General features: G+C 44.5%; 1 protein-coding gene across 1 annotated transcript; it reads left to right on the top strand.

The window, feature by feature from the left end:
• Positions 1 to 8,925: 8,925 nt before the first annotated feature.
• LOC124006860 (protein mono-ADP-ribosyltransferase PARP14-like) lies at positions 8,926 to 43,021 on the top strand. The gene is made up of 18 exons (XM_046317051.1): positions 8,926 to 9,191; positions 9,356 to 9,471; positions 25,498 to 25,525; positions 25,803 to 26,039; positions 26,205 to 26,432; positions 26,628 to 28,951; positions 29,263 to 29,538; positions 29,776 to 30,012; positions 36,712 to 36,933; positions 37,087 to 37,201; positions 37,325 to 37,480; positions 37,753 to 37,815; positions 38,383 to 38,568; positions 39,812 to 40,015; positions 40,142 to 40,729; positions 41,455 to 41,600; positions 41,880 to 42,054; positions 42,232 to 43,021. The coding sequence occupies exons 1-18, from the start codon at positions 8,993 to 8,995 to the stop codon at positions 42,513 to 42,515; spliced, it is 5,784 nt and encodes a 1,927-aa protein (XP_046173007.1). The 5' UTR covers positions 8,926 to 8,992; the 3' UTR covers positions 42,516 to 43,021.
• The last annotated feature ends 29,068 nt before the right edge of the window (positions 43,022 to 72,089 follow it).

The following is a 72,089-nucleotide window of genomic DNA, read 5'->3' on the forward strand; positions in this document are numbered from 1 at the left end:
TAAAGTTTTATACCCAGCTAAATACAATGTTGGAGCCAGTTGTTATGTCTTTGGTTATGCAAATATTTGTTTATTAGATTATATTTCTCATTAAGAGTAATGTTGTTTTAATTCTATGTCGGTCATCCCTTGCTTTGTTCATGTGTTCTCTTATGGGTCAATGATTTTAATTGCAATATAGCAATTATGTTCTCTCCTCAATTACATAGAAATGCATGTGGTCCCACCCCTCCCATATGTGCCCAGGTACATATTTGGTAGCTCATATAGAGTATGGCTTACTAGTCATGGCAAATGTAAAAAATATATATACAAAAATAATAATAATCATAATGTTAATAATAATAATTAACCAGCGAAGCTTTACTTTGAGCACATCTTTTCACAAAGATGGGGGGTGGCGGCAGGGTAGTGGTTACAGTGTTGGACTAGTAATCGGAAGGTTGCGAGTTCAAACCCCTGAGCTGACAAGGTACAAATCTGTAGTTCTGCCCCTGAACAGGCAGTTAACCCACTGTTCCTAGGCCGTCATTGAAAATAAGAATTTGACTGACTTGTCGAGTTAAATAAATGTTATATTTGGGTCTATGATTTTTAAGTAATTAATTTGCATTTTATTGCATGATATAAGTATTTGGTACATCAGAAAAGCAGAACTTAATATTTGGTACAGAAACCTTTGTTTGCAATTACAGAGATCATACGTTTCCTGTAGTTCTTGACCAGGTTGCACACACTGCAGCAGGGATTTTGGCCCACTCCTCCATACAGACCTTCTCCAGATCCTTCAGGTTTCGGGACGGTGGTCAGGCAATACAGACTTTCAGCTCCCTCCATAGATTTTCTATTGGGTTCAGGTCTGGAGACTGGCTAGGCCACTCATGACCTTCATGACTCATGACCTTCTCCCATTCCTCCTCTGGATCATCCAGATGGTCATTGGCAAACTTCAGATGGGCCTGGACATGCGCTGGCTTGAGCAGGGGGACCTTGCGTGCGCTGCAGGATTTTAATCCATGACGGCGTAATGTGTTACTAATGGTTTTCTTTGAGACTGTGGTTCCATTTTTCCCCCCCATTCCATTGTCTAATAATTGCGCCAACAGTTGTTGCCTTCTCACCAAGCTGCTTGCCTATTGTCCTGTAGCCCACCCCAGCCTTGTGGAGGTCTACAATTTTATCCCCGATGTCCTTACACAGCTCTCTGGTCTTGGCCATTGTGGAGAGGTTGGAGTCTGTTTGATTGAGTGTGTGGACAGGTGTCTTTTATACAGGTAACGAGTTCAAACAGGTGCAGTTAATACAGGTAATGAGTGGAGAAGAGGAGTGCTTCTTAAAGAAAAACTAACAGGTCTGTGAGAGCCGGAATTCTTACTGGTTGGTAGGTGAGCAAATACTTATGTCATGCAATAAAATGCAAATGAATTACTTTTCAAATCATACAATGTGATATTCTGGATTTTTGTTTTAGATTCCGTCTCTCACAGTTTAAGTATACCTATGATTCAATTTTTTTTACAGACCTCTACATGCTTTGTAAGTAGAAAAACCTTAAAAATACTTGTTCTCCCCACTGTACATACACACTAACATTAGGAGCGCTATCCTATCTACTTCTCTACAATTCTCACCACAGTTGATCACTACCCAGCTGACAGTTCCATTCCCCCCAAGACCCCCTATCCTATCTTATCTCCCCAGAGTTATAGCCGGGTCGGTTCAAACATAGGTTAAGGATTCTCTTTGTTTTCTTTCAGCACACACATACATTCCTCTCTTCCCCAGTTCAACCTAGTTGGACATATGTTTATTAGTTTGAATTACTCCTTGTCTATGCTACATAACCTCTAAACCCTAATGGTTAAGTTTCCAGGTAGAATTATTTAATCATTTATCTTCATCCTTTATAAATTATTTTAACAGTTTCTTCCTAGGTTCCTGCCTTTCTAGTGAGTATTTCCTAGCCACCGTACTTCTACATCTGCATTGATTTCTGTTTGGGGTTTTAGGCTGGGTTTCTGTATAGCACTTGTGACATCGTCTGATGTAAAAAGGGCTTTGTAAATACATTTGATTGATTGATTGACAGACAGGATTAGATAAACGTCATTTCAAACACACATACGCACACACCCACAGGGCTGTCAACGTTTTCAAAGACACTCACACACGTACACACACGCTCACACACATGCACACACACGCACACACACACACACACACACACACACACACACACACACACACACACACACACACACACACACACACACACACACACACACACACACACACACACACACACACACACACACACACACACACACACACACACACACACACACACACACACACACACACACACACACACATACCACACACACCACAATTTCTCTTGTGTAGAGGGAGAGATGCAGAAGAACAGAACGGCAGGACGGACAGAAAGAGACAGGTATTTCATTAATTAAAGTACATTTTAGGTAAAGTACATTTTAAAACTCAACATTTTCTTCTAAAATTTTACTACCGAAATGCCGACATATTATAATTATTAAAAAGAGCACTATGCAATATTAAAACTATAACACTAATGTTAGTTTTTTTTACAAAAACTTTATATAAATCATACATATTATTATCACACAATACTACACTTTAATACCCATTAAATGTATATATATAAATATATATATATATATATATATATATATATATATATATCATAATTTTTTGTTACATTAAATAAGGTTTTGCTCAGTGATCTCTCTTTTGTTACCCAGAATTTCTAATCCCATTAACTCTGTACCAACAGCGTAAATTCTCTCTCTCTCTCTCTCTCTCAATTATATTTTGAAATCTTTAGTACCAAAAAGCATACATATTGCAGTTATTATTAAACAATGCTACACATTACTACACAATACATGTTTAAATTCCTTTCATAGAGAAAAACAAGGCCTTGGGAAGGGCCAACACCCACATCAGTCTCCAAATCCCCGTCTTAAAGCTGTGAGGGCCTCAGACATTGTATCTTCCACACTGGATCTCCAGGGCTTTCCAGTTTTCTTTTCCATGATAGAACAACCTTGTTGCACTTAATCCCAAATTATGTCTTGAGGACAGAAATTCACAATGGTGTAAAAACTGCTGCACTTGTTTCATCATATCAAGCACACCATTAAAACAATCAGGTGCATCACAAAGAATGGCATCGATGGTTTTGTCATTGTGACCAGACATGAAGGACACAATATACCTAGACTTGTTCTAGGAGACATGTTTTCTGTAGTTTTCTGTGGTTGATCTGTGTTAGACTTGTTATGGGACAAGTCTAACAATTAATTATACACAGGCAGACCGACCCCGGAAATTACTTTTTCATTCTACAAGGGGTCACAAGCTCACTACTGAGCAGCTCCATAAGTTCACTAGAAAAATTCACAACTGTTTCACATTTTTCAAACAGTTCAAACACAGGTCTCCCCCATTCACTACAAACATTCCCAACTGTTTCACATCATCAATCATCAGGCCATTACTTTTTATTGCAAAAATTTCCTTTACTTCGGATAGACAGCTGCACTATCATGTTACATAAGCACACCCTAGAAAGCGTGAGGACATCCTGTCAAGGGCATAAACATAAGACACAGACATAAGTAATCGATCACTTTTTGACACATATCGTCTACTATATTCTCTCTCTCAGCTTTCCAAGAAAACAAAAATGTTTCCATTTATGGTCTGTTTACATATACACTGAGCATACAAAACATTAAGAACACCTGTTCTTTCCATGACATGGACTGACCAGATGGCTCCAGGTGAAAGCTGTCATCCCTTATTGATGTCAATTGTTAAATTCACTTCAATCAGTGTAGATGAAGGGTAGGATAATGGTTAAAGAAGGATTTTTAAACCTTGTGACAATTGAGACATGGAGTGTGTATGTATGCAATTCAGAGGGTAATTGGGCAAGACTAAATATTTAAGTGCCTTTGAATGGTGTATGGTAGTATGTGCCAAGTTCATCAGTTCGAGTGTCAAGAACTGGAAGGTGTTTGGGTTTTTCACACAACAGTTTCCCGTGTGTATCAAGAAAGGTCCACCACCCAAAGGATATCCAGCGAACTTGACGCAACTGTGGGAAGAACTGGAGTCAACATAGGGTAGTGTCCCAGTGGAACGCTTTTGACACCTTGTATTATTTGGGGAGTTTTCACCTTTATTTAACCAGGTAGGCTAGTTGACAACAAGTTCTCATTTGCAACCGCGACCTAGCCAAGATAAAGCAAAGCAGTTCGACACATACAACAACACAGAGTTACACATGGAATAAACAAACATACAATCAATAATACAGTAGAAAAATCTATATACAGCATGTGCAAAAGAGGTAGGATAAGAGTGGTAAGGCAATAAATCGCCATGGTGGCGAAGTAATTACAATATAGCAATTAAACACTGGGATGGTAGAATGTGCAGAAGAGGTGCAAAGGAGCAAGATAAATAAATAAATAAATACAGTATGGGGATGAGGTAGTTGGATGGGCTATTTACAGATGAGCTATGTACATGTGCAGTGATCTGTGAGCTGCTCTGACAGCTGGTGCTTAAAGCTAGTGAGGGAGGAAAGAGTCTCCAGCTTTAGTGATGTTTGCAGTTTGTTCCAGTCATTGGCAGCAGAGAACTAGAAGGAGAGGCGGCCAAAGGAAGAATTGGCTTTGGGGATGACCAGTGAGATATACCTGCTGGAGCGCGTGCTACGGGTGGGTGCTGCTACGGTGACCAGTGAGCTGAGATAAGGCGGGGCTTTACCTAGCAGAGACGTGTAGATGACCTGGAGCCAGTGGGTTTGGCGACGAGTATGAAGCGAGTGCTAGCCAACGAGAGTGTACAGGTCGCATTGGTGGGTAGTATATGGGGCTTTGGTGACAAAACGGATGGCACTGTAATAGACTGCATCCAATTTGTTGAGTAGAGTGTTGGAGGATATTTTGTAAATGACATCGTCGAAGTCGAGGATCGGTAGGATGGTAAGTTTTACTAGGGTATGTTTGGCAGCATGAGTGAAGGATGCTTTGTTGCGAAACAGGAAGCCGATTATAGATGTAATTTTGGATTGGAGATGCTTAATGTGAGTCTGGAAGGAGAGTTTACAGTCTAACCAGACACCTAGGTATTTGTAGTTGTCCACATATTCTAAGTCAGAGCCGTCCAGAGTAGTGATGCTGGACGGGCGGGCAGGTGCGTGCAGTGATCAGTTGAAGAGCATGCATTTAGTTTACTTGCATTTAAGAGCAGTTGGAGGCCACGGAAGGAGTGTTGTATGGCATTGAAGCTCATCCGGAGGTTAGATAATGTCCAAAGAATGGCCAGAGGTATGCAGAATGGTGTTGTCTGCGTAGAAGGGGATCAAAGATTCACCAGCATCAAGAGCGACATCATTGATGTATACAGAGAAGAGAGTTGGCCCGAGAATTGAACCCTGTGGCACCCCCATAGAGACTGCGAGAGGTCCAGACAACAGGCCCTCTGATTTGACACACTGAACTCTATCAGGGAAGTAGTTGGTGAACCAGGCGAGGCAATCATTTGAGAAACCAAGGCTGTTGAGTTTACCAATAAGAATGTTGTGATTGACAGAGTCGAAAACCTTAGCCAGGTCGATGAATATGTCTGCACAGTAATGTCTCTTATCGATGGCGGTTACGATATAATTTAGGACCTTGAACGTGGCTGAGGTGCACCCATGACTAGTTCTGAAACCAGATTGCATAGGGGGAAGGTAAGGTACGGGATTCGAAATGGTCGGTAAGGTAATCTGTTTGTTAACTTGGCTTTCGAAGACCTTAGAAAGGCAGGGTAGAATAGATATAGGTCTGTAGCAGTTTGGGTCTAGAGTGTCTCCCCCTTTGAAGAGGGGGAGGACTGCAGCAGCTTTCCAAACTATGGGAATCTCAGACGATACGAAAGAGAGGTTGAACAGACTAGTAATAGGGGTTGCAACAATTTCGGCAGATCATTTTAAAAAGAGAGGGTCCAGATTGTCTAGTCCGGCTGATTTGTAGGGGTCCAGATTTTACAGCTCTTTCAGAACATCAGCAATCTGGATTTGGGTGAAGGAGAAGTGGGGGAGGAATGGGTGAGTTGCTGTGGGGGGTGGAGGGCTGTTGATCGGGGTAGGGGTAGCCAGGTGGAAAGCATGGCCAGCTGTAGAAAAATGCTTATTGAAATGATCAATTATAGTGGATTTATCGGTGGTGACAGTGTTTCCTTGCCTCAGTGCAGTGGGCAGCTGGGAGGAGGTGCAGTGTCCCAGAACTTTACAGTGTCCCATAACTTTTTTGAGTTTGTGCTACAGGATGCAAATTTCTGCTTGAAAAAGCTAGCCTTAACTTTCCTAGCTGCTTGTGTATATTTGTTCCTAACTTCTCTGAGAAAAGTCCATGCCCTGATGAATGAGGCTATTCTGAGGGCAAAAGCGGGTGCAACTCAATATTAGGAAGGTGTTCCTTATGTTTTGTACAGTCAATATATTTCACACGATATTTATACGTCAAAGTTGGACAATACCGTATAAACTGTATTTATGATTATATGACAATATTTTAGGTTGAACAATCATTCTATTACACAATTTCTGATACATCACATGCCTTTGTTTTATTTTCCTGCATAAGTAAAATCTAGATTATGCCTTTACTACCATTAATTCCAATTAGACTGGTTTGGATTTTTCCCTGACCAATATGGCTACCATTTTCATCCCATTCAGGAACTATGAGGGTTTATGACAAAGCCCCTTTAGTAATTAATAGGATCTCTATGGTCCCTATTGTGCAGCCATAAACATAATTAATAATCATGTATTTAGCTGCTCCCTCCCCATCATGACACTGCAGCTGAAGCAAACCTCATAGTCCTGAGGTCTACTCTGAGAATTCAGCTACTCTGAGAAAAGCCATGCTCTATTAGAGATAAAAGAAAGAGAGACAGGAACACAGAGAGAGGAAGATATACTCATGACACCTTCCCCCTTCCTGTATCTCTGTTTCTATCTCACCCCTTTCCCCTCCATTTTTATCTCCCCCCTACACATCCATCTGTACTGCAGCATAAGTGTGAATGATAGCATGCGGAATGTGAAGAGAGCGGTAATGCAGGGAATTGCTTCCTCTCCCTCTGTCCTTCTTGTCTGGCATCTGGGGGAGTACACATTATCCATCTTTCTGGATTTACTAATGATCTCGGATCATTTACTTTCCCACAGTTCTCTGTAGGAGTGTGTGTTCATGTTGTATTTTCTCTGATGCAGTGTTGGTGCTTTTAACATATTATAAACTATGGGAGTAATAAAGGTTTGCTGTGCATTTTATTCACTTGAGAAATAAAGCTTCAATCTACAGGATGTATCTGATCTGTACAGACTCTGTTTTACTCTAAAACATTTGACCTCGAATGACTGTCAGATCAACTGATCGGAAAAGACAGGATGGAGGCAACAGACAGACAGATGGGCAAAGAAGGAGAGGAATTGTGTCCAAAAATAGATTTTGTGTTTGTCAACTGAGGTACAGTGTATTAAGATCTTTCACAGTTGAGCTATCCAGCTCCATATGGGCTCTGTAGAAATGTGCAAAAGTTACAGCACCCTTTTGTTACACTCTGTTTTTATCCATCCATTATCACCTCTGATTCCATTATATTTCCTTTCTTTTGAGGTCATGAAAAGTATTGGAATCTTTAATGATGCTTAATTTTGGAGACAGCTAACATCCCCACCCCAGCCTTAGCCCATGCTGTCCCTGTCACGACTTCCTCCGAAGTTGGCTCCCCTGCCTGTTCCTGCGGTGCTCGGTGGTCGTCGTCACCGGCCTACTAGCCGCCACCGCCACCGATCCCTTTTTCGTTGTCTGTTTGTTTTGTCTTATTAGTTTCACCTGTGTCCTTTTGTGTGTGCTTGATGGGCTTCCTTATTTAAAGTACGTTTACCCGCCCTTGTTTTGTGCGGGATTAATTTTGTGTTACGTGTGTGCGTTAGTTAGGTGTGTTCGTGTTCTGGACCTGGTACCCTGTGTTTATGGATGGTCCATATTCAGTGCCCTGTGTTGTGAGCTTGTTTGTTTTGTGCCGGATTAAAGTGCACACTTTCCCTGTGGAACTCTCTGCACCTGATTCCTTCCTCACACACCTAGTCCCCCGTGACAGTCCCTCCCTCCCTTGTGCCATATTTCCCTCTGTGCGTCATCGGGTAGCCCTACACCTGTGACTCAATAGACTACAGACTGTTAATCGCCAGGAGAATGCAGTCCGTCAGCATACAGTTTCTGTCAGCAACTGCCCCACCCCAGCCTTAGCCCATGCTGTCCCTCCCTCCCTTGTACCATATTTCCCTCTGTGCCTCATCGGGTAGCCCTACACCTGTGACTCAATAGACTACAGACTGTTTACTGCCAGGAAAATGAGTGCAGCACACCAGTTAACTAGTGTAGCAAATGTGTGTGTGTGTGGGGGGGGGGGGGGGGGGTACCCCTGATCAGAACTCGAACCTGGATCCAGCGACTGTCAATCTGTCTTTCTGTGTAAGGGCCCATGGAAAGAGAATGAACATGTGTACCTTCCTCCTGTAAGGTCCTGTCCATTGGGATATCTTGTCTATGTCTGTCTGTGATCACATTCACTCTCCCCAAGAGCATTAACTAACAATCATTATTATGTTAATGGTTAAGCAAGTGAAAATATAATGAATATAAATCGTTTCCATTCGCCATTTTGTTTTAAACAACATGTTCTTAAGTTAAACACATTACTTGAGAAAGTATAGGTTAATAAGTTTATATCCCACTGCCTACTCATATAAGGCGCAGTTATGTGATCAGTAGGTCCACTGTACACACGATTTCCTCATCAACCGAGCCTGAAACGAAAGTGAAACAGTGGATGCAGTGAAAGAATAGGACGACGCGTTTCATACCCAAACAGTATTCGCATGAGGGGTGAAACGATGGATGAATATCCTTATCCCATCACTATAGACGTCAGTTGGACAAACTCTGTCTCTAAAGGGATACAGAACAAGCTTCAGATTTATTTTCAAAGTAAAAAGAAGTCGAGTGGAGGGGACTGCTTGGTGCACTACGAGGATCAACGCTCCACTAGCGCAACTGTTTATTTCAAATCTGAGGATGGTAAGTAGATCACCACGGATGACGATTTGTATCGTACAGTTGTCATTTTACAGCCTACTGTAGGATATCATAATAGTGAAATAGTGTTAACCATACAAATGTAAATATGTACAAGTGACTTCCAGTAAAGTGACGTGTGCATGATGTCGCATTTGTCTCCACAGTCAGGGAAAGGGTTCTATCGAGAGATAACCATGAAATTACTGTAGACAATGAAACTGTGAAGTTGCGCTTGTCATCATCATCGGGGGAAAATCTGAAAGAGGCTTGCACTCTGTCGGTGAGTAGTTCATGTCAGTGGTTCCCAAACCTTTTATAGTCCTGTACCCCTTCAAACATTCAACCTCCAGCTGAGGACCCCCTTTAGCACCAGGGTCAGCGCAATCTCAAATGCTGTTTTTTTGTAAACCTGCCACAGGCACACTATATGACACATAAGAATAGGTGTGAGTTTTTGTCACAATCCGGCTCGTGGGAAGTGACAAAGAGCTCTTAAAGGACCAGGGCACAAATAATAATAAAATAATCAATAATTTTGCTCTTTATTTAACCATCTTAAAACCTTATTTGTTCATCGAACATTCGGAATAATCTCACCACAGGCTAATGAGAAGGGTGTGCTTGAAAAGATGCAAATAACTCTGCAATGTTGGGTTGTATTGGAGAGAGTCTCAGTCTTAAATAATTTTCCACACAAAGTCTGTGCCTGTATTTAGTTTTCATGCTACCTAGGGCCGAGAATCAACTCTCACATAGGTAAATGGTTGCAAAGTGCATCAGTGTCTTAACAGCACAATTTGCCAAGGCAGGATACTCTGAGTGCAGCCCAATCCAGAAATCTGGCATTGGCTTCTGATTAAATCAAATGTTCACAAAACCGCTTGTTGCAATTTCAATGAAAGCTCTCAGTTGTTTGTGTCATTAGTTTCGGGAAAGTACCTGTGTAATTGCGCACCCAACTCACTCAGTTGCTTCCCTATATCACATTTGACATTGTCCGTAAGCTTGAGTTCATTTGCATACAAAAAGTCATACAATGATGGAAAGACCTGTGTGTTGTCCTTGTTAATGCAGACAGAGAAGAGCTCCAATTTCTTAATCATAGCCTCAATTTTGTCCCGCACATTGAAGATAGTTGCGGAGAGTCCCAGCCACCAATTGTGCAAGTGCTCCCACTTAAAAAGATGAGAGAGGCCTGTAATTTTCATCATAGGTACACTTCAACTATGACAGACAAAATGAGAGAAAAAAAATCCAGAAAATCACGTTGTAGGATTTTTAATGAATTTATTTGCAAATTATGGTGGAAAATAAGTATTTGGTCACCTACAAACAAAGAAGATTTCTGGCTCTCACAGACCTGTAACTTCTTCTTTAAGAGGCTCCTTTGTCCTCCACTCGTTACCTGTATTAATGTCACCTGTTTGAACTTGTTATCAGTATAAAAGACACCTGTCCACAACCTCAAACAGTCACACTCCAAACTCCACTATGGCCAAAACCAAAGAGCTGTCAAAGGACACCAGAAACAAAATTGTAGACCTGCACCAGACTGGGAAGACTGAATCTGCATTAGGTAAGCAGCTTGGTTTGAAGAAATCAACTGTGGGAGCAATTATTAGGAAATGGAAGACATACAAGACCACCGATAATCTTCCTCGATCTGGGGCTCCACGCAAGATCTCACCCCGTGTGGTCAAAATGATCACAAGAACGGTGAGCAAAAATCCCAGAACCACACGGGGGGACCAAGTGAATGACCTGCAGAGAGCTGGGACCAAAGTAACAAAGCCTACCATCAGTAACACACTACGCCGCCAGGGACTCAAATCCTGCAGTGCCAGACGTGTCCCCCTGCTTAAGCCAGTACATGTCCAGGCCCGTCTGAAGTTTGCTTGAGAGCATTTGGATGATCCAGAGGAAGATTGGGAGAATGTCATATGGTCAGATGAAACCAAAATAGAACTTTTTGGTAAAAACTCAACTCATCGTGTTTGGAGTACAAAGAATGCTGAGTTGCAATCCAAAGAACACCATACCTACTGTGAAGCATGGGGTGGAAACATCATGCTTTGGGGCTGTTTTTCTGCAAAGGGACCAGGACGACTGATCCATGTAAAGGAAAGAATGAATGGGGCCATGTATTGTGAGATTTTGAGTGAAAACCTCCTTCCATCAGCAAGGGCATTGAAGATAAAACGTGGCTGGGTCTTCCAGCATGACAACGACCCGAAACACACAGCCAGGGCAACTAAGGAGTGGCTCCGTAAGGAGCATCTCAAGGTCCTGGAGTGGCCTAGCCAGTCTCCAGACCTGAACCCAATAGAACATCTTTGGAGGGAGCTGAAAGTCCGTATTGCCCAGCGACAGCCCCCGAAACCTGAAGGATCTGGAGAAGGTCTGTATGGGGGAGTGGGCCAAAATCCCTGCTGCAGTGTGTGCAAACCTGGTGAAGAACTAGAAGAAACGTATGATCTCTGTAATTGCAAACAAAGGTTTCTGTACCAAATATTAAGTTCTGCTTTTCTGATGTATCAAATACTTATGTCATGCAATAAAATGCTAATTAATTACTTAAAAATCATGCAATGTGATTTTCTTGATTTTTGTTTTAGATTCCATCTTTCACATTTGAAGTGTACCTATGATTAAAAAAAATATAGACCTCTACATGCTATGTAAGTGGGAAAACCTGCAAAATCGGCAGTGTATCAAATACTTGTTCATGCTCCAAACTGCATTTCAATCATTTTTTATCTCAATCAGTTTCATGGGAATATGCATTAAGATCTTCTTGAATTACTGTTTCGTGAGCGAATTAGAAACGATGATGTTACATACTATTTGCCTTGTATTTTGTTTCAATCAAAGCATAGGCTGTTTCCTGCTTGGTGGCGTGAGCTGTTGAGTTTTGGCCTCATTAGAACTAAAAACATTGACATTTAGCTTCACTGAGCATCCTAAAATAAATGACTGAGGTGTTTAATGGTGTAATAGTAATTTAGTCCAACTACTAATCCTAGAGTATAACTGACAAAAATGGAGGAGGCAGATGGCAGCTGGAGGAGGTAGGGATCTGGTCTGTCTGCCCAGTATAAAGGATCAAAACTGGCGGAGGAATAATAATAGCATAAATAGGAAAGTTTACCAGTTTCATTTGAGGACCAGGATGTTGACAACTGTGCCATACAGATTGCAAAATAGTTGGAAAGAGATTTTTGATGTACTGATTCCATGGTTTTTAGTTGATATAAAAACAACACAAGATTCAAGACGTTGTGCTTTTCCGATAAAATTATTATATAGAATATTTGCCACCATCAAAATGTTGAAAAATTGGGGCATAAAATCATCGAAGCTCTGCAGATTTTGTTGTGAGGATACAGAATTAGTAGACCATTTATTTTGGTATTGCCCACAGGTAGCCTGTTTCTGGTCTCGTGTTCAGGAATGTCTGAAAATGCAATCTGTGGCATTGATCTAAAATTGACCCTAGCAAAAGGACTGTTAGGAGATCTGGAGAGACCGGGTCAGTCAATTACTAATACTTTTAGTAAAAGTATTTATCTTCAACTCGCAATGAGTTGATTCTATTCGATTAGATAGATTGAAATTGTACGTTAAACATAGTTGACAGGTAGTCCAAATAAAACATAATAATAAGTAAGTTTATGATACTGAGGGGCAGTGTTTTTACAGCTAATGTTGGTTTGCCTGAGGCTGATGCCATGCCGGTGTTTGTTCACATGCATATACACACATTCTCATTCAAATAAACACATACAAGAACATGCACATACATGTAATAGTGCCAGATGGAGCATGAAAATGTGAAGAAAAAAAAAGCGATATATATATGAAAAAAAATGTGAATCATATTTTTATTTGGCGTATCCTGACGGCACATACCTCTGGGGGTAAAAAGTTAATTCGAGTTGCCTCTTCATTAATTCATCTGCCCCCCTTCCCCCTTCATAAATAACATAATGTTAAAAAGTAGATTTTCAGCCCAGGCCTGATATTCTAACATGCTGACCAGTCTGACTGCCCATCCGCATGCTGATTTTTGTCCACCCACATCTGACGCGATCAGGACATGCACGTTGAAATATCAAAACGAACTCTGAACCAACCATATTAATTTGGGGGCAGGTCGAAAAGCATTAAACATTTATGGCAATTTAGCTAGCTAACTTGCTGATGCTAGCTAATTTGTCCTTGGATTTAAACATTGGGTTGTTATTTTACCTGAAATGCACAAGGTCCTCCACTCCGAAAATTAATTCACAGATAAAAGGGTAAACTGAGTTTGTTTCTAGTAATCTCTCCTCCTTCTTCTTTGGACTTTATATTACAGTTGGCAACCAACTTTAATGTAGGAGAATATAACACATTGGATCTGGTAAAATATAATACAAACAAAAAAACATGTTTTCTATTTTTTTCCCCAATCATCTTTGAAATGCAAGAGAAAGGTCATACATTCAAATATAATTTTAGGTGTAACTTAGATGTTGTCCACAAGATGGCAGCAGTGTGTGTGCAAAGTTTCAGACTGATCCAGTGAAGAATTACATTACTACAAAACATTTTGTATGAAGTCTGCCAGGAGTTTGCCTAAATGTGCCGAATTGGTACATTTATACATTTTCAAGTACATAACTATAGAGAACATGCAAAAATGCTATTGTAATAAAAAAGTTTACACACTCCCAGGAATGTCATACATGATGGATCATTAGCTTCCCTACAGAAAATACACTAAGCTTCCCACATCTAGATAGCCGGGCGGGGGATGTGGAGCCAGAGACAGCAGTGGTGTCAAACTGTAGAACCAGTTCCTACATTTGAAAATAAAGGTTTAGGGATACCAATCCCATAGTGGATAACGTGCATTACCACCACCAACTGGACTGGAGTCTGGACCTGAGTTCACGCCCACGTGGGTATAGGCTCCTAAAAATCAATAAGGAGATGGGGGAGGCGGGACTTCCAGCACGTCAAGTGTCACAAATAGAACCAAGTTATATTTTAGCACCTGTCTACGCAGCCACTTGTGAGTAGTGTGGGTGCAATGATTGAATAACATGTATGTGTACATTTATTTTGCAAAGCTTGCGCACGCTACTCGAGCGGTGTGGTCAGCATGTAACATGCTAACCGGACCGCTTGGCAAGTTCATCCACCATCGATCACATGTTGATTTTTTTCCACCCACACCAGACGCGATCAGATCACGCAGGTTGAAATATCAAAATGAACTCTGAACCAAATCAAACCAAATATTTTTGTATTTTTTTCCCTGTTATTGTGGGTGTAGTGAAATGCTCCAACAGTGCAGTAGTATTTAAACACGATTCACAACAATACTCATCAATCTAAAAGTAGAAGAATGGAGTTAAGAAATATATAAATATTAGTTTGAGCAATGTCGGAGTGGCATTGACTAAAATACAGTCGAGGCACATGACTTGGACTCGAGTCAGACTCGAGTCACAAATATGATGACTTGCAACTCGACTTTGACACGAATGACTCGCGACTTAACTTGGACTTGAGCCTTTTGACTCGAACTGACTTGATACCCTCCCCAAGCCCAAATATGAAAAATGATGCTATTAAAAAAGTGTGCAGCACATCAACTTTTAATTTAACGGATTACAGTTTGAATCAGACAGCAGCCAATCAAATTGTGCCAGCTGAGAAAAAGTTACATGTGGCAGTGCAGAGGAATGTCGGCAAGTGAATTCAGATGGAGCCTTTGGAAAGATGATACCCCAAAAAATGTTGGATATAAAGACTACGCTTTATCAACAAAAAACAGATTGCAACTTGCAAAACATGCGGGAAGAAAATGACAGACGGAGGCGCAACAACTTACAACTTTGTTCGACATTTGAAGCTGCACAAAGAACGGTAAGTCGGGGCTAATATAGCCGACGGCTATATAATTCATAACTTTGCCAGTGTAGCATGTTGGCTTACGTAACGTTAAATCAATGAGCCTCCACACAGTCAGTCAGTGCGGGAACGTTATCATTGCACCCAAGATTGAGCTACAACTAGCTAGCCTAAATCCTGCCTGATGTTGCGGCTGTTCCTAAAGCCATTGACATATGTTAGCCTACTGTAACCACATTGTGTGTGTGTGTTAAGGTTGAGTGATTGTGTACAAGCCTACATCGCCCAATTGCACCCCATAGCGATCCTCGATAGTCAAGGGTTTTTTTTTTTTGGAAAGTAAATATATAAATAAATATATTTTTAAAGCATTCATGATTTGCGTAAATGTAATATACTAACTATTAGTCTTGTTAAAAATATGAAATGGTATTACATTTGGTGAAGAGCACATTATGACTTGTTTAGGACTCAAAACTTAAACTTTAGGACTTGAGACTTGACTTGATACTTCTCGGTCTTGACTTGAGACTTGACTCGTACTTGCCTGTGTAGGCTTGGGACTTGACTTGGGACTCGAGTGCTAAGACTTGAGACTTACTTGTGACTTGTAAAACAATGAATTGGTCCCACCTTTGGTATATGAACATGTGAGATGAGTAAAGCAGTATGTAAACATGATTTCAACTCAAATCAAATTCCATTAGTCACGTGTGCTGAATACAATCTTACAGTGAAATGCTTACTTACGAGCCCCTAACCAAGAATGCAATTTAAAAAAATAAGAATAAGAGATAAAAGTAACAAGTAAGAGCAGCAGTGAAATAACAGTAGCGAGACTATATTTACAGGGGGGTACTGATACAGAGTCAATGTGCGGGGGCATCGGTTATTTGAGGTAGTATATGTACATGTAGGTAGAGTTGATAAAGTGACTATGGAGAGATGACAACAGAGAGTAGCAGTGGTGTGGGGTGGGGGGGGCACTGCAAATAGATCTTCAGGAGTCTTATGGCTTGGAGGTAGATGTTTAGAAGCCTCTTGGACCTAGACTTGATGCTCTGGTACCACTTGCCGTGCGGTAGCAGAGAGAACAGGCTAGGGTGGCTGGAGTCTTTGACAATTTTGTAGGGCCTTCCTCTGACACTGCCTGGTATAGAGGTCCTGGGTGGCAGGAAGCTTGGCCCCAGTGATGTACTGGGCTCTGTAGTACTACCCTTGATGTACTGGGCTCTGTCGTACTACCCTCTGTAGTGCCTTGCGGTCGGAGGCCGAGCAGTTGCCATACCAGGCGGTAATGCAACCAGTCAGGATGCTCTCGATGGTGCAGCTGTAGAACCTTTTGAGGATCTGAGGACCCATGCCAAATCTTTTCAGTTTTGTCGTGCCCTCTTCACGACTGTCTTGGTGTGCTAGGACCATGTTAGTTTGTTGGTGATGTGGACACCAAGGAACTTGAAGCACTCAACCTGCTCCACTACAGCCCCGTCGATGAGAATGGGGGTGTGCTCGGTCCTCTTTTTCCTGTAGTCCACAATCATCTCCTTTGTCTTGATCACGTTGAGGGAGAGGTTGTAGTTCTGGTACCACACGGCCAGGTCTCTGACCTCCTCCCTATAGGCTGTCTCATCGTTGTCGGTGATCCAGCCTACCACTGTTGTGTCATCGGCAAATTGAATGGTGTTGGAGTTGTGCCTGGCCGTGCAGTCATGAGTGAACAGGGAGTACAGGAGGGGACTAAGAACACACCCCTGAGGGGCCCCTATGTTAAGGAGCAGCGTGGCGGATGTGTTGTTACCTACCCTTACCACCTTGGGGGCGGCCTGTCAGGAAGTCCAGGATCCAGTGGCGGAAGGAGGTGTTTAGTCCCGTCCTTAGCTTATTGATGAGCTTTTAGGCCTAAACAGTCATTTAAACATTATTAAAGTGACTAGTGTTGCATTATTAAAGAGGCCAGTGATTCCAAGTCTATGTATATAGGGCAGCAGCCTTCAAGGTGCATGGTTGCGTAACCGAGTGGAAGCCGGCTAGTAATGGCTATTTAACAGTCTTATGGCCTTAAGATAGAAGCTGTTTTTCAGTCTCTCGGTCCCAACTTTGATGCACCTGTACTGACCTCACCTTCTGGATGATAGCATTTACATTACATTTAAGTCATTTAGCAGACGCTCTTATCCAGAGCGACTTACAAATTGGTGCATTCACCTTATGACATCCAGTGGGACAGTCACTTAACAATAGTGCATCTAAAACTTAGGGGGGGTGGGGTGAGAGGGATTACTTATCCTATCCTAGGTATTCCTTAAAGAGGTGGGGTTTCAGGTGTCTCCGGAAGGTGGTGATTGACTCCGCTGTCCTGGCGTCGTGAGGGAGTTTGTTCCACCATTGGGGGGCCAGGGCAGCGAACAGTTTTGACTGGGCTGAGTGGGAGCTGTACTTCCTCAGTGGTAGGGAGGCGAGCAGGCCAGAGGTGGATGAACGCAGTGCCCTTGTTTGGGTGTAGGGCCTGATCAGAGCCTGGAGGTACTGAGGTGCCGTTCCCCTCACAGCTCCGTAGGCAAGCACCATGGTCTTGTAGCGGATGCGAGCTTCAACTGGAAGCCAGTGGAGAGAACGGAGGAGCGGGGTGACGTGAGAGAACTTGGGAAGGTTGAACACCAGACGGGCTGCGGCGTTCTGGATGAGTTGAAGGGTTTAATGGCACAGGCAGGGAGCCCAGCCAACAGCGAGTTGCAGTAATCCAGACGGGAGATGACAAGTGCCTGGATTAGGACCTGCGCCGCTTCCTGTGTGAGGCAGGGTCGTACTCTGCGGATGTTGTAGAGCATGAACCTACAGGAACGGGCCACCGCCTTGATGTTGGTTGAGAACGACAGGGTGTTGTCCAGGATCACGCCAAGGTTCTTGGCGCTCTGGGAGGAGGACACAATGGAGTTGTCAACCGTGATGGCGAGATCATGGAACGGGCAGTCCTTCCCCGGGAGGAAGAGCAGCTCCGTCTTGCCGAGGTTCAGCTTGAGGTGGTGATCCGTCATCCACACTGATATGTCTGCCAGACATGCAGAGATGCGATTCGCCACCTGGTCATCAGAAGGGGGAAAGGAGAAGATTAATTGTGTGTCGTCTGCATAGCAATGATAAGAGAGACCATGTGAGGTTATGACAGAGCCAAGTGACTTGGTGTATAGCGAGAATAGGAGAGGGCCAAGAACAGAGCCCTGGGGGACACCAGTGGTGAGAGCGCGTGGTGAGGAGACAGATTCTCGCCACGCCACCTGGTAGGAGCGACCTGTCAGGTAGGACGCAATCCAAGTGTGGGCCGCGCCGGAGATGCCCAACTCGGAGAGGGTGGAGAGGAGGATCTGATGGTTCACAGTATCGAAGGCAGCCGATAGATCTAGAAGGATGAGAGCAGAGGAGAGAGAGTTAGCTTTAGCAGTGCGGAGCGCCTCCGTGATACAGAGGAGAGCAGTCTCAGTTGAATGACTAGTCTTGAAACCTGACTGATTTGGATCAAGAAGGTCATTCAGAGAGAGATAGCGGGAGAGCTGGCCAAGGACGGCACGTTCAAGAGTTTTGGAGAGAAAAGAAAGAAGGGATACTGGTCTGTAATTGTTGACATCGGAGGGATCGAGTGTAGGTTTTTTCAGAAGGGGTGCAACTCTCGCTCTCTTGAAGACGGAAGGGACGTAGCCAGCGGTCAGGGATGAGTTGATGAGCGAGGTGAGGTAAGGGAGAAGGTCTCCGGAAATGGTCTGGAGAAGAGAGGAGGGGATAGGGTCAAGCGGGCAGGTTGTTGGGCGGCCGGCCGTCACAAGACGCGAGATTTCATCTGGAGAGAGAGGGGAGAAAGAGGTCAGAGCACAGGGTAGGGCAGTGTGAGCAGAACCAGCGGTGTCGTTTGACTTAGCAAACGAGGATCGGATGTCGTCGACCTTCTTTTCAAAATGGTTGACGAAGTCATCTGCAGAGAGGGAGGAGGGGGAGGGGGCGGAGGATTCAGGAGGGAGGAGAAGGTGGCAAAGAGCTTCCTAGGGTTAGAGGCAGATGCTTGGAATTTAGCGTGGTAGAAAGTGGCTTTAGCAGCAGAGACAGAGGAGGAAAATGTAGAGAGGAGGGAGTGAAAGGATGCCAGGTCCGCAGGGAGGCGAGTTTTCCTCCATTTCCGCTCGGCTGCCCGGAGCCCTGTTCTGTGAGCTCGCAATGAGTCATCGAGCCACGGAGCGGGAGGGAGGACCGAGCCGGCCTGGAGGATAGGGGACATAGAGAGTCAAGGGATGCAGAGAGGGAGGAGAGGAGGGTTGAGGAGGCAGAATCAGGAGATAGGTGGGAGAAGGTTTGAGCGGAGGGAAGAGATGATAGGATGGAAGAGGAGAGAGTAGCGGGGGAGAGAGAGCGAAGGTTGGGACGGCGCGATACCATCCGAGTAGGGGCAGTGTTGGAGGTGTTGGATGAGAGCGAGAGGGAAAAGGATACAAGGCAGTGGTCGGAGACTTGGAGGGGAGTTGCAATGAGGTTAGTGGAAGAACAGCATCTAGTAAAGATGAGGTCGAGCGTATTGCCTGCCTTGTGAGTAGGGGGAAGGTGAGAGGGTGAGGTCAAAAGAGGAGAGGAGTGGAAAGAAGGAGGCAGAGAGGAAAGAGTCAAAGGTAGACGTGGGGAGGTTAAAGTCGCCCAGAACTGTGAGAGGTGAGCCGTCCTCAGGAAAGGAGCTTATCAAGGCATCAAGCTCATTGATGAACTCTCCGAGGGAACCTGGAGGGCGATAAATGATAAGGATGTTAAGCTTGAAAGGGCTAGTAACTGTGACAGCATGGAATTCAAAGGAGGCGATAGACAGATGGGTAAGGGGAGAAAGAGAGAATGACCACTTGGGAGAGATGAGGATCCCGGTGCCACCACCCCGCTGACCAGACGCTCTCGGGGTGTGCGAGAACACGTGGGCGGACGAAGAGAGAGCAGTAGGAGTAGCAGTGTTGTCTGTGGTGATCCATGTTTCCGTCAGTGCCAAGAAGTCGAGGGACTGGAGGGAGGCATAGGCTGAGATGAACTCTGCCTTGTTGACCGCAGATTGGCAGTTCCAGAGGCTACCGGAGACCTGGAACTCCACGTGGGTCGTGCGCGCTGGGACCACCAGAGTAGGGTGGCCGCGGCCACGCGGTGAGGAGCGTTTGTATGGTCTGTGCAGAGAGGAGAGAACAGGGATAAACAGACACATAGTTGACAGGCTACAGAAGAGGCTACGCTAATGCAAAGGAGATTGGAATGACAAGTGGACTACACGTCTCGAATGTTCAGAAAGTTAAGCTACGTAGCAAGAATGTTATTGACTAAAATGATTAAAATGATACAGTACTGCTGAAGTAGGCCAGCTGGCAGTGGGTGCGTTGTTGACACTACACTAATCAAGTCGTTCCGTTGAGTGTAATAGTTTCTGCAGTGTTGCTATTCGGGGGCTAGCAGGCTAGCTAGCAGTGTTGTTTACGTTACGTTGCGTTAAAAGAACGACAATAGATGGCTAGCGAACCTAGAAAATCGCTCTAGACTACACAATTATCTTTGATACAAAGACGGCTATGTAGCTAGCTAAGTAGCTAGCTACGATCAAACAAATCAAACCGTTGTACTGTAATGAAATGAAGTGAAAATGTGATACTACCTGTGAATGCGACCGGGTAGTTGAGTTCTATACAGAAGACGTTGGCTAGCGTTGGCTAGCTAGCAGAGTCTCCTACTTTAAGGACGACAAATAGCTGGCTAGCTAACCTCGGTAAATTAAGATAATCACTCTAAGACTACACACTCTAAACCTAAACAACACAATTATCTTGGATACGATGATACGAAGACAGCAAAGACAGCTATGTAGCTAGCTAACACTAAACTAATCAAGTCGTTCAGTTGAGTGTAATAGTTTCTCCAGTGCAGCTAATCAGTGGACGTTAGCTAGCTGGCTAGTGAAGACTACGTTAGGACGGCGAAATACGATAATTACGCAATTATCTTTGATACAAAGACGGCTATGTAGCTAGCTGAGAAGAAATTGCTAGAAATTGCTAAGATAAGAGGGCTGAACAGTTGGTTGATGTCCTTGATGATCTTTTTGGCCTTCCTGTGACATCGGGTGCTGTAGGTGTCCTGAAGGGCAGGTAGTTTGCCCCCGTTTATGCGTTGGGCAGACCGCACCACCTTCTGGAGTGCCTTGCGGTTGAGGGTGGGGCAGTTGCCGTACCAGGCGGTGATACAGCCCAACAGGATGCTCCCAATTGTGCAGCTGTAAAAGTTTGTGAGGGTTTTAGGTGACAAACCAAATTTCTTCAGCCTCCTGAGGTTGAAGAGACGCTGTTGCACCGTCTTCACCACACTATCTTTTTGGGTGGACCATTTCAGATCGTCAGTGATGTGTACGCCTTCTGCACTGCGGGCCCGTCAATGTGGATAGGGGCATGCTCCCTCTGTTGTTTTCTGAAGTCCACGATTAGCTCGTTTTTTTATTTTTTATTTTTTTACCTTTATCTAACTAGGCAAGTAAGTTAAGAACACATTCTTATTTTCAATGACGGCCTAGGAACAGTGGGTTAACTGCCTCGTTCAGGGGCAAAAAGGCGAAAGGCCTGTTTAGACTTCATCCTGTTATTTCACTGACAGATTTCCTGCACATTCCCAACTGTAGGCTATGCCTTGTTATTGGACTCCACAGCTAGGCAATTTTTTAAAATAAATATACTATTGATCCTCTGTGGCTAACCTTCTCATGGCTAGGCAATTCTGAATTATTTCATTTATTTCTGAGCACACAGCAGTAATTATATGACTTTGGCAAATGTATTTCAATTGGTCAGGGGTGGTGCAGCTCCTCCAGAAGCCTTCGCGATGCTATGATTCCATTAGGAAATAAAAAATGAAGTGCAACGCCGGAGGAGATGAGAGTTGCAGGCTCATGTCTATCAGAGCAGAGAGATCATAGAAAGTGAATCTCATTCTAGTTCTGTGATAGATACATGGGCACCTTTCACACAACCATGGTCACGCTCGATTAGAGAATGATTGGACCAAGTGCGTAGAATTCCACATGTTTAATAAATATGAAACTCAACAAACAAAACAAAATGAAACGTGACGTTCTGGGCTGCTCACAGGCAGCTACACAAAAACAAGATCCCACAATCTAAGGTGTGGAAAAAGGGCTGCCTAAGTATGATCCCCAATCAGAGACAACGATAGACAGCTGCCTCAGATTGGGAACCACACCCGCCAACAAAGAAATAGAAAAACTAGAATGCCCACCCAAATCACACCCCAACCTAACCAAATAGAGAAATAAAAAGTCTCTCTAAGGTCAGGGCGTGACACACGCGTTGGTCTCAAACATAAGTTACAATAACACTATGGAATATTTTTCGCCGTTTTCGTGACTGCAATTTTCGGGGGCGATTTCTCAGCCAAACGTGAAGAACAAATGGAGCTATTTCGCCTACAAAAATAATATTTTTTGAAAAAGGAACATTTGCTATCGAACTGGGAGTCTCGAAAACATCTGAAGCTCATCAAAGGTAAACGATTTAATTTGATTGCTTTTCTGATTTCCATGACCAAGTTACCTGCTGCTAGCTGGACAAAATGCTATGCAAGGCTATAGATAAACTTACACAAATGCTTGTCTAGCTTTGGCTGTAAAGCATATTTTGAAAATCTGAGATGACAGGGTGATTAACAAAAGGCTAAGCTGTGTCTCAATAAATTTCATTTGTGATTTTCATGAATAGGAATATTTTCTAGGAATATTTATGTCGGATGCGTTATGCTAGTTAGTGTCAGGCGATGATTACGGGATGGGGAGTCACTAGAGTGAGTCCAACCTAAGTGTATGTAAACTTCTGACTTCAACTGTATATTCACGACATGACCAAAGCTGCTAGAACAGCCTCTAATCTTCTCGGAAGGCTTTCCACTAGATGTTGGAACATTGCTGCGGGGACTTGCTTCCATTCAGCCACAAAAGCATTAGTGAGGTCGGGCACTGATGTTGGGCGATTAGTCCTGGCTCACAGTCGGCGTTCCAATTGATGGGGTTGAGGTCAGGGCTCTGTGCAGGCCAGTGAAGTTGTTCCACACCGATCTCGACAAACCTTTTTCTGTATGGACCTTTCTTTCTGCACTGGGGAATTGTCATTCTGAAACAGGAAAGGGCCTTCCCCAAACTGTTGCTACAAAGTTGGAAGCACAGAATCGTCTAGAATGTCATTGTATGCTGTAGCATTAAGATCTCCCATCACTGGAAGTAAGGGGCCTAGCCCAAACCATGAAGAACAGCCCCAGACTGTTATTCCTCCTCCAACAAACTTTGCAGTTGGCTCTATGCATTGGGGCAGATTGCGTTCTCCTGGCATCCGCCAAACCCAGATTTTTCTGTTGGACTGCCAGATGGTGAAGCATGATACATCACTCCAGAGAACGCGTTTCCGCTGCTCAAGAATCCAACGGAGGCGAGCTTTACACTACTCGGCCATGGAAACCCATTTCATGAATCTCCATACCAACAGTTCTTGTGCTGATGTTGCTTCAAGAGTCAGTTTGGAACTCGGTAGTGAGTGTTTCAAACAAGGACAGACAATTTTTACACGCTACATGCTTCAGCACCCGCCGCTCCATTTTGTGAGCTTGTGTGGGCTATCACTTTGAAGCTGAGCCATTGCTGCTCCTTGACGTTTCCACTTCACACTAACAGCACTTGCAGTTTATATACAGTACCAGTTTATAAGTTTGGACCAGCTACTCATTCAAGGGTTTTTCTTTATTTTTACTATTTTCTACATCGTAACCAAAAAAGTATAAAACAAATCAAAACATATTTTAGATTTTAGATTCTTCAAAGTAGCTGCCTTGATGACAGCTTTGCACACTCTTGCCATTCTCTCAACCAGCTTCACCTGGAATGCTTTTCCAACAGTCCAACTCATCCCAAACCGTCTCAAAATCAAATCAAATCAATTGGGTTGAGGTCAGGTGATTGTGGAAGCCAGGCCATCTGATGCAGCACTCCATCACTCCATCAAATAGCCCTTACACAACCTGGAGGTGTGTTTTGGGTCATTCCCCATTTGAAAAACAATTGATAGTCCCATTAAGAGCAAACTAGATGGGATGGCGTATCGCTGCAGAATGCTGTGGTAGCTATGCTGGTTAAGTGTGGCTTGATTTCTAAATACATCACAGACAGTGTCACCAGCAAAGCACCATCACACCTCCTCCTCCCTACTTCATGGTGGGAACCACACATGCGGAGATCATCCATTCACCTACTCTGGGTCTCACAAAAACATGGCGGTTGGAACCAAGAATCTCAAATTTGGACTCATCAGACAAAAGGACAGATTTCCACTGGTTTGTCCATTGCTTGTGTTTCTTGGCCCAAGCAAGTCTCTTCTTATTGGTAACCTTTAATAGTTGTTTCTTTGCAGCAATTCTACCATGAACGCCGTCACGCAGTCCACTCTGAACAGTTGATGTTGAGATGTGTCTGTTACTTGAACTCTGAACCATTTATTTGGGCTGCAATTTCTAAGGCTGGTAACTTATCCTCTGCAGCAGAGGTAACTCTGAGTCTTCCTTTCCTGTGACGGCTCTCCTCATGAGAGCAAGTTTCATCATAGCACTTGATGGTTTTGCGACGGCACTTGAAGAAACTTGAAAACTTGAAATTTTCCGGATTGACTGACCTTCATGTCTTAAAGTAAGGATGGACTGTCCTTTCTCTTTGCTTATTTGAGCTGTTCCTACCAAAATATGTACTTGGTCTTTTACCAATTATGGCTATCTTCTGTACCACCACAACACAACTGATTGGCTCAAACGTATTCATTGAAATGTATTCCAGGTGACTACCTCATGAAGCGATTAAGAGAATGCCAAGTGTGCAAAGCTGTCATCATGTCAAAGGGTGGCTACTTTGAAGAATCTCATATATAGAATATCTCAAAATAATACATATATTTTGAGTTCAACACTTTTTGGGTTACTACATGATTCCATATGTGTTATTTCATAGTTTTGATGTCTTCATTATTATTCTACAATATAGAAAATAGTTTGGTGTGTCCAAACCATTGACTGGCACTGTATATCTATATATTTAGCCGAAATTCTCATGATTTTACAATCTTTTCGGACCAAAAACAAAAATCTAAGCATGCAGCTGTCCAAATTTTGCAAGATTTTAGTTTTGTCTTAACAGAGTTTAACTGTAGGCTAAATTAGTGCTGTCTTGGCTCGACAGGCTAGCCAGGGCTTCAAACTGATGGATAATACATTATTTTTATGGCTACTATTAAACAGCATACTTGTGAATATTCCCATTGGTTAACTATTTGACATATACATTTTGTTTGTTTTGCTTGTTTTCCAGCTTGGTGCTACAAGCAATGAATTGTCAGGTAACATCCTTTCCTTGCTTCTGTGGTGACTAGACAGAATATATCAGACTTGTTGATGCATTCCCTTGACCTAATATTATTATATTGAATGTTTTGCCAAATACATTTCATAATATTCCCTATTGACATATCATTAGACAGTGTTGCAAAATGCAGCCTTATCAGGCCATATCTCCTTGTAAATTTGTCGTAGGCAGAAATGTGCCGGTGAAGTCAGAGAAAGGTGAAATTATGAATGAGGTTATTGGAGATGAATATCTAGTGTGTTTAATCCCAGATGTGTCAAGTGAAGCACAGGAAGCTCCCAACTCTGAGAGTGGGCATGGAGAGGGAGGTGGAGCTGAGGTGTCTCCTCAGAGCTCTGCTGTGGTGCTGGAGAGGGTTCCTGAGAACATGTCGAGAGACTTGCTGTTGTTGCTGGTGGAGATCCTCTCTGGCCTGGAGGAAGACAACTTCTCACTGGAGGTCATCAGTGAGACAAACAGAGCTGTTGTGACCTTCAATAATCCCAAAGGTTTGTCACTATTTCAAATTGTCCATTTTTTTTAAACAACAAAAAAGAAACAATGAATTTAATTTCTGAAGCATTTTAAAACAGATCTCTCCCTCACATGACGGGATTATATTTTCAAAAACTATTGTGCATGATATTAAGGATATGATTGCCGCCTGTCTTTAGATGTGGAGCGTTTTCTCACTGAGAGCAAGAGGAACAATAGTTTCCAGAATCAGGGTTTGATTGGCCGGTTGCTAGAGAGGTGCCAGAGTGTGAGAGTGGAGAACCTGGCCTCGAACATACTTCAGGATATGCTGGAGCTCTACATTGAGAAGTGGGCTGGCCCAGCAAAGGACATCACTGTGTTTCGTGAGGAACAGGCAGCCATTGTCACCTTCCATGCACCAGAAGGTAAAACCTGCTGTTTGAATGAGCTGTTTTATTAAATAAATGTTAATCCATTTGTTTATTTGGTAATCTATTTATTTCTATTATAATATTAATTGAATGTAGCATTGCTATTCTGTTGCTGGCCTCGACAGAAATATTCTGTTTCTGCCCTCAGTTCATGCTATAACAGACAGTTCGTTATCTATGTCATTTCAGTTGTGCACACCACTCTAAATAAACGTCTTGTAATTGGCAAAGTCCCAGTCAACGTGTATCCATACTACGAGTCCTTAGGAACTGCCTTGTATGGAAAGGAGAGGCCAATGTGGAAGATGCCGGACCCCTTCATAGAGTGTGTGCATCCTGCCGTATGGAAATTCCTTTCCACGAAGAGACAGTTTTCTCGCATCACTGACCAGATGAAGGCCCACTTCTGTCAAGTAGACATGGATACTCCTGAGATAAAACTCAGTCCTTTGCCAACCCTGCTAAGGCAGAAAGGACTAACAATCAAACATATAGATGGATGGAATCAGAATGCCTTGATCGTCTTCCGTGACATCATGGCCAAATATGCTGTGTTTGAGTGTTTTGTAAGTGCCTCAGCGTGGAAGGCAGTGGAAAAACAAGTCCGCTCGGTGGTGAAAGAGGATGCTGTCCTAGCTATGGATGCCTCCAAAGGGTCTCTGACAGTTGCAGGTCTGGCCGAAGACACAAAGCGACTCCAGGGGCTGGTGGAAGACCTCATGCACAGGGCCATGAGTCGGATAGAGAGGCAGAGGGATGGCATCTCGGAGGAGATGGACATGTCCCCTGCCATGTTCTCTATCCTGCAGCAGGAAGGACTTCTGAAGCACGCAGCAGACGAAGCCCCAGAGATGGGTTTTTCTTATAGAGACGACACCAAGAAGTTGGTTCTCTCAGGTCTTGTTGCAGAGGTGTACAAGATGAAGTACTGGATTCTGGAGAGGGAGCTCAAGATGAATAAGAAGCAGCTGAAGCTGGACCCCCAACTCCTGGACTTCCTTCGGTCAGTGGACAGTATGGAGATGTCCCAGGATCTGTTCACGTCCCGGGGCATCAACGCTGTGTACAGAGTGGAGGGTGGAAATGTACTTCTGACTGGTAGCTCAGACAGAGCATTGGCTGATGCAGAGCAGAGGGTGAAGACTGCCCTGTCCCTGCAGAGCCTTATGGTGGAGGATCAGGAGGTGCTGAGGAAGCCTGAGTGGAAATATCTGAACAACCAGCTGGTGGATGCCTACAACTCCCTAAAGAAAAGAACGGTGGTGATTAAGCATCACCCAGAGAGGAGAGACAGAATCATTGTGTCTGGCTTCCTGGACCCGGTCAGAGAGGTTAGCAATAGTTTGCGGGACTTTGTTGAAAACTACTCACGAGTCGAAGAGGCTGTCCTTCTCAAGTCCTGTGCCGTGGTTAAATTCATCCAGGAGAACAAATCCCAGGACTGGGAACATTTTGCCAAGCGTGATGAGGTGAACGTCCACTTTGACCCCAGAAGGCCCAAAATTGTCCTTTCTGGAGCCCGTCTCTATGTCAAGAAGGTCAAAGAGACCTTTCAGAAGATGGTAGCACCTTTCTGCACTGATGAGCTCACCATCATGAAGCCTGGAGCAAGAAAGTACTTTCAAGGGAAGGGAAGAATGTTTGTTTCCATGGCGATGAAGGAGCATGGCTGTGTGGTGCTGCTGCAGGAAGACTACATGCTGGAGGAAGAAGAGGGCGATGATGAAGATGCGGAGAAAGGATTTGGCCCATCATCCTGCTGTGAGGTGAGGACACACAATGGAATCCTGGTCTCTGTCAGTAAGGCAGACATCTGCAAGTTCAAAGTGGACGCAGTAGTCAATGCAGCCAATGAAGACCTGCAGCATATTGGAGGCCTGGCTTTAGCACTACTCAAGGCTGCTGGTCCACGGCTGCAGGAGCTCAGTGATCAACATGTCCGTAATAACCGCCGACTGCAGCCAGGAGACGCCATTGTGACAGAAGCAGGCAATCTGCCCTGTAAGTATGTGGTCCATGCGGTTGGTCCACGGTTCACACACTTTGACCAGGGAACAGCCATACAGCGTCTGAAACAAGCTGTGAATGAGAGCCTGAGGGAGGCTGCGAAGGTTAACTGCTCAACTGTTGCCGTCCCGGCCGTCAGCTCTGGGATATTCGGCTTTCCTCTGGACCTGTGCACTGAGACCATTGCTGTGGCAGTGCGTGACTACTGTGAGAACCTGAGTGGTCAGACCTCCCTGACTGAGATTCACCTGGTGGACAACAGTGACAACACTGTGAGAGCCCTGGCCAGCGCTGTCCAGAAAACGTTCAATGACCTGCACCCAAAAATGACCATGCCTCCGCAGGGTGCACATAGGGGAAATGGACATCGGGGACGCGGGCAACAGGGAAGTGAACGACGGGGAAGAGGACAACATAGTTACGGACATCAAGGACCTGGATATCAGGGACAGTCACCATGGGGACATGGGCAGTGGGGACAAAGCAGAAGAGAGGGAGGAGAAGGTGGAGGTAGAGGGGGAGGAGAAGGTAGAGGGGGAAGAGAAGGTAGAGGTAGAGGGGAGAAGAAGGTAGAGGGGGAGCAGGAGGTAGTGGAGGAGGAGAAGGTAGAGGAGGAGGTGGAGGTAGAGGAGGAGGAGAAGGTAGAGGTAGAGGGGGAGGAGAAGGTAGAGGTAGAGGGGGAGCAGGAGGTAGAGGAGGAGGAGAAGGTAGAGGTAGATGGGGAGAAGAAGGTAGAGGTAGAGGGGGAGCAGGAGGTAGTGGAGGAGGAGAAGGTAGAGGAGGAGGTGGAGGTAGAGGAGGAGGAGAAGGTAGAGGTAGAGGGGGAGGAGAAGGTAGAGGAGGAGGTGGAGGTAGAGGAGGAGGTGGAGGTAGAGAAGGAGGTGGAGGTAGAAGAGGACATGGATATAGGGGAGGAGGAGTTAGAGACAGCATAACTCAAAGATATTATCATGAAACCCAAGAGGAGCAGAGGAGAGAGTATGGCCAAGAGAGGAAGTTTGAGGGGGCAGGCAGTGGGGAAATCCTACAGACCAATCACACACAAGAGGGTCTGAAGATCATTCTGAGGAAGGGAAATATCCAGGAGGAATATGTGAGTACACATACTGTAGTTATCAGAGCACCACATAAACCATTGATACGTGTATTATAAGTAGTACATCAGATAACCCAGAGTATAAGGTGTATAATTTGTTTAATTTTCATTCTACTCTTCTTTATCTGGAATGACAGCTGTCTTGTAGAAGTCATAATTTAAGTTTGAATAGAAATACATACCTGTCCCCTTCTCGCTTCATGAATGTTTGGTCATTTGTTTTGAAACCTCTAGTCTGAGGGCATCGTCAACGCCATCTCTGAGGATTTGGACCTGAGTAAAGGTGCTGTGTCCAATGCTATCCTAAAGGCAGCCGGTCCTGGGCTCCAATCAGCAGCCACAGATGAGGCTCGCGTCAACAGATTGGCCTATGGTGACATTGTGGTCACCGACGGTTACAACCTGCGATGTCAGAGGGTGATCCATACTGTCTGCCCCCATTGGGACCAGGGAGCTGGCTCAGCAGAGAAGGTAACCTATGAGTTATTGAACATGTTTAATTTGTAAATCGGGAGGTCCCGTAACACAAGTGAGTGAGTACACATAGTGAGTGAGAATGCTGTTCATTGACTACAGCTCAGTGTTCAACAACATAGTGCCCTCAAAGCTCATCTATAAGATAAGGACACTTGGACTAAACACCTCCGTCTGCAACTGGATCCTGAACTTCCTGACGGGCCGCCCCCAGGTGGTCAGGGTAGGTAACACATCTGTTACGCTGATCCTCAACACTCAAACCCCTTAGTGTTGTGTGCTTAGTCCCCTCCTGTACTCCATATTCATCCACTGGGTGGCCAAGCACGACTCCAACAACATCATTAAGTTTGCTGATGACACAACAGTGGTAGGCCAAGACGCTGACAACGATGAGACAGCCTATTGGGAGGAGGCTGGAGACCTGACAGTGTGGTGCCAGGACAACAACCTCTCCCTCAATGTGAGCAAGACAAAGGAGCTGATCATGGATTATAGGAAAAGGAGGGCAGAACAGGCCCCCATTAACATTGTGGAGTGGGTCGAGAATTTCAAGTTCCTTGGTGTCCACATCACCAACAAACTATTATGGTCCAAACACACCAAGACAGTTGTGAAGAGGGCACGACAATACATTTTCCTCCTCAAGAGACTGAAAAGATTTGGCAGATTCCAAAAGGTTCTACAGCTGCACCATTGAGAGCATCCTGACAGGTTGCATCCACGCCTGGTATGGCAACTGCTTAGCCTCTGACCGCAAGGCACTACAAAGGGTAGTGCGTAGGGCCCAGTACATCACTGGGGCCAAGCTTCCTGCCATCCAGGACCTATAGACTAGGCAGTGTCAGAGGAAAGCCCAAAAACGTGTCAAAGGCTACAGTCACTACAAGTCATAGACTGTTCTCTCTGCTGGTTCTGGAGGGCCAAGTCTAGGACCAGAAGGCTCCTTATAACAGCTTCTACCCCCAAGCCCTAAAGTTGATGAACAATTAATGTTTTCACACTGCTGCTACTCGCGCTGTTTATTATCTACTCATAGTCATTTTACAAATTACCTCGACTAACCTGTTTCCCTGCACATTGACTCAGTACCGGTACACCCTGTATATAGCCTCGTTATTGCTATGTAATTTACTTGTGTTACTTTTAGATTATTATTATATTTTTGTACCTTTTATTTAGTAGATACTTTCTTAACTCTATTTCTTAAGCTGCATTGTTGGCTAAGGGCTTGTAAAGTAAGCATTTTATGGTAAGGTATTCGGTGCATGTGACAAATACAATTTGATTGGGGGGGGCACTGAGGTGCCGGAACACGTAGTGAGTGTGAGGGGTGGAGGTATCCGGAGGGCTCTGAGGTACGAACACGTAGTGAGTGTGAGGGGTGGGGGTATCCGGAGGGCTCTGAGGTACTGGAACACATAGTGAGTGTGAGGGGTGGGGGTATCCGGAGGGCTCTGAGGTACTGGAACACATAGTGAGTGTGAGGGGTGGGGGTATCCGGAGGGCTCTGAGGTACGAACACATAGTGAGTGTGAGGGGTGGGGGTATCCGGAGGGCTCTGAGGTACGAACACATAGTGAGTGTGAGGGGTGGGGTTATCCGGAGGGCTCTGAGGTACTGGAACACATAGTGAGTGTGAGGGGTGGGGGTATCCGGAGGGCTCTGAGGTACTGGAACACATAGTGAGTGTGAGGGGTGGGGGTATCCGGAGGGCTCTGAGGTCCCGGAACACATAGTGAGTGTGAGGGGTGGGGGTATCCGGAGGGCTCTGAGGTACGAACACGTAGTGAGTGTGAGGGTGGGGGTATCCGGAGGGCTCTGAGGTACTGGAACACATAGTGAGTGTGAGGGGTGGGGGTATCCGGAGGGCTCTGAGGTCCCGTAACACATAGTGAGTGTGAGGGGTGGGGGTATCCGGAGGGCTCTGAGGTACCGGAACACATAGTGAGTGTGAGGGGTGGGGGTATCCGGAGGGCTCTGAGGTGCCGGAACACATAGTGAGTGTGAGGGGTGGGGGTATCCGGAGGTCTCTGAGGTACTGGAACACATAGTGAGTGTGAGGGTGGGGGTATCCGGAGGGCTCTGAGGTACGAACACATAGTGAGTGTGAGGGGTGGGGGTATCTGGAGGGCTCTGAGGTACTGGAACACATAGTGAGTGTGAGGGGTGGGGGTATCCGGAGGGCTCTGAGGTACGAACACATAGTGAGTGTGAGGGGTGGGGGTATCCGGAGGGCTCTGAGGTACTGGAACACATAGTGAGTGTGAGGGGTGGGGGTATCCGGAGGGCTCTGAGGTACTGGAACACATAGTGAGTGTGAGGGGTGGGGGTATCCGGAGGGCTCTGAGGTACGAACACATAGTGAGTGTGAGGGGTGGGGGTATCCGGAGGGCTCTGAGGTACGAACACATAGTGAGTGTGAGGGGTGGGGGTATCCGGAGGGCTCTGAGGTACTGGAACACATAGTGAGTGTGAGGGTGGGGGTATCCGGAGGGCTCTGAGGTACTGGAACACATAGTGAGTGTGAGGGGTGGGGGTATCCGGAGGGCTCTGAGGTCCCGGAACACATAGTGAGTGTGAGGGTGGGGGTATCCGGAGGGCTCTGAGGTACGAACACGTAGTGAGTGTGAGGGGTGGGGGTATCCGGAGGGCTCTGAGGTACTGGAACACATAGTGAGTGTGAGGGGTGGGGGTATCCGGAGGGCTCTGAGGTCCCGTAACACATAGTGAGTGTGAGGGGTGGGGGTATCCGGAGGGCTCTGAGGTACCGGAACACATAGTGAGTGTGAGGGGTGGGGGTATCCGGAGGGCTCTGAGGTGCCGGAACACATAGTGAGTGTGAGGGGTGGGGGTATCCGGAGGTCTCTGAGGTACTGGAACACATAGTGAGTGTGAGGGGTGGGGGTATCCGGAGGGCTCTGAGGTACGAACACATAGTGAGTGTGAGGGGTGGGGGTATCTGGAGGGCTCTGAGGTACTGGAACACATAGTGAGTGTGAGGGGTGGGGGTATCCGGAGGGCTCTGAGGTACGAACACATAGTGAGTGTGAGGGGTGGGGGTATCCGGAGGGCTCTGAGGTACTGGAACACATAGTGAGTGTGAGGGGTGGGGGTATCCGGAGGGCTCTGAGTTACGAACACATAGTGAGTGTGAGGGGTGGGGGTATCCGGAGGGCTCTGAGGTACTGGAACACATAGTGAGTGTGAGGGGTGGGGGTATCCGGAGGGCTCTGAGGTACGAACACATAGTGAGTGTGAGGGGTGGGGGTATCCGGAGGGCTCTGAGGTACTGGAACACATAGTGAGTGTGAGGGGTGGGGGTATCCGGAGGGCTCTGAGGTACGAACACATAGTGAGTGTGAGGGGTGGGGGTATCCGGAGGGCTCTGAGGTACGAACACATAGTGAGTGTGAGGGTGGGGGTATCCGGAGGGCTCTGAGGTACGAACACATAGTGAGTGTGAGGGGTGGGGGTATCCGGAGGGCTCTGAGGTCCCGGAACACATAGTGAGTGTGAGGGGTGGGGGTATCCGGAGGGCTCTGAGGTACTGGAACACATAGTGAGTGTGAGGGGTGGGGGTATCCGGAGGGCTCTGAGGTCCCGTAACACATAGTGAGTGTGAGGGGTGGGGGTATCCGGAGGGCTCTGAGGTACCGGAACACATAGTGAGTGTGAGGGGTGGGGGTATCCGGAGGGCTCTGAGGTACTGGAACACATAGTGAGTGTGAGGTGTGGGGGTATCCGGAGGGCTCTGAGGTACTGGAACACATAGTGAGTGTGAAGGGTGGGGGTATCCGGAGGGCTCTGAGGTACTGGAACACATAGTGAGTGTGAGGGGTGGGGGTATCCGGAGGGCTCTGAGTTACTGGAACACATAGTGAGTGTGAGGGGTGGGGGTATCCGGAGGGCTCTGAGGTACTGGAACACATAGTGAGTGTGAGGGGTGGGGGTATCCGGAGGGCTCTGAGGTACTGGAACACATAGTGAGTGTGAGGGGTGGGGTATCCGGAGGGCTCTGAGGTACTGGAACACATAGTGAGTGTGAGGAATGGGGTATCCGGAGGGCTCTGAGGTACAGGAACACATTGAGAAGAAAAGTGTCAAACACAACGTAGCAGCACAGCAGACAGAGTAAACAGCCAAGTAGCCTACTGTCTATGTTGGTTAAATGGACAGCACTCTCCAAGGTGCAGTTCTCTCCAAGGTGCAGTTCTCTCCAAGGTGCTGATTAATTGAAAGCATGTTAAACGTCACTTCAGTATGCCCACATACTTGAGTATAGCTGCAGGGTTTACACAAGTACATATTTCTTATAGTCAAATTTTCTAGACATTGATGTATAGCAACATTTTTAGACGACACTGCAGAACACCCGCCATATGCACACGTACTCAGCTGTGGGGCTCACAAGACCCCAATTTAATATAATTTTCAAGACATCAATGTAGCAGTAGAACAAATATCACAATATCAGAATATAACTTCAAATAAAATAAATCTCTGTAGGCTACAGCAGAACACACATATGAGAATATATATGCCTCCTGCTATTGTGATAATATGAAGCACATATTCAGATTACCGTAATATCTGCGCACCTGAATATAAACCGCACCCACTGAATTAAAAAAAAATGTATTTTGTACATAAATAAGCCGCACATGTCTATAAGCCGCAGGTGCCTACCGGTACATTGAAACAAATGAACTTTACACAGCCTTTAAACGAAACACGGCTTGTAACAAAAATAAATAGGCTTTTAAATGAAACACGGCTTCTAACAAAAATAAATAGGCTTTAACGAAACACGGCTTGTAACAAAAATAAATAGGCTTTAACGAAACACGGCTTGTAACAAAAATAAATAGGCTTTAACGAAACACGGCTTGTAACAAACATTTTAAAAATAGCAGTAAACAGTAGCCTACCAAGAAAGTCATTGGTCACCATCTTCCTCCTGTGCACTGAAACCACTGAAGTCATCTTCTTCGGTGTCGGAGTTGAATAGCCTCAGAATTGCTTCATCCAATGTTGGATCGTTTTCATTGTCGCTCTCGTCACTTTCATCCGGAGGCAAATTCAACACGCAGCAGTCCAGCCTTTCAAAACCCGTTGATGATAGTGGATTTTTTGATAATGCTCCATACTGTCTGCAGCTCTATTTCCTTTTCCAACAGCCAGATCGATCGCCTTCAACTTGAAAGCTGCCTCATATGCATTTCTCCGTGTCTTTGCCATGATGAGGGTGACAAAATGACTACCGTAATCAGAATGATGGGAAGTGTGAGCGCGCTCGATTTACGTCACATTATGTGACGGTGCTCAGTTTTTTGGCGGCAAGAATCTTGTGAAAGCGGAAAAATCCATAAATTAGCTGCGTCATTGTATAAACCGCGAGGTTCAAAGCGTGGGAAAAAAGTAGCGGCTTATAGTCCGGAAATTACGGTACTTTCACAGTACAGAACAAGTTTGTTATGGAAAAAAAATGTCCTACCTTAGTTTTCCAAACCTCCAGCAAATACTCTCCCCATGTCAAGTCCATTTAACTCCTGAGAGTCCATTTCCTGCTCAAAGCCATGAGCGGGCCTGTGGCTGTGACCTTTAGCCTCCTTCTAAGGCTTTTCTGAAGACTGGCAATGTTTTTATTGTCCTCTTTAGCCTCATCTACAAGACTTGCTGCCACCAAATGTTCCCTGGTTCGGGCATGTTCAAAAACCATGTTATACGTCTGAGGCATAGGATGTTAACTTACTGTACATTGCACCCACACTTTTGCTAGTTTAATCCCTCCAGTCGTTTCTAGACCCAAGCTATCTTCCTTTTTGCATGTGGTACAGCCCAATTTTGAATTATGAATGACAAGCATGGGGTTATGTGTTTGCTTGAACTGCAAATTGCACCTGACCGAGCACTTTGTCCGTGGATGCACTGCCCCCCACCTCCCAGCTCCCCGTCTGCCTCTCCATCTGAGTCTGACTCTCTAGTAGGCCTACTAGCTAGTCGAGGTGCCGGTGGTGATGCTGAACTGTTAGGATTAGCAGCGCTGTGAGTTTAGGCATTGCCATCGGGAACAGTTTGCACCTCACTCCTCCTGCACTGACAGTTCTCTGATTTGTTTTGGGTTCAATTGACCATCTTTCTCTAGATTGTTGGACTTGAAAAATGTCAAACTCTATTGCCTTTTCTTTTCCATTTTTTATCTGGCTTTCCCAAGATTCAAATTCAGTAGGGAGACGACTAGCCTAGGCTACGTAACGTGATTACGTAGGGACCTCTTCACTAGCTGACCACCTACCAAGACCTGTGTCGAGATCAGTTACTTACCCCACCCTCCCTCCCAATAACCTTTATGTACAAATAAGAGAGCAGGTCTGGAATCAGTGTGGCAGGAAAGGATGAAGGATCCCCACGCTTTTACATGGTCTTTTTGTTGGGAAGGAGAAATAACGAGGAGGCAACTTGATTTAACGCTGATCGCTTTTATTAGAATGTATACAGGGCGAACATTGAAACAATTAATAAATCATGTTGTGAGAGGTACCGGATCCGTCCACATAGGTGCCGGAACAAACCAAGTCAAAACTGATAGATGCCGAAACAGGTTCCAGCTCAAATTAAGTACTGGTTATTGAGAGTGCATAGAAAGGTTTTAGTAAAATGTTTCTAAAATTGTCCATGTGTTTGTGATTTAAGATATTGAGAACGATAATCAGAGATTGCCTGAGTGAGGCAGAGAAGCATAGGCTGGCATCCCTGTCTTTCCCTGCCATTGGAACTGGGAACATGGGATTCCCTAAGGGCCTGGTGTCCAAGCTTCTTCTGCAGGAGGTCAAAGACTTCAGCCAGAGAAGAAACTCCACACACCTTAAAGAGGTGGCCATCGTGGTCCACCCCAGCGACACCCAAACTGTGGATGTAAGTTTGAAGATGGAAAATGGTTTAAAGGGGGATTCAGTGTTTATCATCACACAGAGGTAGTGTTGTTGCATAACCTCACCTTTTTCAGTGTGTGTTGTGCTCCTAGATATGTTTGATAAATGCTCCACACTTTATATCTCCTGTTTACAGTGCTTTGTCAGGGAATTCAGAGGTCAGACACAAGGGTATACTTGGCAGAGTTCACAAGGTTCCGGCCAATCACAACATTCCAAATCTCATGTTGGCCAATCACAGCAGCCCTCTGGTAAGCTTAATTTACAGCCTTCAAAGTCTCCCCAAAAATATTCAACCACTGAGACCCTGCTGCCTCTTTAGAGCATGTCTGTTTCCACAGAACCCCCTTGTCTAAACATGTTATTTTCATTAGGCGCAGGCTTCTTTGGACAGGTGTCATCCCCTTCTCTGGGTGTGTACAGCATGCAGATGGGTCACGTGACCTTTGAAGTGTCATCAGGAGACATCACCAAGGAGTCCAGTGATGTCATTGTCAACTCTTCCAATAAGGACTTTAACCTCAAATCAGGTGACTTGTACCTCTGACAATAGCATAGGTGCAGTAACCAATGTCTCATGTTTATGAGGCTACTAAGACAAATACTAAGGAACACCTTATAAGGATGTTTAACATGTACACATCTGAAATGTTGGAAATCCAAATGAACAGTGTTTACAGCTACACAATCAGAAAGCAAAAGCTAAATCCCATACACACCCACAGACACACAACTTATTTAATGGTACAATTTTTGACTTAGAATAAAGAGCCATATTGTACTAATGTCTTTGTTTCTTCAGGTGTATCCAAATCCATTTTAGAAGGAGCTGGATTGAAGGTGGAGTTGGAGTGCTCAGAGATTGGTGTGTATCCATGTCCTTGAGTCAACATATACTGTAGTCATGTTTCTGGTCAAGGAGACTGGTGTCATGTTGGATATGAATGAGATGACATTTCAGCACTGTTTGATACTGTCTGGTAAAAGTCTAAAGTCAGTTTCCAATCCATGGGTCCTACAACACTGGTGTTGTTATGCAGGTGAGTGAGGACCCAAAAGCGACTTAACAGAAACTGAGTTTATTTAAGAACACAGCAAACAGCAAACAAGAATCCGACAAGGACAGAGGCAGAAACCGAGAGAGAAATAGAGACCTAATCAGAGGGCAAAATAGGGGACAGGTGTGAAAGAGTAAACGAGGTCGTTAGGAGAATGAGGAACAGCTGGGAGCAGGAACGGAACGATAGAGAGAGAGGGGGATAGAGAGAGGGAAAGAAACCTAATAAGACCAGCAGGGGGAAACGAATATAAGAGAAAGCACAGGGACAAGACATGACAATATATGACAATACATGACAGGTGTGCATTGATTTGACCTTTTAGTAACTTAGATTATTGACATCTAAACCTTTCCTTTTATGCTTTTCTACAGTCAGATCCCCAAGCTTCCAACCATGCAGGATGATCGTGACATCAGCAGGATCTCTCCCATGCAAACACATCATGCACATTGTGGGACAGAATGACCCTAAGATCATTAAAGAGACTGTGTACGATGTTCTCAAGAAGTGTGAAGAGCAAAAGTTCACCTCAGTGTCCTTCCCAGCGCTTGGAACAGGTACTCTGCTTTAATGGTCATTATTAGACTACACTGTCTTGTGTAGTTGCATGTTTTTATTGTACTTGTTGCCTATTCTGTTTTGTTCTTTGTGTCTACTGTGAGGTTGTAAGGTGGCCATATGCTTTGCTTCCATGTGCTCTGAATGGGACCACCTGCTACTCATAATGACGACCTGCTCCTCATAATGACTACCTGCTCCTCATAATGACTACCTGCTCCTCATAATGACGACCTGCTCCTCATAATGACGACCTGCTCCTCATAATGACGACCTGCTCCTCATAATGACTACCTGCTCCTCATAATGACTACCTGCTACTCATAATGACGACCTGCTCCTCATAATGACGACCTGCTCCTCATAATGACGACCTGCTCCTCATAATGACGACCTGCTCCTCATAATGACGACCTGCTCCTCATAATGACGACCTGCTCCTCATAATGACGACCTGCTCCTCATAATGACGACCTGCTCCTCATAATGACTACCTGCTACTCATAATGACTACCTGCTCCTCATAATGACGACCTGCTCCTCATAATGACGACCTGCTCCTCATAATGACGACCTGCTCCTCATAATGACGACCTGCTCCTCATAATGACGACCTGCTCCTCATAATGACGACCTGCTCCTCATAATGACGACCTGCTCCTCATAATGACGACCTGCTCCTCATAATGACGACCTGCTCCTCATAATGACGACCTGCTCCTCATAATGACTACCTGCTACTTTTCCTAGCCTAATTTTCAAAAAATCTTGTTCTTTCTTCGTCTTTCTGCTCCCCCCACCCAAACATACTTTGCCTCGCTCTTTTACTTGTTTTGTTCTCTTCCTTGCATATTTTTCTTGTCTTCTTCCATTCCACATTTTTCTTGTCACCGTCCCTTCCTTCCATCTTATTCTTGTCTACTTCCCTTATGTATTTTTCTTGTCACCTTCCCTTCCTTCCATCTTATTCTTGTCTCCTTCCCTTTCATATTTTCCTTTTCTCCTTCCCTTTCATATTTTCCTTTTCTCCTTCCCTTCCATATTTTCCTGGTCTCCTTCCCTTTCATATTTTCCTTGTCTCCTTCCCTTTCTTCCATATTTGTCTTGTGATTAGTCACTCTCAGGGACAGATTTGCTTCAGTCATGTCATTGTCTATCTGTACTTCTGTCTCCATCTATGTATTTCTGTTTGCCTCCATAGCCATGTCATTGTGTGTCTGCCTCCGTCTGTCTGTCTGTCAGGCCAGGGTGGGGTGAGTCCCTCTGCTGTTGCGGACGCCATGATTGACGCAGTGGTGGACTTTGTGAAGAAGAAAAAGGGACAGTTTGTGAGAAGTGTGAACATCCTGATATTCCAGACTGCCATGGTGACGGAGTTCCACAAGAGCATGGAGAGGAGAGTGGGAGAGGGAGTGGAGGAGAAGGACATTTTTACCAGGTTTAAAGGTCAGTGAGAATGGAAGTGTGCGAGGTAGAAGACAATATGAGCTCAATGTGTACTGATACAATATAGTTACTATAATCATAAGTGACATTTTGTCAAGGAGTTTATGTTGTGTGTGCTCTTCATAGATTCGCGCTCTGCCCGTGAGAACCTTGTCATGGCGGGAGAGGAGTTTGCCCCGACCGTGTTCCAGCTGTGTGCAGAGAGTCCCCAGGCTGTGAGCCGTGCCCGGGACTGGGTTAAAAACCTCATAATGAAGGAGCAAACTGAGAAAACCATCAAGAACCCGTACATCAGCCAGCTGAGCCAGGGGGATGTGGAGAAGTTGCAGGCCATGCAGAGGGAGCTGATGGTCAGGATACGCCTGGAGAAGAAGGGCCCCAACTCCTTGATCCGCCTGGAGGGCCTGAGCCGCGATGTGCTTACAGCAGACAGCCTCATCAGGGACATGGTCCTGGACCAGGAGAGGGCAGAGAACAGCAGACAGGCAGCTTTCCTGGTGAGCAGACTGGTGGAGTGGCAGTACAAAGACCACAGTGGAACAATAGTGTCTTTTGACACGCTCACCAACTACATCCTGGAGGAGGCTGTGAAAGACAACAGCGAAGTGACAATCAAGATAAAAAATGAGGATTATAAGGCAAATGTAGCCCACAAGAGAGCTGTCAAGTTTGGGGGCAGAAGAGAAATTGAGTTACTGAGAAAAGACCTGAAAGGTGAGTCCATCCATAATAAATACTCATCTGTCTAGACTGCATTAAAATGAAATTATGGAGAACGGTGATATTAAATATAGAAGAATGTCTTATTTTTAAGAACACATTTTTTGTGTCATTTTGTGGATGCATACAGTATATCAGGGGTCTCTAACCTTTTTTTAATCACAATACCTACTTTATAGCTTTAAAATAGGCACATTCTTCTCGTATCCTCTACCCTACAACTCGTCCCCGGGCTCTTGGTGTACAAGAGATGTTCTGTCAATATACCTGGTAAAATAAAATGGCTAATAAGCAGTATTTGGCATGACAGGACTCCCATAATTCTCTCACTTCCATAATCCTGTTTTCTCTGTTTTAACTAATTCTGTACTCCCAATATTGCAATTATTCATAGATTAACAACTAAAATAGATTTTTTTGAGTGCAGGTCAATGCTTACCTCACATCAGAAGACAATGTTTTTAGGTAAAAAAATAAGAACAAAAAAGCATTTAGATTTTTTGGTTTAATTCACCTTTATTGAGCATCTAGCAAGAGAGGAATGTGACGTTCTAGCGATGTTTCTGCGGTTAGACCTACTGCTGCAGCACATGTCATGGAACTGAGTATGTAATCAATATGTATTTAAAGTTGTGAATGATTGAGTCTTTTTAATGACAATACTTATTGCGGAATTAATTGACACCTAAATGCCAAATTCTCTACTGTGTTTTGTCCAGACGATACATCGGTGTCTCTACCTGCACACTGGGATGACATGAAGGGTTCCCTCTTAAAGCTGGTCCCACTAACTCCAGGATCCAAGGGATACAATGACGTAGAGAAGGAATTCCGGAAGACTTTGCTCACTGACACCATCATTACAGTATGTTTGTGAAAATGTATACCTGAATTTAACTTGCATTCCACAAAAGACTGGGTTTCTATGGTGACGTTATACGAAAGCCTCACATTTTTGCTATCATTTAAAAAAATATATATACATTAAAGGCAACAAAGCTTTGTGGAACTAATTCCTGGAACCAGTGAAATGTGCAATTCCTATTCCTATGCTGTTCGTAACGTATTTGGCTAGGTGGGATTGCACTTCAGTAATAAATAAATCACTGTCGATTTATACACGTGTTTCGTTTGCTATTCGAAGATTGAACAAGTTCAGAACGATTCACTGTGGAAGAGCTACCAGATAAGAAAGAAACTCCTGGAGGAGAAGAACAAGCACACAAACAACGAGAAACTGCTGTTCCATGGCACCAGTTCCGACTCCATCACCCAGATCAACAACCATGGCTTCAATCGCAGCTACGCTGGAGCACATGGTATGAGAATGGTCTCATGGAAACATGTCTGATGACCAATATGCTTTACTGTTATATTGAGACCTCTTCCTAAGGGAGGAGGAGCTTGATGTTGAGACATAAATCCATTTGATCAATTCGGTATCATTGTTATATATATTTTTTTAACTCTTTAAGTACAATATGTTTTTCGTCCAGGTGCGGCTATCGGCAATGGGTCATACTTTGCTGTGGACTCCAGTTATTCAGCAAGGGGATATTCTAAAGCTGATGCACAAGGGAACAAGCGCATGTACCTGGCCAGGGTTCTTGTTGGAGACTACACTCAGGGAAAAGCAGGCTTGATCGTTCCTCCTGCCAAACCTTCAGGGAAGGATGCCGACTTGTACGACAGTGTCACAGACAACACCTCCAATCCAACCATGTTTGTGATCTTCAATGATGTGCAGGCTTATCCAGAGTTCCTCATCACATTCCAGTAAATCAGATTTAACTACCTTCATTAGTATATCAATACTTCACAACAAATTGCATATGTCTGTGTGAAGGGTTTTAAAGGTATGTGGGTTAGTTGTAATAGCCATGGCTATTATATAAAGACATTCAATAATTAGTTGCATGTAATGATTTATGTACTTTTTCAATCTGTTACAATTCACCCCTAGCACTGTTACAACTAACTCAGACCACTCCTTGCATTTATGACCACACCATGCATTTGCAGTTTGACTTACATAATAACCACACCAATGTGTAAAGGACAAATGTAGGTTGTTTGTATCAAGTTTTGAACACACTACCATAAACTATCTCTGAGAAACTGACTGAAAGGTGAGAAGTGTTACATCCATCACTGGTCTCCAACTATTTACTCCGTACATTTTCCCTGACACCCAAAAGTACTCGTTACATTTTCCAATTCACACACTTACTGTATCAAGAGAACATCCCCGGTCATGCCTACTGCCTCTGATCTGGTGGACTCACTAAACACATATGCTTAATTTGTAAATTATGTCTAAGTGTTGGCGTGCCCCTTGCTATCCGTAAATAAAAAAGCTGTGCTGTCTGGTTTGCTTAATGTGAAGAATTTGAAATTATTCATACTTTTACTTTTGATACTTAAGTATATTTAAAACCAAATATTTTTTCCTTTTACTCAAGTAGTATTTTACTAGGTGACTTTCACTTTTATTTTAGTCATTTTCTAAGGTATCTGACACGACTTCCGCCGAAGTCGGCTCCTCTCCTTGTTCAGGTGGCGTTCGGCAGTCGACGTCACCGGCATTCTAGCCATCGCCGCTCCATTTTTCATTGTTCCATTTGTTTTGTCTTGTTCCCCGCACACCTGGTTTACATTCCCTAATCACACTGCATATATATATATATTCCTCTGTTCCCCCCCATGTCTTTTTGTAGAATTGTTTTGTTTTGTGCTTGTTGTATCGCGCCAGTCTGGTTTTTCACCCTGGGCATCACCTGTACCCTATTTGGGGAATTATTGGTGAACCTTATTATATTATCAACGCTATTTTGCACCCGTCTGTTTGTTGCTCTTGGCTAATAAAGTCACCTGATCACCTATTCTCTGCTCTCCTGCACTTGACTCGAATGACCAGTAGCGAAAACCCTGACAGTATCTTTACTTTTACTCAAGTATGACATTTGGGAGAGTGTAACTGCTCTTTATTGACATATAACTTATCTTGCTTAGGGCCTGGGCCCGGTTGCATAAAACATCTTAAAGCATTTCTTTAAGATTACCAAGAAACACTCTGTGTGCCCCTGATTTAGCCCACTCAAGTAAAAGGTTAATTGTTACGAATCCCTTTTGGCCCGACAGACTAGGGGGGATAGTAATGAGACCCGTAACATAACTCATGCAAATTATAATAGTGACAAAGCAAAAGTGTGAACGAAATAACCAGGACAACTGAAATCTACCGTCAAACTCAAGGTTTATTTGAAAACACCCGGTAATGGGGGAAGCAGGAAAAGGGGCTGAGCTGGACCCAAGGAAAGAAACATTAAGTATTGAAAAACACCCCTAAGCTAGACTATCCTACTTTAACAGCTAACTAACTAACCAAAAATACAGTGGGTGGTCCGCCCAGTTCTAACTAGTGTATTTAACAAAGTCTACCTACGGGTAGTGTATGCCCATGGGCGACTTGTCTTGGTTTCCCCTTTTCCCACCAGCAGTCAAACACAAACACCATAACCAAAACAATACTTACAGGTGATGACAAAGTGATATGGAGGTGCTCAAACAAAAGAGAGGTTAATACACAAAGAGAGAGTGAAACACAGAGACCTACAGACATGGCATTTACAGAGAGATTGAGCTCTAGAGCAAATTACTGACAGGGTTTTTAAACTAAGGGAAATGAACTGTGAAAGGGTAGGAAACAGGAGGTGTGTCTTCTGATAGATGATTGGATTGGTGACTGATTGGGGAGTGATGATTTTCACCTGTGAGGGGAGAAGGAGAGAAAACAACACAGAATACATACACACACACACAGGATACCTGTATCCGTAACAGTTATTTAGGTAAGCATTAAAATGGGACCATCTTTACAAAAGAGGATGGCGTAATTGACAGAGACATACAACGTACATTCCATCCTCGGGCGCCGGACATCCTTGGACTTTCCCAACGGACATCCTCTAAAAAGAACTGTTGTTTGGGGAAACCCCTTATGTACAGTCGTGGCCAAAAGTTTTGACAATGACACAAATATTAATTTCCACAAAGTGTGCTGCTTCATTGTCTTTAGATATTTTTGTCAGATGTTATGATAGAATACTGAAGTATAATTTCAAGTGTCAAAAGCTTTTATTGACAATTACATGAAGTGGATGCAAAGAGTCAATATTTGCAGTGTTGAACCTTCTTTTTCAAGTATGTCTGAATTTGTGTGGTTTTATTTGTCCACCCACCTCTTGAGGATTGACCACAAGTTCTCAATGGGATTAAGGTCTGGGGAGTTTCCTGGCCATGGATCCAAAATATTGATGTTTTGTTCCCCGAGCCACTTAGTTATCACTTTTGCCTTATGGCAAGGTGCTCCGTCATTCTGGAAAAGGCATTGTTCGTCACCAAACTGTTCCTGGAAGGTTTGGAGAAGTTGCTCTCGGAGGATGTGTTGGTACCATTCTATATTCATGGCTGTGGTGTTGGGCATAATTGTGAGTGAGCCCACTCCCTTGGCTGAGAAGCAACCCCACACATGAATGGTCTCAGGATGATTTACTGTTGGCATGAAACAGGACTGATGGTAGCGCTCACCTTGTCTTCTCCGGACAAGCTTTTTTCCAGATGCCCCAAACAATCGGAAAGGGGATTCATCAGGAAAAATGACTTGACCCCAGTCCTCAGTAGTCCAATCCCTGCACCCTTTGCAGAATATCAGTCTGTCCCTGGTGTTTTTCCTGGAGAGAAGTGGCTTCTTTGCTGCCCTTCTTGACACCAGGCCATCCTCCAAAAGTCTTTGCCTCACTGTGTGTGCAGATGCACTCACACCTGCCTGCTGCCATTCCTGAGCAAGCTATGTACTGGTGGTTCCCCGATCCCGCAGCTGAATCAACTTAAGGAGACGGTCCTTGCTGGACTTTCTTGGGCGCCCTGAAGCATTCTTCCAAACAATTGAACAGCTCTCCTTGAAGTTCTTGATGATCTGATAAATGGTTGATTTAGGTGCAATCTTACTGGCAGCAATATCCTTGCCTGTGAAGCCCTTCTTGTGCAAAGCAATGATGACGGCACGTGTTTCCTTGCAGGTAACCATGGTTGACAGAGGAAGAACAATGATTCCAAGCACCACCCTCTTTTTGAAGCTTCCAGTCTGTTATTCAAACTCAATCAGCATGACAGAGTGATCTCCAGCCTTGTCCTCGTCAACACTCACACCTGTGTTAACGAGAGAATCACAGACATGATGTCAGCTGGTCCTTTTGTGGCAGGGCTGAAATGCAGTGGAAATGTTTTTTGGGAATTCAGTTCATTTGCATGGCAAAGAGGGACTTTGCAATTAATTGCAATTCATCTGATCAGTCTTCATAACATTCTGGAGTATATGCAAATTGTCATCATACAAACTGAGGCAGCAGACTTTGTGAAAATTAATATTCGTGTCATTCTCAAAACTTTTGGCCACGACTGTACATATAGTGAACATCAACAGTTGTTGACCATTCATCTGTATTTGCTGAGAAGTCTTTTTGAAAGGTTATACAGGTTCATTACAGTACATTCTCGGACTCTCCGTCCGGACATAACTCTTTGCACTCCCACACACACACCCAATGATCCAATTAGCTCTTGTGTGGAGATAGAGATAAACAGATCAGGGAGACACACATAGAGAGACAGAGATATTTCATCAGAAGGTAAATACAATTTTATTTTAAAACCCTTTTTTATTGTTTTCTAAATCTTTAGTGTAGGCATTTAAACATATTACAATTCTCAAAGTTTACTATGAATGTAAAGGCATAACGTTTTTTAAAACAAAAAATCTATATAAATCATACATATTATCAACACATAATACTACACTTTAGTACACATTAAATGTTTATATGTAAAATTATTTTTTGCTATAAGAAAAATTGTTTTTAAAATGTATTTTGTTCATGAAAATACGGTTTTGCTCAGGGATCTCTCTCTCGACAGACAGACAGACAGACACCTCTTGGAGGAGAGATTTCTTTCATTGAATGTAAATGATTTAAAAACGCTTTTATTTTCTTCAAAATATTTAGTAATTAAATGCATACATATTACAATTATTATTTGGTTGTAGGAAAGATTCTAAATGTATTTTGTTCATAGAAATAATGTTTTCAGTATGTTTCTCTCTGTTTGTAACCTGACACATTGTCACGTTCTGACTTTTATTTCCTTTGTTTTGTATTTATTTAGTATGGTCAGGGCGTGAGTTGGGTGGGCAGTCTATGTTTGTTTTTCTAGGTTTTGGGTATTTCTATGTTTCGGCCTAGTATGGTTCTCAATCAGAGGCAGGTGTCATTAGTTGTCTCTGATTGAGAATCATACTTAGGTAGCCTGGGTTTCACTGTGTTTGTGTGTGATTGTTCCTGTCTCTGTGTTTGCACCAGATAGGACTGTTTAGGTTTTCGCACATTTATTGTTTTGTTAGTTATTTCATGTCTAGTTCCTTTATTAAAGAACATGAATAGCCACCACGCTGCATTTTGGTCCGCTTCTCCTTCACCACAGGAAAACCCTTACAGAATCACCCACAACAACAGGACCAAGCAGCGTGGTAACGGGCAATAGCAACAGTGACGCAAAGAGGAATGGACATGGGACGATGTATTGGACGGCAAGGGTTGCTACACCTGGGAGGAGATCCTGGCGGGAAAGGATCGCCTTCCATGGGAACAGGTGGAGGCAGCTAGGAGAGCAGAGGCAGCCGGAGAGAGGAGCCGGCGATATGAGGGAACACGGCTGGCAAGGAAGCCCGAGAGGCAGCCCCAAACATTTATTGGGGGGTGGCACACAGGAAGTGTGGCAAAGCCAGGTAGGAGACCTGCGCCAACTTCCTGTGCTTACCAGGGGGCGAGAGAGACCGGGCAGGCACTGTGTTATGCTGTGGAGCGCACGGTGTCCCCAGTGCGGGTGCATAGCCCGGTGCGGTACATACCAGCTCCGCGTATTGGCCGGGCTAGGGTGAGCATTGAGCCAAGTGCCATGAAGCCGGCTCTACACATCTGGTCCCCAGTGAGCCCCCTTGGGCCGGCTTACATGGCACCAGCCTTGCGCACGGTGTCCCCGGTTCGCCTGCATAGCCCAGTGCGGGCTATTCCACCTCGCCGCACTGGCAGGGCGACCGGGAGCATTCAACCGGGTAAGGTTGGGCAGGCTCGGTGCTCAAGAGCTCCAGTGCGCCTGCACGGTCCGGTCTATCCGGTACCACCTCCACGCACTAGCCCTCCGGTGGCAGCCCCCCGCACCAGGCTGTCTCTCCTTCTCACCCCTACAGGTGCTCCCGCCTGTCCAGCGCTGCCGGAGCCTTCCTCCTCTCCAGTGCAGCCGGAGTCTCCCGCCTGTTCAGCGCCATCTGAGCTACCCGTCTCTCCAGCGTTGCTGGAGCTTTCCGTCTGCCCAGCGCTATCTGAGCCACCCGTCTGCCCAGCGCCGCCTGAGCCACCCGTCTGCCCAGCGCCGCCTGAGCCACCCGTCTGCCCAGCGCCGCCAGAGCCACCCGTCTGCCCAGCGCCGCCCGAGCCACCCGTTTGGCCAGCGCCGCCCGAGCCACCCGTCTGCCCAGTGCCGCCCGAGCCGAGCCACCCGTCTGCCCAGTGCCGCCCGAGCCGAGCCACCCGTCTGCCCAGCGCCGCCCGAGCCACCCGTCTGCCCAGCGCCGCCTGAGCCACCCGTCTGCCCAGCGCCGCCTGAGCCACCCGTCTGCCCAGAGGCGCCAGAGCCCCTCAGCCCAGAGGCGCCAGAGCCCCTCAGCCCAGAGGCGCCAGAACCCCTCAGCCCAGAGCCCCTCAGCCCAGAGCCCCTCAGCCCCTTTGTCCCGAGCTGCCCCATCTCTGTCCCGTGCTGCCCCATCTCTGTCCCGAGCTGCCCCTCTGTCCCGAGCAGCTGCCCCTCTGTCCCGAGCAGCTGCCCCTCTGTCCCGAGCAGCTGCACCTCTGTCCCGAGCTGCCCCTCTGTCCAGTGGGGTCATTGAGAGGGGTTGCCATGGTTAGAGAGCCACAGAGGCGGACAATGAGGCGGACTAAGACAATGGTGAAGTGGGGTCCGCGTCCCGCGCCAGAGCCGCCACCGCGGACAGACGCCCACCCAGACCCTCCCCTATAGGTCAAGGTTTTGCGGCCGGAGTCCGCACCTTTGGGGGGGGGGGGGGTACTCTCACGTTCTGACCTTTATTTCCTTTGTTTTGTATTTATTTAGTATGGTCAGGGCGTGAGTTGGGTGGGCAGTCTGTTTGTTTTTCTAGGTTTTGGGTATTTCTATGTTTCGGCCTAGTATGGTTCTCAATCAGAGGCAGGTGTCATTAGTTGTCTCTGATTGAGAATCATACTTAGGTAGCCTGGGTTTCACTGTGTTTGTGGGTGATTGTTCCTGTCTCTGTGTTTGCACCAGATAGGACTGTTTAGGTTTTCGCACATTTATTGTTTTGTTAGTTATTTCATGTCTAGTTCCTTTATTAAAGAACATGAATAACCACCACGCTGCATTTTGGTCCGCTTCTCCTTCACCACAGGAAAACCCTGACACACACACCCACATGCAAACTTGATGAGAGACAAACGACCAGATGAATAGAGATTTCAATCATTAAAAGTAAATTATTATTTCTTCAAAAATGTTAGTACCAAAATGCATGCATATTACAATTATTGTTTTGTTGTAGGAAAGATTGGGGCTGTGACCTCTCTCGCTCGCTCTCTCTCTCCTAGCGTGTAACTTGACACCCGGCATCACACACACACACACACACACACACACACACACACACACACACACACACACACACACACACACACACACACACACACACACACACACACACACACACACACACACACACACACACACACACACACACACACTTTGAGGTGAGACAGAGAGCCAGAGTAAGTGTTACGCCCTGACCATAGAGAGCCTTTTTAATCTCTATGTTGGTTAGGTCGGGGTGTGACGAGGGTGGGTAATCTAGGTTGTTTTATTTCTATGTTGGCCTAGTATGGTTCCCAATCAAAGGCAGCTGTTTATCGTTGTCTCTGATTGGGGATCATATTTAGGCAGCCATTTCCCCACTGTGTTTTGTGGGATCTTGTTTATGTTTAGTTGCCTGTGAGCACTCCATAGCTTCACGTGTAGTTTGCTCTTTGTTGTTTTTTTGTAAGGTTCACTTCTAATAAAATGTCGAACCGATTTCACGCTGCGCTTTAGTCCGAATGTTATTACGACTATCGTGACAGTAAGAGATATTTCATTCAATGAAGGTAAATACAATTTTATTTAAATATCTTTAGTACCGAAATGCATACATATTACAATTATTATTAAACAATACTACACATTACTACACAATACATGTTTATATGCATATTTAAATCAAATACCTTTCTTAGAGAAAAACAAGGCCTATTGTAACCCAAATCCCCGTCTTCAAGCTGTGAGGGCCTCAGATATTGTCTCTTCCACGCTGGATATCCAGGGCCTTCCAGATTTTTTATGTTCTCTTTTCCATGATAGATCAACCTTGCCGTTATCCCCAAGTTATGTCTTGAGTACAGAAGGGACCATCTTCATAAATGTTCACAATGGTGTAAAAACTGCTGCACTTGTTTCATCATATCAAGCACACCATTAAGACAATCAGGTGCATCACAAAGAATTTCATCAATGGTGTTCTCATTGTGACCCAGACATGAAGGACACAATACACCTAAAATTGGTCTAGGAGACATGTTTTTTTTTTGTGGTTGAGCTGTGTTAGACTTGTCACAGGACAAGTCTAACACTTACTTATACTCAGGCAGACCGACCCCGGAAAATGACTTTTCATTTTACAAGGTCACTACCCAGCAGCTCCATAAGTTCACTCGAAAAAATTCCCAACTGCTTCACATTTTTTCAAACACATTATATTTCAGTTTCTACAAAGTCGCTACACACCAATCATCAGGCTATTACTGCTTTACTTCGAAGAAACAGCTGCACTATTATGTTACTTAAGCACACCCTAAATAGCATGAGGACATCTGGACAGGATGTCCTTAAAGGACATAAACATAAGACACAGAAATAACTCATCAATCACTTTTTGACACATACCGTATAATATATTCTCTCTCTTTTATACAACGGGTTACCAACATATTCAAATAATGATTGAAATATTTTCATAAAATGTACTTATACATTTATTTATACTATTTCATCCTTCCACAATATATGGTCCCGACACAAATCTAGGGTTGCTACCCAAGCCGGCTGGTCATTTGTTCTATTGGTTCGGTTGCCGGAGACGTTTTGTTCTGTATCTATGTCCTTCGTTCTGAATGTTCCATTCCCATACTGGCTGCCAACGTTCTTATCCCTTGCTTGCTAGCTAGCCAACTAACTTACAGTCACTGTCACGCCCTGATCTGTTTCACCTGTTCCTGTGATTGTCTCCACCCCCTCCAGGTGTCGCTTATTTTCCCCAGTGTACTTATCCCTGTGTTTCCTGTCTCTCTGTGTTTTTCCCGTACTCCTTTTGCTATTCTCTTATGATAGTTTCCCCGATTTTGACACCTGCTTGACTGTGGACTACTTTCCTGCCTGCCTGATTATCCTGCCTGCCCTGAACTTGATTCTGCCTGCCCTTTGGTACCTTTTGGACTCTGAACTGGTTTTGATCCTTTTGCCTGTCCATGACCATTCTCTTGCCTTACCCTATTAGATTAATACATATTGTAAGACTCCAACCATCTGCCTCCTGTGTCTGCATCTGGGTCTCACCTTGTGTCATGATAGTCACGTCAAACAGTACGGCCAGAGTAACAACAGTAGCTGCATTTGCGTTTGTTTAAGCTGTTTTCTAGTGACATTTATTTGGACACGTCCATAACAATGAGCTAATGAAGCGCGATGTCGCCTGGTATAGAAAATGTGATTACACCCAGTTGGATTGTATTTATCATCATTAGTCATTTAGGTCAACATTGGATCATTCAGAGATCCTCACTGAACTTCTGGAGAGAGTTTGCTGCACTGAAAGTAAAGGGGCTGAATAATTTTGCACGCCCAATATTTCAGTTTTTGATTTGTTAAAAAAGTTTGAAATATCCAATAAATGTCGTTCCACTTCATGATTGTGTCCCACTTGTTGTTGATTCTTCACAAAAAAATACAGTTTTATATCTTTGTGTTTGAAACCTGAAATGTGGCAAAAGGTCGCAAAGTTCAAGGGGGCCGAATACTTTCGCAAGGCACTGTATCCATAAAAATTCTGCCAGCTGATTCATGATTTCGACTGGGTGAGAAACACTTTCTGCCTGTTTGTTTCGTCCTGATGCCAGACACTTTAATTACTATTGGACAGCTTGAGATCTAATTTGAATATTGAAACAATATTGCAAATGTTGGAGAGACAGACAGACAGACAGACAGCAAGGTTTATACAAATCTCCGCTGTTGAAAACAAAATGTTAGTCTAAAAGAAATGTGAGATAATGTCTAAATGCTTTTTACAGTGGAGATCAAGTACATAACTTGCCTGGCTGGGCTGATGAGACAGTGGAATGCGCAGTCAAATGGCACAGAGTAAATAGGCATTTTAACGTCATAGATTTATCCAGTGGTAAGTTGTGGAATAGACACTGTCTGGAATGCGGTTTTAACCAATCAGCATTTTGGATTATACCCACCTGTTGTATAAATCCTATAAAATCAATATGTATTTGAAATGTGCTGAAAACAGGCCTCAATGTAAAATGCTTACTTACAAACCCTTAAAAAACAATACAGAGATTTCAAAAAGTTAGAAGATATTTTCAACACCAAATTTTTTTTTAAAGTAACACAATAAAATAACAATAACAAGGCTATATTATATACAGTTGAAGTCGGAAGTTTACATACAACTCAGATTTTTACAAAAGTTTATTCTAGTAAAAAGTTATTGTCTTAGGTCAGTTAGGATCACCACTTTATTTTAAGAATTTGAAATGTCAGAATAATAGTAGAGAGAATGATTTATTTCAGCTTTTATTTCTTTCATCACATTCCCAGTGGGTCAGAAGTTTACATACACTCAATTAGTATTTGATAGCATTGCCTTTGAATTGTTTAACTTGGGTCAAATGTTTCAGGTAGCCTTCCTCAAGCTTCCCACAATAAGTTGGGTGAATTTTGTCCCATTCCTCCTGACAGAGCTGGTGAAACTGAGTCAGGTTTGTAGGCCTCCTTGCTCGCACACACTTTTTCAGTTCTGCCCACACATTTTCTATAGGGTTGAGGTCAGGGCTTTGTGGTGGCCACTCCAATACCTTGACTTTGTTGTCCTTAAAACCTTCTTGGGAAAGGGGCCAGTATTTTCACCACCGGATGAAAAGCATGCCCAAAGTAAACTGCCTGTTACTCAGGCCCAGAAGCTAGGATATGCATACAGATTTGGATAGAAAACACTCTAACGTTTCCAAAAGTGTTGAAATAATGTCTGTGAGTATCACATAACTGATATGGCAGGCGAAAACCTGACTAAAATCCATCCAGGAAGTACCATTATTTTGAAATGGGTGTTTATCCATTGAAAGGGATATGACCCAAATTGCGTTCCCTATGGCTTCCAGTAGATGTGAACAGTCTTTAGACATTGTTTCTGGCTTTTATTCTGAAAAATTAGGGAGAATTACTACTTTGAATGAGTGAACAGTGGAAAGTCCCAGAGCTGTTTGGTGCGAGCGCGCCTTTCGTTGTTTTTCCTTAATATTGACGACGCTATTGTACAGGTTGAAATATTATTGATTATATAGACAAAAACAATCTGAGGATTGATTATAAACATCGTTTGACATGTTTCTACGAACTTTACTGGTACTATTTGGATTTTTTGTGATTTTTGCCTGTTGTGACCGCCTTTGAGCCAATGGACTACTGAACAAAACAAAGGTTTTTGGACATAAAGAGGGACTTTATCGAACTAAACAAACATTTATTGTGTAACATGGAGTCTTGTGAGTTCACCCATATGAAGATCATCAAAGGTAAGTGATTAATTTTATTGCTCTTTCTGACTTTTGTGACTAATCTACTTGGCTGGAAAATGTTTGTATGGTTTTGTGTGCTGGGCGCTGTCCTCCGATAATTCCATGTTTTGCTTTCGCCATAAGGCCTTTTTGAAATGTGACACAGCAGCTGGATTAACAAGAAGTTAAGCTTTATTTTGATGTATTACACTTGTGATTTTATGAAAGTTAAATATTTATAATACTGTAATTTGAATGGTGCGCATTGCAATTTCAACGGATGTTGTCGAGGTGTCCCGCTAGCGGCACGCCTGTCCCAAACAGGTTTTTAAGAAATTTTGCCACAACTTTGGAAGTATGCTTGGGGTCATTGTCCATTTGGAAAACCCATTTGCGACCATGCTTTAACTTCCTGACTGATGTCTTGAGATGTTGCTTCAATATATCCACATAATCACCAGCACAGCCCAGTGCGGTCTGTTCCATCCCACCGCACTACGGGCTACCGGGCTACGGGGAGGATCCAGCCAAGACAGGTTGTGCAGGCTCGGAGCTCGAGACCTCCAGTGCGCCTCCAAGGTCCGGTCCATCCGGTGCCTCCTCCATGCACCAGGCCTCCTGTGGCTGCCCCACGCACCAGGCTGTCTCTCCGTCTCCTCCCTCCAGGTGCTTCCTCCTGTCCAGCACTTCCAGGGTCTCCCTCCTGTCCAGCGCTGCCAGAGTCTCCCTCCTGTACAGGGCTTCCAGAGTCTCCCTCCTGTCCAGCACTTCCAGAGTCTCCCTCCTGTCCAGCGCTGCCAGAGTCTCCCTCCTGTCCAGCGCTGCCAGAGTCTCCCTCCTGTCCAGCACTGCCAGAGTCTCCCTCCAGCTGCCAGAGTCTCCCTCCAGTCAGGATCTGCCAGGGCCGCCCATCAGTCAGAAGCTGCAAGAGGCGCCTGTCAGTCAGGAGCTGCCAGAGCCGCCCGTCAGTCAGGAGCTGCCAGAGCCACCCTTCACTCCGGCGCTGCCAGAGCCGCCCTTCACCTTGGCGCTGCCAGAGTCGCCCTTCACTCCGGTACTGCCAGAGTCTCCCGTCTTTTCGGGGCCCGCTGAAATGGTCCCCAGGGGTCGCCACTCCAAAGGCGCCACCGAAGTGGGCACCAACGTCCCGCGCGTGAGTTGGGGTGGGCATTCTAGGTTTTGTAGTCTAAGTTTTGTATTCCTATGTGTTTGGCCTGGTATGGTTCCCAATCAGAGGTAGCTGGTGATCGTTGTCTCTGATTGAGAACCATACTTAAGCAGCCTGTTTTCCCACTATGGGTGTGGGTAGTTGTTTTCTGTCTTTGTGTGTCTGCACCAGACAGAACTGTTTTGTTTGTTCTGCTTTGTTGTTTTTTTGTTCTAGTGTTCAGTTTCTTTATTAAATTGATCATGAACACATACGATGCTGCACCTTGGTCCTCTTCACCTTCTTCCACCTACGACAACCGTTACAGCGTGAGTGTGTGTGCAAATGTTAAGTGTGTGTCTGGTGATAAAGCAGCTCTCTGCATGGTTTTGCTGCCCCAGAAATCTCTCTTCTCTCTAGCCTCCCACTGTCTCTGTCACATCCCATAATGCCACACACCGTTGACTGCTAAACTCCTGGAAGCGGCTGGAGATCCGGGGGCCAGGTTCCTCTAAGCGCTCTCAGTGTGGGTCTTGGCACACTCATGGTGGATTCTGCTGCTGGCACAGATTGTGTGTGTCTACCCCCTTAGTGTATGGATGATGTATGTACTCTATTTATTTCAGTCGCAGTATATGCTGTGTCATAAATCTGTTCTTTAGTGCCATGCAGATTAGTGTCTTCATAGCAGGAGACAGTAACTCTACATCTGTTTTTCCAGTCACTTGAAAGTTCAAAGCCAAATGTCAACTCTAAAACGTTAAACTGTGGTGAACTATCATATTGTCCTACACTCTCTTTTCTTGTTTATTGTCTCCCTGCTTTTCTTCCTACTCCAGCTCTATCTGTCATTGGCGACGTTCCCTCCAGCTCGTTGCTCAGCCAGTTGAGCTGGCAGTTGAGCTGGCAGTTGCAGTTAGTGCAGTTGATGGATAGTGGAGGGAAGGGTTGGCTGTTGGCTGTTTGCCAAATCGACTCAGTCATGTATATGAGCTTCCTCTCTTTTGAAATGTGTTTAATAATACGACTATGGTTTTACTCTGCACAACCCCCAAGACTTTTCTATTTCTCTCACTCCTTTGTGCAAAGACTCATTCTCCCATCTAATATATTAATGTCTTCATCTTTCTTTCTTCTTGCTCACCATTCAATTAGTTTCCTCTAACTGATCCAATTAACACTCACTTCAGTTGTATCTACCTCTCATAATAGCTACACACTTTACAAAAGCTGCTTTAAGCAAACCTTCAAAGAGGAGGTTTGACTGGATTAGTGATATGCTGTATGATATGCTGATACTTGTTCTGACAGTGTGGCTGGCTATTTTTGGAGTGCTATTTTTACCCTGACTCTCTTGGTAAAGTGCTCCTCTCCTGGGAGACAGGGTTGTGTGAACCACCTCAGGTCATGAAAGAAGTGTGTGTGTTTGCGTTTATAAATAGAATATAAACACTTCATATATTTCAATGAACTGTTGGTATTTGTCGGTGACAAGGAAAGGTTATTGTGGTGGTAACCTTGTCTGAGGAATAATTGTCAGCTTTTCTAGACAGAGAATTGACCAACTAAGCATTTCCCCAGTTCAGTGGAGTGAGAAACAGAATGTGGTCTAAAAGCTTGGTGTCTCCATACAGAGCCAGCTTACATAATGGGTCCCAATCCAGTGTGTGTATGTCTCTCTGGGTGTATTGTGAATGTATATTTGTATGCCTGTGTGAATGAATCTCTTGGTGTATGCGTGTGACCGCAGGCAGGCGTGCGTGTCCTCTGTGTCCCCAGCTTCCTTCCTGTATGACTGCATTCTGTAGATTCACTGTATTTGTGAAAGTTTGCATTATTAATGATGGTAAAACTCATTGCTCTGCTGTTTAGGAGGCAAACTTTTCTTCACGCAAACTCCCTTTTCTGGTCAAGGGCTCAGCTTCCACTGACAATTTAACACATTACATCACAAATGTCCTCTGTGTCTTTACTGAGAAACAGATCAATCATGCAGTCATATTGGACGCGTCATCAGAGGCGTCATGCCCATAGGGGGCACAGGGCCACCTTGTCCTGTTAACCCTTTCATGCGTGAGTTCCAAATATCTCTAACGGTCACCCCAGCATGAGGTTTTTTTGGCCCCTGATGTTAGAACATACTCTCCATTCCAGAATGTGATTGTTACGCAACAGTACATTTAATCATGAATTACATTAAACCAAGGAATTAAGCCTGTTTTTATTTATAAGCTAATTCAACTTCAATTTCAAATGATTTTGTAACAAGTTTTTATTTTCTAAGAACAGTTTGAATTGAGGTGTGTTTTGCCTCCTCATTCATTCACATAAAAATAGTCATTTTAACTTTTGCTGACAATTTCATTTTTGGGACATTTCTGACCCGGACAAAATTCCCCAAGCACTTCCCAATTGTTTGTGCAGTTCAAGTCTGCAGACATTTGCGCATCTCCCGTCAGAGCAGGATCTGTGGAAATGTGTGCGATCTTTGGAAATGGGTGCGTTTCTATCAAAGTAAGTGCCTTATTACGTTGTAATAGTTTCTGTATGTCGTTTCTATTGTAGCTAACTGTATGTATGGAGCATAATATTTTTGTGTATATTCCTTATAACCGCGGACACGTGAGGTAACGCTACTCATTGAATAACCTTTATGGTGTTATAATCAAAAATGCTTATGTAGCTGCTGGTGTTGTTGCTGGTGAGTCTCTGATCAACCTCTACGCAGACGACACCATTCTGTATATGTCTGGCCCTTCTTTGGACACTGTGTTAACAACCCTCCAGGCAAGCTTCAATGCCATACAACTCTCCTTCTGTGGCCTCCAATTGCTCTTAAATACAAGTAAAACTAAATGCATGCTCTTCAACCGATCGCTGCCTGCACCTGCCTGTCTGTCCAACATCACTACTCTGGACGGCTCTGACTTAGAATACGTGGACAACTACAAATACCTAGGTGTCTGGTTAGACTGTAAACTCTCCTTCCAGACCCACATCAAACATCTCCAATCCAAAGTTAAATCTAGAATTGGCTTCCTATTTTGCAACAAAGCATCCTTCACTCATGCTGCCAAACATACCCTCGTAAATCTGACCATCCTACCAATCCTCGACTTTGGCGATGTCATTTACAAAATAGCCTCCAATACCCTACTCAACAAGTTGGATGCAGTGCCATCCGTTTTGTCACCAAAGCCCCATATACTACCCACCATTGCGACCTGTACACTCTCGTTGGCTGGCCCTTGCTTCACACTCGTCGCCAAACCCACTGGTTCCATGTCATCTATAAGACCCTGCTAGGTAAAGTCCCCCCTTATCTCAGCTCGCTGGTCACCATAGCATCACCCACCTGTAGCACGCACTCCAGCAGGTATATCTCTCTGGTCACCCCCAAAACCAATTCTTTCTTTGGCTGCCTCTCCTTCCAGTTCTCTGCTGCCAATGACTGGAACGAACTACAAAAATCTCTCAAACTGGAAACACTTATCTCCCTCACTAGCTTTAAGCACCAGCTGTCAGAGCAGCTCACAGATTACTGCACCTGTACATAGCCCACCTATAATTTAGCCCAAACAACTACCTCTTTCCCTACTGTATTTATTTTATTCTATTTATTTATTTATTTAGCTCCTTTGCACCTTTTATTTCTGCTTTGCACATTCTTCCACTGCAACTCTACCATTCCAGTGTTTTACTTACTATATTGTATTTACTTTGCCACCATGGCCTTTTTTTTGTCTTTACCTCCCTTATCTCACCTCATTTGCTCACATCGTATATAGACTTGTTTCTACTGTATTATTGTCTGTATGTTTGTTTTACTCCATGTGTAACTATGTGTCGTTGTATGTGTCAAACTGCTTTGCTTTATCTTGGCCAGGTCGCAATTGTAAATGAGAACTTGTTCTCAACTTGCCTACCTGTTTAAATAAAGGTGAAATAAAAAAAATAAAAAATAGATAGCTAGCTGCTCTGGAAAACAATCTCAACTTGTGTTGTATTTTGAAGCTATCCTGGCCTTTAAATAAAGGCACATCACCTTAGAAATAAAAAATCCAGACTGTGTTTCTAAAAGTAAATTAGTTACAATAGTTTCTGTATGTCATGTTATGCATTAGCTCACCGTCATAATATATTTGTGTATATTCATAACCGCTCTGGAAAACAATGCTAATTGGGTCAGAGAAGTATTAGCTTGTGTTGTATTTTGAAGCTACCCTGGCCTTATGTCTCCCAAGTGGCGCAGCTGTCTATGGCACTGCATCTCAGTGCTAGAGGCATCACTACAGACACCCTGGTTTGAATCCAGGCTGTATCACAACCGGCTGTTATTGGGAGTCCCATAGGGCAGTGCACATTTGGCCCAGCATTTTTGTTTTTGGCCAGTGTAGGCCATCATTGTAAATAATAATTTGTTGTTAAATGACTTGCCTAATTTTAAATAAATAAAAAATATGACCATGGTTTGTTTATTTGGTCTATTCCAGCATAGCTCTGTTCTGTCCTGTCTTGCCCCCTTGTGTGGAACTCAAAGGTAAGTTTCTTACTGTTATAACTCCAATTTGGGATTTTGTCAATGCAATATATTCTTTTTATAGCAGTGTTTATTAAGTTACTTTTTGTAATATTGTTTTATTGCTATATCCTTATATTGTATAATTCCTCTTTATTCTGTACTTTCAGAAACCACAAACAGGATTTACCAATATCATAACAGGAGCTGGACATGTTTGGAGCTGAAGATTGAGGACAGCTTTTGTATGCTAGTGTCCACTCCTGAACAGTTTTACTAGATGAAAACACAGTGAGAAAACACATAGGCCAATATGTAATAGTCATCTATTTTATTGCAGTATTGGTGGTGGTCCAACAACAACTTGTTTTACTAGAGGAAAAATAAACTGAATATGCATAACCCATATTTAATATTCATGCAGTGATTGAACAACAACTGCATTTCCACTCCCACCTCAAAAGGCATAGTATCATGGCAGGTCACCGGTCAAATCACCTGTCAGGTCAGTCAGTCACTTATTGCTGCAGATGTGCTCAATAGTGCTTGAGCATATGATACTCCTCAAAGCATGGTGAAATACATAGAGGTGTATCACAAGCTAAACACATGTATTTTGTCAACTTCCTCTGCTTACTTCTCCTGGTGGCAGACAGGCAGACTTTGCAGTGCCTCCATGTGTGACTACCTTGAGCAGCAGTTTGAGGGACTTTGCAGGGAAAATGCAATGCAGTGAGGCGTAAGGGATTGTCCGCAGCAGGGCGACCCCCAGTGGATGGGCCCCGAGGGGTGTGGTGCTCCTCCAGCAGCTCTCTCATGAGGTTTTCTCTGTACTTTGGTAGGTAATTACTTTACCTATGAGGGAAGGGAAAGGATGATGAGGCAGTGGGTAGGTGGGTGAGATATTGTCACTATAGTTGCATAATGTATGTGTATGTGAACTGTACATCCAATTACAAAAATACCTTGTTCAGTAATCATCTCACATGTTAGTTGGCGGTGAACTATGCTGCCGTTGAGGGCAGCAGTGTCGATCAGATGGAAAAATATCTTCTTATACCACTTGGTCATTTTCCGAGTGCATTCCACAAAGCTTTTTGTCAAGTCTGCCTTATCCACTGCCCCCATTTTGAGGTTATAGTCAAGGTCTGGTTCGATGTTTCTCTCTCCCGTCAGGTGGTCCACATTCCCTGTGGCCGACATGGTTCCTGTATGGACAGTGGAGAGGACATGGACGTCTCGCTTGTAATGCCACCTTACTGCCAGCTGTTGACCGTTCTCCTTGAGCTCCACCTCCGCTCTCTGCATCTTCCTGCATCCGAATGCCGGCATCCCCTTCCTGTTCGATCTGACTGTGCCACAGGCACCTTTGCTGTTGGAGTGCAGGTGCTGGAAGAGTGTGGGACTGCTGTACCAATTGTCCACGTACAGAGTGTGTCCCTTGCCGAGATGAGGAGCCAGCATGGTCATCACCGTAGACCCGGACACCCCAAGTCCCTCATAATGTTGGATGTCAGTAGTGGACCATGTGAAGACTATAATGTCCAGGACAAATCCGGTCTTCACGTTGCACATGACAAAGAACTTGACCCCAAACCTGTGCCTTTTGGAGGGAATATACTGACGGGACGCCAGCCTACCTTTCCATAACATCAGGGACTCATCAATGCATAGGTCCTTGTATGGCACAAAGACCCGACCAAATGCTGATGTCAGGCTGATAAGAACAATTCTTATTTTGTATATATAATCTATACAGCACATTATGTAGTGCAAAGCCCTTACCTTGCAGTTGTCAAACTAAGAAGTTGTTACGGTTCTTGATCCAGTTGGTTAAGTGGATGGCCTCCACAGATTTCAGTTTCTTTGCCTGGTGTCTGTCAGAATTGTTAAGATACAGTAAGTTTTTGCCTCATTTCATGTATAGATGATGTATATCTGTTGGTACGTGCGTTTGTTGAATTTGTGTTTACTTCATTTTGTTTATGAATTGGGAGTAAGTGTTTGTATGTGTGCATGTGTGTGGATGTGGGTGTGTGTTTTTGGAAGTGGGTGTTGGCATGTGTCGTGTCCTTGGCGTCATTAAAACTGAAGACTTATCTTTATCAAAAAGTATTATTACGTGATTTAACTACTTAATCATGTAACTGTAATTAACTAGGAAGTCTGGCACCAAGGAAAATATTCAGATTACAAAGTTATAATTTTCCTAATATTACTTTCAGATATTTGAATATCTGATCAATTAGTCTTCTGATTAATGAATTATTCTTTACCTCACTTTAGTCTCATTCCAAACGTCGTAAATTCTTGGTTATCTGCACGAACCCAGTCTTCACTATGAGTCATCCATACATCAATTGTCTTAAAATCATTTATTTACTAACTAAGTAATTCACAGAAATGCATAACACAAACCAACAAAGTAGATATGGCTACAAAGAAATGATAAGGGAGTGTGCCCTAGTGCCCTAAACCAGCATGGCGGCTTGTTAGACAGAGGGACTGACAAGGGCGCGAAAGATAAGAGACACTACAAAGTTGATATAACAATTGAAATGCTAATCCTTTGCACGTGAACGATCACTCATTTGGGAATAATTGCAATCAATATATATATTTACGCTCAGTGTGTCGTTGGGATCTCTGTTGAAAAGTTTGTTTCTGTTGGAGAGTTTGTCCGCCCTCTCTCTCTCTCTCTCTCTCTCTCTCTCTCTCTCTCTCTCTCTCTCTCTCTCTCTCTCTCTCTCTCTCTCTCTCTCTCTCTCTCTCTCTCTCTCTCTCTCTCTCTCTCTCTGGTTAGAATGGATAGTTCAGCGTGACATTCATTCATGTCTTTATAGAATAGATGTTTCTGCGGTTGTCTGTTTTCGCGTTCAATGATACTGATTTCCTAGCTGCAGACTCGTAATTAATATCAAAGCCTTGTTCTTATTCTGTCGGTATCGATAGTCTAAGAGTTTAACCATGTGAGATGGTTAAAGGATTCAGCCATCTACTTAAACATTATTTCCCCCTACTGGTCTGGTCTCAAACCTTGGCCCTCTCGTTATCGAGGTAAGCTGGTCTGGTGATAGAAAACCCAGGTGGGGTTTTTATTCGGAACATAGAAAAGGGCTGTCTCATGACGCCAGGTCCTGTCTGTGCCCCTGGGGGCGTGCCAATGACTTAGTGAAACTTTAAACAGAAATACAATTCTCTCACATCAACATCATTACATAGCATCACATCATTTCACAAATAGTATCATCCTCACTCATTCATCTTATACAACAATTAGATGTAGGCCTCATAACTGAGGCTATTGTATAAACAGCGTAATGGTAATGTGGCCGTATTGTCTCCCATGAGTTTCACAAAATTGTACCAAACGGACCAGTTCGTAGCTGGATTCTTCACCGATCTTTTCTACATTCTCCAGAACATAGATATTGTTCAGACCTCCAATTCTGTGAGGTGGAAGAAAATCCTTTGTTCTCTCTATGAAAACTCAATCTCTCTATAGAGTCGGCCCTGAGGCAGGATTCTCCTTCAGGAATTTACGACCTCTCTGACCACAGCAGCCTGGGTGTGGGAGACAGAGGTGGGGGGATGGGGCAGAGGTAGGGGCATGGTGCAGAGGGAGGGGAAATAGTGCTCGCTGTACCCAAAGACGGCAACGTCATGACACGTGCTTGTGTGAATGCCAAAGCAGCAATATTCCATTATGGTGATTCCTTTGGGGAACAAAGGGGAAAAGCGGAGGTGAAAAGCACAGTCGCTTCATAAAGATTCAGCTCAATTTAAAAAGCAGACATTTAAAAATACACTACCAGTCAAAAGTTTTAGATCACAGACTGATTCAGGGGTTTTTCTTTATTTTTACTATTTTCTACATTGCACAACTGACACTTGACACACAGCGGAGCAGATTTCTTGTAACAACTTTTGAGGATTTTACATTTTGTCTTCAAAGCTAAATTTGCATGACACAAACTGATTTAATTGTAATCTGCTTTGAAAATAAAAAGCTTGTTCTTACCATGCTTTTGTGAGAGATCTTCGGAAAAGAACAGGAATTTCGAAATAATATGAAAGCGTATAATAAAAAATATCTCAGAATCGATTGTCACACCCTGACCATAGTTTGCTTTGTATGTTTCTATGTTTTGTTTTGTCAGGGTGTGATCTGAGGGGGAATTCTATGTTGTGTGTCTAGTTTGTCTATTTCTATGTTTGGCCTGATATGGTTCTCAATCAGAGGCAGGTGTTAGTCATTGTCTCTGATTGGGAACCATATTTAGGTAGCCTGGTTTGTGTTGGGTTTTGTGGGTGGTTGTCTCCTGTGTCAGTGTTTGTACCACACGGGACTGTTTCAGGTTTTCACGGTTCTTGTTTTGTAGTTTATTCATGTATAGTTTCATTATTAAAGTACCATGAATTATAACCACGATTCATTTTGGTCCGCCTCTCCTTCCCAGGAAGAATCCCGTTACATCGATATCCATCTTACCTCTATATTGTGTTATGTCCGGCAGATTCGAGAAGAAAAACGACGAGGTTAACTGGAAAGTGAGCCTGTCAGGATGAGCGCTTTTTCTCTGGCCTCCATTGATTTAGTCACCCTAATTCTGGCCATTCTACAAGGGTGAAACCTCCAATAACTTTGGAACGGATTATGATAGAGGCTTTGGTTTTCTTAGAGAACTATCTACACAATTAACATATTATCTTACATTGGTCAAATATGTGTTTTTGACACCCAACTAAATGGAAACCAAAAACACACTAAAGCACCCCTGCAATACTACATTAATAAGTTAATTTTAACCATCCTGGGCTTGAACGGAGAACAGCAATGATTAAAAGGGTGAAGGTAATGGATGGCAGGTGAAGGGAAAGGAAAGATACAAGAATTGTTATCTTTATTTTACCAGGAGATCTCTTGAGGTTATATTTTTAAAGGTTTTTAGAAGCAGGGAAGAATTTGAAAAGGAGGAGAAGGAATAGAGCAGTCCAGAAAGGTTTACTAGGAAGGGTAAAGATGGACATGATATTACACTCATACACAGATATTTATGAGAGGATGCAGAGGCGGTGGAACAAGGAACAGATGAGAATAGAAAGTTATCATAGAGGGTTATACTGTAGATGTGCTTAGGACACGTCAAGATTTCACTGCAATGCTAGACTTAGTGGGCTGTTTCACTTGAACATCAACGGAACCACTGAGGTGTGATGCATTAGTCTTATGTTTTGGGGAAGAGTTTACAAAGGGACTATCTTTAAAGACATTCTCCGGTACTTAGGCGACTAAAAATATCATTTTTAAAACCTCCCCTTTGGGCTGGATGTGTCAATATGTAGTTCATATATACATAATCTTTTAGCAGTTGTCGTGTCTTTACTATCATTAACTGAAGACTGATAGGTTTTATCAAAGATTCTCTGTAATTAGTTATTACGCGATTAGGAAGTCGGGGCATTACTAGGAAGTCGGGGCACCAAGGAAAAATATTCAGATTACAAAGTTATCATTTCCTAAATAACTTTTCAGATATTTTATCTGCTCAATTAGTCTTTGAATTAATGAATTATTTACTTTACCTCACGTTAGTCTCATTCCAAACGTCGTAAATTGTTGGCTATCTGCACGAACCCAGTCTTCACTATGAGTCATCCATACATCAATTGTCTTAATGTCACGCCTTGGTCTTAGTATTTTGTGTTTTCTTTATTTATTTGGTCAGGCCAGGGAGTGACATGGGTTATTGTGGTGTGTTTTTTGTCTTGGGGTTTTGTGGGGTGTCTAATTAGTCTATGGCTGCCTGAGGCGGTTCTCAATCAGAGTCAGGTGATTATCGTTGTCACTGATTGGGAGCCATATTCTGTGAGCGTTTTCGTGGGTGATTGTTCCTGTCTTTGTGTTTGCACCAGATAGGGCTGTTTCGGTTTTCATTATTTCATTTCATTACTTTTGTAGTCTCTGCATGTATAGTTTTTTCTTTATTATAATATATCATGAATCACCATCACGCTGCATTTTGGTCCAATCCTTGTTCTACCTCTTCATCAGAGGAGGAGATAGAAGAACGCCGTTACACTTAAATAATTTATTTATTACTAACTAAGTAATTCACAGAAATGCATAAACAAACAAACAAACAAACAAGGTAAATGTGGTTACATTAAATGATCGGAGAATGTGCCCCTGTCGGCTAAACCGGCATGGTGGCTTGTTAGACAAAAGCGGAAGTGGGGGTCGACTAAGAAGTCACTACAGAGTGATAATTATAACAATTGAAATGCTAATCCTTTGCACATGATCGCTCACTCATTCGGAAACAATTGCAATCAATATATATATTTATGCTCAGTGTGTCGTCTTGATCGCTGGTGAAAAGTTCATTTATTTTGTAGAATTGTACGTCTCTCTCCCTCTCTCTCTCGGTGGTGGTTAGAGGGGATTTTTCAGAGATTTGTTATAGAATGGATGTTTCGGAGGTTGTCGTTCTTCGCGTTCAATAATTTCAAATTCCTAGCTGCAGACTAGTAATTAATATCAAAGACTTGTTCTTATTCTGTTGGTATCGATAGTCTAAGAGTTTAACCACGTGGTATGGTTAAATTATTCAGCAATGGTCTGCAACATTTTGTCCTCCCTTGATTGAGAGAATCATGGTCTGCAACCTTTAGCCATCTCGTAATTGAGGTAAGCTCGGTCTGCTGATCGAAAACCCGAGTGGGGGTTTTAATCGAAGGGCCGAAGAGGGCTGTCCCAGGATGTCTGACCCTAACTGGAATCAGGGGCGGTCCTCTGATTTAGTTCAAATCAAAAGGGATTGTATTTTTCTTCATTAAACAGCCCAAAATCATATTACACAATTATACAAACAGTATCATACTCACTCATTCATCTTATACAACAATTAGATGTAAACCTCATATCTGCATTATGGTAATGTGGCCATAAGCTTCCCCAAGTTGTAACAAACGGACCAGTTCGTAGCTGGATTCTTCACCGATCTTTTATACTTTCTCCGGAACATGAGATTTGTTCGTACCTCAAGTTCTGTGAGGTGGAAGGAATTCCTTTGTTCTCCATGAAAATCTACTCTCTCTATACTGTGTATCCATGAGGAGATTCTCGGGAATTTACGACATCTCTCTGACCACAGTAACCTAGTTGAAGGAGGAAAGGGGGAGGCAGTGAGAGGGGGATGGGCTTGCTATACCCAAAGAGGCCAACGTCATGACACAGTGGTGCAAAGTAACTAAGTAAAATATTTTGATGTACTCCTACGGTCGTGCTTTGGGGTATCTGTACTTGACTATTTATATTTTAGGCAATTTTTACTTTTACTCCACTACATTCCTAAAGAAAATATTTACTTTTTACTAGCATACATTTTTCCTGACACCCAAAAGTATTTGTTACATTTCGAATGCTTAGCAGGACAGCAATCTGGTCCAATTCATGCACTTATTAAGTGGATGCGTGGTCATTACTATTGCCTCTGATCTGGTGGACTCACTAAACACAAATGTTTTGTTCGTAAATTATGTCTGCTTGTTGGAGTGTGCCCCTGGCTATCTGTACATTTAAAAAAATAAAGATTGTGCTGTCTAGTTTGCATTTGAAAGTATGTATATCATTTATTTTTACATTTTATACTTAAGAATATTTAAAACCAAATATCTTTAGACTTTTACTCAAGTAGTATTTTACTGGTTGACTTTTACATTTACTTGATCCATTTTCTATTGAGGTATATTTTATTTTTACTCAGTATGACAATTGGGTACTTTTCCCACCACCATCTGAGCATAATTATGAGATGAGGGAGACAAGGCAGAGGAGAAAGGATCTGAGTAGTATAACTTAAGTAGTACTTTAAAGTACTTTACACCACTGGAAACAGTACAATAGATACTAACAGTATTTTATCTACAGTTATGACTCCTGCACTTCAGACAATGAAAACAGACTTATATTCCTGTTCGTGAGTGTCATGTTTTGTCTTAGATTGTCTTGTCATTTTGCTTTTCCCTCTGTTCATTTTCCCCCTGCTGGTCTTTTTAGGTTCGTTCCCCTTTTTCTCTCTCCCTTCCTCTCTCTCTTCTCTCTATCGTTCCGTTCCTGCTCCCAGCTGTTCCTATTCCCCTAATCAATCATTTAGTCTTCCCACACCTGTTCCTTATCTTTTCCCCTGATTAGAGTCCCTATTTCTTCCCTTGTTTTCCGTTCCTGTCCTGTCGGATCCTTGTCTATTGTTCACTGTGCTGTGTCTGTGTTTCGCCCTGTCGTGTCGTGTTTCCCTCAGATGCTGCGTGGAGAGCAGGTGTCTGAGTCTGCTAGGTTCAAGTGCCTTCCCGAGGCAACCTGCAGTTCTTGATCGAGTCTCCAGTCTGTTCTCGTCATTACGAGTGGAATTATGTCTTATGTTTGTAGAATTACTTTACTGGATTAAAGACTCTGTTTTCGCCAAGTCGCTTTTGGGTCCTCATTCACCTGCATGACAGAAGGATCCGACCAAAGAATGGACCCAGCGACTACAGACGTTCGTAACACTGCCGTCGAGATCCAAGGAGCCATGCTCGGCAGACACGAGCAGGAATTGTCTGCTGCTCGCCATGCCGTGGAGAACCTGGCCGCTCAGGTTTCCGACCTCTCTGGACAGTTCCAGAGTCTTCGTCTCGTGCCACCTGTTACTTCCTGGCCGGCCGAGCCTCCGGAACCTAGGGTTAATAACCCACCTTGCTACTCCGGGCAGCCCACGGAGTGCCGCTCCTTTCTCACCCAGTGTGATATTGTGTTCTCTCTCCAACCCAACACATACTCTAGCGAGAGAGCTCGGGTTGCTTACGTCATTTCACTCCTTACTGGCCGGGCTCGAGAGTGGGGCACAGCTATCTGGGAGGCAAGGGCTGATTGTTCAAACAATTACCAGAACTTTAAAGAGGAGATGATTCGGGTTTTTGACCGTTCAGTTTTTGGTAGGGAGGCTTCTAGGGCCCTGGCTTCCCTATGCCAAGGTGATCGATCCATAACGGATTACTCTATAGAGTTTCGCACTCTTGCTGCCTCTAGTGACTGGAACGAGCCGGCGCTGCTCGCTCGTTTTCTGGAGGGACTCCACGCAGTGGTCCAAGATGAGATTCTCTCTCGGGAGGTTCCTTCCAGTGTGGACTCTTTGATTGCTCTCGCCATCCGCATAGAACGACGGGTAGATCTTCGTCACCAAGCTCGTGGAAGAGAGCTCGCGTCAACGGTGTTTCCCTGCTCCGCATCGCAACCATCTCCCTCCTCTGGCTCAGAGACTGAGCCCATGCAGCTGGGAGGTATTCGCATCTCGACTAAGGAGAGGGAACGGAGGATCACCAACCGCCTGTGCCTCTATTGCGGATTTGATGGACATTTTGTCAATTCATGTCCAGTAAAGGCCAGAGCTCATCAGTAAGCGGAGGGCTACTGGTGAGCGCTACTACTCAGGTCTCTTCATCTAGATCCTGTACTACTATGTCGGTCCATCTACGCTGGACCGGTTCGGGTGCTACATGCAGTGCCTTGATTGACTCGGGGGCTGAGGGTTGTTTCATGGACGAAGCATGGGCTCGGAAACATGACATTCCTTTCAGACAGTTAGACAAGCCTACGCCCATGTTTGCCTTAGATGGTAGTCATCTTCCCAGTATCAGATTTGAGACACTACCTTTAACTCTCACAGTATCTGGTAACCACAGTGAGACTATTTCTTTTTGATTTTTCGTTCACCTTTTACACCTGTTGTTTTGGGTCATCCCTGGCTAGTATGTCATAATCCTTCTATTAATTGGTCTAGTAATTCTATCCTATCCTGGAACGTTTCTTGTCATGTGAAGTGTTTAATGTCTGCCATCCCTCCCATTTCTTCTGTCCCCACTTCTCAGGAGGAACCTGGCGATTTGACAGGAGTGCCGGAGGAATATCATGATCTGCGCACGGTCTTCAGTCGGTCCCGAGCCAACTCCCTTCCTCCTCACCGGTCGTATGATTGTAGTATTGATCTCCTTCCGGGGACCACTCCTCCTCGGGGTAGACTATACTCTCTGTCGGCTCCCGAACGTAAGGCTCTCGAGGATTATTTATCTGTGTCTCTTGACGCCGGTACCATAGTGCCTTCTTCCTCTCCGGCCGGGGCGGGATTCTTTTTGTTAAGAAAAAGGACGGTACTCTGCGCCCCTGCGTGATTATCGAGGGCTGAATGACATAACGGTTAAGAATCGTTATCCGCTTCCCCTTATGTCATCAGCCTTCGAGATTCTGCAGGGAGCCAGGTGCTTTACTAAGTTGGACCTTCGTAACGCTTACCATCTCGTGCGCATCAGAGAGGGGGACGAGTGGAAAACGGCGTTTAACACTCCGTTAGGGCATTTTGAGTACCGGGTTCTGCCGTTTGGTCTCGCCAATGCGCCAGCTGTTTTTCAGGCATTAGTTAATGATGTTCTGAGAGACATGCTGAACATCTTTGTTTTTGTCTATCTTGACGATATCCTGATTTTTTCACCATCACTCGAGATTCATGTTCAGCACGTTCGACGTGTTCTACAGCGCCTTTTAGAGAATTGTCTCTACGTGAAGGCTGAGAAGTGCTCTTTTCATGTCTCCTCCGTTACTTTTCTCGGTTCCGTTATTTCCGCTGAAGGCATTCAGATGGATACCGCTAAGGTCCAAGCTGTCAGTGATTGGCCCGTTCCAAGGTCACGTGTCGAGTTGCAGCGCTTTTTAGGTTTCGCTAATTTCTATCGGCGTTTCATTCGTAATTTCGGTCAAGTTGCTGCCCCTCTCACAGCTCTTACTTCTGTCAAGACGTGTTTTAAGTGGTCCGGTTCCGCCCAGGAGCTTTTGATCTTCTAAAAGAACGTTTTACGTCCGCTCCTATCCTCGTTACTCCTGACGTCACTAGACAATTCATTGTCGAGGTTGACGCTTCAGAGGTAGGCGTGGGAGCCATTCTATCCCAGCGCTTCCAGTCTGACGATAAGGTTCATCCTTGCGCTTATTTTTCTCATCGCCTGTCGCCATCTGAACGCAACTATGATGTGGGTAACCGCGAACTGCTCGCCATCCGCTTAGCCCTAGGCGAATGGCGACAGTGGTTGGAGGGGGCGACCGTTCCTTTGTCGTTTGGACAGACCATAAGAACCTTGAGTACATCCGTTCTGCCAAACGACTTAATGCCCGTCAAGCTCGTTGGGCGTTGTTTTTCGCTCGTTTTGAGTTTGTGATTTCTTACCGTCCGGGTAGCAAAAACACCAAGCCTGATGCCTTATCCCGTCTGTTTAGTTCTTCTGTGGCTTCTACTGATCCCGAGGGGATTCTTCCTTATGGGCGTGTTGTCGGGTTGACAGTCTGGGGAATTGAAAGACAGGTTAAGCAAGCACTCACGCACACTGCGTCGCCGCGCGCTTGTCCTAGTAACCTCCTTTTCGTTCCTGTTTCCACTCGTCTGGCTGTTCTTCAGTGGGCTCACTCTGCCAAATTAGCTGGTCATCCCGGTGTTCGAGGCACTCTTGCGTCTATTCGCCAGCGCTTTTGGTGGCCGACTCAGGAGCGTGACACGCGCCGTTTCGTGGCTGCTTGTTCGGACTGCGCGCAGACTAAGTCGGGTAACTCTCCTCCTGCCGGTCGTCTCAGACCGCTCCCCATTCCTTCTCGACCATGGTCTCACATCGCCCTAGACTTCATTACCGGTCTGCCTTTGTCTGCGGGGAAGACTGTGATTCTTACGGTTGTCGATAGGTTCTCTAAGGCGGCACATTTCATTCCCCTCGCTAAACTTCCTTCCGCTAAGGAGACGGCACAAATCATCATCGAGAATGTGTTCAGAATTCATGGCCTCCCGTTAGACGCCGTTTCAGACAGAGGCCCGCAATTCACTTCACAGTTTTGGAGGGAGTTCTGTCGTTTGATTGGTGCGTCCGTCAGTCTCTCTTCCGGGTTTCATCCCCAGTCTAACGGTCAAGCAGAGAGGGCCAATCAGACGATTGGTCGCATACTACGCAGCCTTTCTTTCAGAAACCCTGCGTCTTGGGCAGAACAGCTCCCCTGGGCAGAATACGCTCACAACTCGCTTCCTTCGTCTGCTACCGGGTTATCTCCGTTTCAGAGTAGTCTGGGTTACCAGCCTCCTCTGTTCTCTTCCCAGCTTGCCGAGTCCAGCGTTCCCTCCGCTCAAGCGTTTGTCCAACGTTGTGAGCGCACCTGGAGGAGGGTGAGGTCTGCACTTTGCCGTTACAGGGCACAGACTGTGAGAGCCGCCAATAAACGCAGGATTAAGAGTCCAAGGTATTGTTGCGGCCAGAGAGTGTGGCTTTCCACTCGCAACCTTCCTCTTACGACAGCTTCTCGTAAGTTGACTCCGCGGTTCATTGGTCCGTTCCGTGTCTCCCAGGTCGTCAATCCTGTCGCTGTGCGACTGCTTCTTCCGCGACATCTTCGTCGCGTCCATCCTGTCTTCCATGTCTCCTGTGTCAAGCCCTTTCTTCGCACCCCCGTTCGTCTTCCCTCCCCCTCCCGTCCTTGTCGAGAGCGCACCTATTTACAAGGTACGTAGGATCATGGACATGCGTTCTCGGGGACGGGGTCACCAATACTTAGTGGATTGGGAGGGTTACGGTCCTGAGGAGAGGAGTTGGGTTCCGTCTCGGGAC

Source organism: Oncorhynchus gorbuscha, linkage group LG20 (genome assembly GCF_021184085.1).
Source record: "Oncorhynchus gorbuscha isolate QuinsamMale2020 ecotype Even-year linkage group LG20, OgorEven_v1.0, whole genome shotgun sequence".
Lineage (NCBI taxonomy): Eukaryota > Metazoa > Chordata > Actinopteri > Salmoniformes > Salmonidae > Oncorhynchus > Oncorhynchus gorbuscha.

Excerpts from the sequence above, each read along its gene's own strand:
- LOC124006860 (XM_046317051.1), top strand. The coding sequence starts at position 8,993 with ATGAGGGGTGAAACGATGGATGAATATCCTTATCCCATCACTATAGAC. Across the intron at positions 28,952-29,262 it reads GAAGAGAGGGAGGAGAAGGT|AGAGGGGGAGGAGAAGGTAG; the intron begins GGAGGTAGAGGG and ends GAAGGTAGAGGT. Across the intron at positions 37,481-37,752 it reads GGACTTTAACCTCAAATCAG|GTGTATCCAAATCCATTTTA; the intron begins GTGACTTGTACC and ends TTGTTTCTTCAG.